This window comes from Akebia trifoliata, chromosome 11, assembly GCF_017979445.1.
Source record: "Akebia trifoliata isolate Shusen 1 chromosome 11, ASM1797944v1, whole genome shotgun sequence".
Taxonomy (NCBI): domain Eukaryota; kingdom Viridiplantae; phylum Streptophyta; class Magnoliopsida; order Ranunculales; family Lardizabalaceae; genus Akebia; species Akebia trifoliata.
Genome location: NC_141385.1, coordinates 23,594,684 through 23,666,772, shown reverse-complemented (window position 1 = coordinate 23,666,772; position 72,089 = coordinate 23,594,684). Strand labels below are relative to the sequence as shown.

Sequence of the window (72,089 nt, the reverse complement as noted above, 5' to 3'; positions counted from 1 at the left end):
TTTACTTGATTTTAACTTCATTTACTTTAGTTCATTTTCTAGTAACTTTAAATCTTCTTATAAGTTCAAAAATACAAAGAAAAATAGTTTTAATTCCTTTTGGTTAATTTGAATTTTATTCTCTTAGCTTAACTCTACTCCCCATTTCTCTTAGGTACGATCCCCTACTTACCCCACAAGTAAGGTAAAAGTAAGATTAATATTAATTCTGGTAGGAAGAACAAATATAGTCCCACCACTGATTGATGAGTCCTAGGGATTCGTGTTAAAGTTTTGAGGCGTGAGAATGTGGTAGCAAAGCTTAATGTTAGTTCCGAATGGTATGAGAGCTCTTCTATGTCTAAACGTCTGTTAAAATTTAAATTGAAAATAGGATCAGGAATAATAAGAAATTCCTTAGGGATATTATGTATGAGACAATAGTTATTTGAGGAATTAATGGATTGAGTAGCATTAAATGAAATAGGGTTGAATACACAAATGTTTGATGTATAATTAGTATTCTACTTAGATTTTGATGAAATGTCTTTTAGATTTAGAGAAATTATAAAGATTATTTAAATTGTAGATTTTATAAGATGGTAGGCAAAAGTAGACCAAGCAAAAGGCCCCCACCCATAGATGTTAGGACGTCTACATCTCAATAGCCTACAAAGTTGGAGGCTATGGTTCAAGCCATAACGACATTCTTTCAAAATCAATCAAGATTGGAAGAGAGGCAAGCCAAGATGATGGAAGACCACTCTCAAAGTCAAATAAGATTGGAAGAGAGACAAGCCAAATTAATGGAAGACTAACAGACTTTTATGAGATAGATAACAAAAATGTTAGAAAGACAAAATCATCCTATTGAGCACACTCCTAACTCCACACTTGATTAGAGTATAGCCCCATCAACACAGATACTGAGACATGTGCAGTTGGTGAGACCACCATATCATGGTCATACAGGTGCTCTTTTGAGAGAATACAGGAGTATGAGGCCACCTAGCTTTGATGGAGCTACGGATCCTACCATGGTTGAGGAATGGTTGGAGGAGTCTGACAAATACTTATGCATCATGGAGTATTCAGACACACAGAAGGTCGTGTGTGCCTCTTTCATGCTTTAGAGGAGTGCAGCACATTGGTAGACTTCGATGAAAGATAACCAACCGAAAATTCAAAATAGTTGGACGATCTTTCAGAGAACATTCTTAGAGAAGGATGTTCTTATTATATCTAGAGACAAAAAGAGGATGGAGTTTGATTGGTTGGCATAATGTAATATGACAATGGACCAGTATGAGTCTCATTTTACCCAATTGGCTCATTATACTCCCGAGCTGATTTCCACTAATCAAATGAAAGTTGAGAAGTTTATTAGAGGATTGAAAATCACCTTCATAAGTAGGATGGCAGCCTTTGAGGTTACTAACTCCTCCGAGGTGGTCACGAGAGCCCAAAGGCTAGAGAGGACAGATGAGGTCATCTATGAGCAGAACCTTGGGATGAGACCTCCACCGACTAAGAGGCAGATGATGTATAGGCCCAGCAGTTCAAGGCAACAGTAGGCCAGTCAACCAAAGGGTTAGAGTATCTTCCGACCTTAAGTATCTGCAGGCCAGTACCCATAGAAGGTAGCAATACTAGTACAGGGTAGAGGTCAGATTACCCGATCACAGAGTCAAATGATTATAAGCCAATGATCGATTTCTAGGCCTCAGGTTCAGATTGCCAGACCCCCATTACCGTCATAACTTATGGGTCAGGGTAGTAGGGAGTCGATCATATGTTATGAGTGTGGAGAGTTAGGACATCTGAAAAGACAATGCCCCAAGATCCCTTTATAGACATGTGACTCGATGACTTTGGCTAGGGTCTATACTATGACATAGGCTAACACTATAGCTTCAAAGGATGTCATGGAAGGTATAATCATGTTATACAACTATTTAGCACATGTATTGATTGATTCAGGTTCCACGCATTCGTTTATATCGTTTAGCATGGTAAAAAAGTTAGAACTATTCATAATAGACGCAAATATGACACTTTCATTGTTGACTCCCTTAGGGAGTAAAATAATGCCACATCGTGTATGTAATGTGTATATTTTTAAGATAGGAGATAATTTATTTGAACTAGACTTGATAGTCATAGAATTTCGACATTTCGATATCATCCTAAGCATGAACTTGCTAGTAGCATACCATGCAGTTATAGATTGTTATGTGAAGACAGCTAGGTTTGGTGTGTTGGGACAACCAAGATTCAAGTTCAAGGGATTCTGAAACGGTGTGGTCTGACTGATAGAACCATCTAGGAATGGTGCTAATTTGGGTAGGATATATAACATGAATACTATCGTTAGTGATGTGAAAGAAGAATCACTAAAGATGGAGATAATTCGAATAGTGTATGATTATCTCGATGTCTTTCCTGAAGAGTTACTTGGGTTACCCCTAATCAGGAAGATTAATTTTTCAATTGAACTGATTCCATGAATTAGACCCATATTGATTCTACCTTATCGAATGGTCCTAGTAAAAATGAAGGAGTTGAAAAGTCAATTGAAAGAATTGACAGGTTTAGGTTTCATTCATCTGAGTAGTTTGCCTAGGGGTACTCCAATATTGTTCATGAAAAAGAAGGATGGGTTAATGAGACTATACATTGAATATCAAAAATTAAACCAGGTGACGATAAATAATAAGTATCTCCTTCCAAGGATTGATGATCTGTTTGATCAACTGAGATGTACAAAATATTTTTCTAAAATTAATCTAAGGTTAAGATACCATCAGTTGAAGGTTGAGGAGGAAGATATTTCGAAGATAGCATTCCAAACATGGTTAGGGTACTTTGAGTACCTAGTAATGCTGTTCGGTCTGACTAATGCACTGTAGTGTTTATGGACTTTATGCAGCGAGTGTTTTGGGATTTCTTGAATGTCTTCACTATCATTTTCATTGATGATATTTTGATCTATTCAAAGATGAAATTTGAACATGAGGATCATTTGAATATCACACTTCACTGGTTACGCAAAGAAAAATTTTATGTGAAATTCTTCACGTTTGAATTCTGATTAGATGAAGTGAAATTCTTAAGTCATGTAGTTTCCAAGAATGGGATATCTATGGACTCGTCAAAGATTGAAGTGGTCATGAACTAGTAGAGATCGACTACTGTTACTGAGAACAAGAGTTTTCTCGAATTTGTGGGATATTACCGTAGGTTTGTACTAGGCTTTTCCAAGATAACTTTGCAATTAATGAAGTTAACTCAGAAAGGAGTCAAGTTTGAATGGATAGATAACTATGATGTAGCATTCTAGGAGTTGAAGAATCGACTAACCACGACACCAATTTTGATAGTCCATAGGTTAGGAGAGAAATATGTCATTTATGTAGACATTTCTCATACGGGATTTGGATGTGTACTAATGTAGGATGGTCGGCTAATTGCTTACTCATCGAGATAGTTGAAGATCCACGAGAAGAACTATCCGACTTATGATTTAGAGTTGGCGGCTATAATGCATGCACTCAAGGTTTGGAGACAATACTTGTATGAGAAAACCTTTGAAGTGTATTTAGATCACAAGATCCTCAAGTATTTGTTCTTGTAGAAAGATTTGAACATGTGACAAAAGCGATGGATAGAGTACTTGAAAGATTACGACTTTATATTGCATTACCATCTTGGTAAGGGTAATGTAGTAGCAGATACTTTAAGTTGTAGGAAAGATGGGGTGATTACTCACATAAGGATTAAGGATTGGAAAATGTTGGAAATCGCAACTAATTATGCATTCCACATTCCCATAGAAATGGATGAACAAAATTTTTATGTAGCTTAGATGCGAATGCAACCCCAGATCATTGAAAATGTCTTTGAAGCACAAAAGATAGATACGAAATTGAAATTATATCAGAAAAATACCGATGACCTTGATGATCCAAGTTGGAGAATTCATGATAATGGTGGCATAAGACTTAAGAATAGACTTTGAGTTCCTCGTGATGCTTTGTTGAGAAAAGACATAATGGATGCAGCCTATAAGTCACATTTTTCTATTCATTCAGGGAGTACCAAGATGTGTCAGGACATGAAGAAAAAATTTTGGTAGAAAGGGATGAAAAAGTACATTGCCCAGTATGTAAGTCGTTGTATAACACATCAACAAGTAAAGGCTGAGAATAAAAGACATGCAAGGTTGTTACAATCACTTTCTATTCCATAATGGAAATGGGAACATGTGACTATGGATATTGTTTGTGGGTTGCCGAAGGCCAGTGATAGGATTGATGTAGTGTGATTGTAGATAACCTTACTAAATTCGGTTATTTTCTATAGATCAAGATGACCTACATTATAGATAGTTTGAACAGGATTTATGTCTTAGAGATTGTGAAGTTACATGGGTTCCCAGTTTCTATTGTATCTGATAAGGATTCACGTTTTACATCTCAATTCTAGCAAAGTTTTCAAGTTGTATTTAGCATGAAGTTGAAGATGAGTGTAACATTCAACCCATAGATAGATGTCAATCAGAACGTGTTATTCAAATATTAGAAGACATATTGAGGGCTTGAGTGCTAGATTTTGAAGGTAACTGGAAGAATCACTTAGCATTAGCCGAATTTGCCTATAACTATAATTACCAATTTAGTATAGGCTTGGCACTATCTGAAACATTGTATGGTAGGCCGTGCAGATCACTGAATTGTTGGGCAGAAGTTGGGGATAGTATTTTATTGGGACCCGACATCGTCTCATAGACTATTGAAAAGATTAAGATTATTTGAGAATGATTGCGGGTAGCACAAAGCAAGCAAAAAAGTTATACAAATTATCATCGACGACCGTGAGAGTTCGTGGTCAATGACTTTGTATTTTTGAAGGTTTCTTTAGGAGAGGAATAAACATGTTTGGGATTAAGGGAAAATTGAAGCCAAGGTATGTGGGACCGTTTGAGATCGTAGACAGAATTGACACGATTGCATTCAAGTTGGCATTACCAGCTCAGTTGGAAAGGATTCATAATGTATTTCATGTATCGATATTGAGGAAGTATGAACCGGATCCATCCCATATTATTGATTACCAATCTTTGAATTTAGAGGAAGTCATGTCATATGAGGAGGGGTTAGTACAGATTCTTGACCGTAAGGAGAAGATGTTGAGGTCGCAGGCTATCCCATTGGTAAAGGTGTTTTGGAGACATTACAATGTTGAAGAAGTGACTTGGGAGAAAGAAATGGAGATGCGGACTCAATTTCTGGACTTTTTCTTAAATTGAGGTATGTTTAATTTTGAGGATGAAATTCTTATTAAAGGGGAAAGGATGTAATGACCTGAAAATTTGCATACGTATCTCGAGAAAAGAATAATCAATTTTAAATTGATTTTAAAAGTATATATCCTTAATTTCAAATATTTGAAGTAAACTAACTTCACGAATAAATTAAGAAGAGTCAAAAAATATATTTTAGCCTATAAGCACGCCTTAATCAGAAGTCAATCGAAAAAGTTACTAGATCCTCGAGTTTCATATCAAGTAAGTATCAAATAGGTAAACAATAATTTAGAGACGTGATTTGAAAAATCTGACTGCACCATTAGTGTCGTGTCAAAATATCACTCGAAATAGAGTATAAGAATGTTCGAATAGGCATTCGAGAAAATTTTTTCTCGAAATGACATGTGTGTCCCCACTTAAGTATAAATATCAAGTCCTTTTATAAAAAATCTGACTTTTCTTATTCTCCTCTCCAAACAAAACTCATAACTATTTTTCTTCGATATTTACAACCCAGATTTACGCTAAACAAGAATGACATGAGCTTTGCTGTAAGAAGAAAATTTGTTGATCTCGTTGAGGGTGTTGCATAGACGCTAGAAACTTCGATTTTCGTTGGAAGAAAATCTTTATGATCAGTCAAAGGCGATCTTTATCTTCTATTAACTGTTTAAAATAGTTTAAGGTAGGATGCTTTCCCTTCTACCTTCTAGTTATACAAGATTTTCATAGAAAAATACATTTGATCGTAAAAATCTTGGTTGTTCTTCCATTTATTTGGTTATTTTATTAAATTCACGCATGTTTGAATGGATTAAATCATGATTTCATAATTATTTTCGATAGATATTAGTTCAATTGATGTGATTTAAGGTTTTATAAGTTGCATAAGGTTTTAGAAGCAAATCGATATCTTTTGTATCGATTTCAGATGATTTTCAATGAAAAAAATTAGAAAACAAATTTTTTTTTGAGCATTCTCGCTTGCTAACGGTGCTGCCGTCAGAACCAAATACTTTCAGAAAATAGAAAATTACTTTTGTTTGGTTTCCCACATAGTGTATATGCCTTATTCCACCCTTTATTTCATTAAAAACATTTAAGTTATTTAATTTTTTCTTTCTATTTATTTGAAGTTCTTTAATGAAATTAAGGTTTTACCCCCCATTTGAAAATTTTGGGAATGATTTTAAGATTGAAATCTCATCGTATAAAAATATGATTTTTGGTTTCAAGAGCAAAACGTAAATTTTGACGTTTTTATCTGATTTTCAAAACTCGATATCTTTATCATTACTTTGAATTAAGGTATAAAAATTACATGGAGTTTTTCATGTTATCGAGGACTTTTATTTACAAAAATCAATTTTTAATTTTGACAATTTTAAAAGATCACTTTTTCCAGTACTTTAGCCAAATTTTCATAATTTTTTAACTTTTACGTTTTGTGACTTTATCATGTTTTTCGAGTCTTTCAACTCTACCAAAACCATTGAATGGAATTGGTTGATGCCCTATCGATCTTGAAAAATTTTAAAAGAAAAATTACTTTAATAAATATGTATGAAGTTAGTCGATGGATTAATCGATTTATTGATGGATAGATAGAGAGAACGTATGTTCTAGACTAATTGATGGGACAATGACTCCAATTTTATGTAGTGGCTATGCCACGTAAGACTTGATAGATAAATAGGTAGATGGATGGATGGTTGAATGTATGAAAATGACAGATGGATGTCACTAGAGAGCACTATCGAATCTTGTTTGTATTTTTGATAAAAATAAATTAGTATATATTACAAATTAAAACTATTTGGTATATTAAAAAAGGTTCATAGAAAATCTATAAAGAGTGATGCGTTGTTATGTATCTGAAAGTGACGTGTCAATCTAGGATAGTATTATATGTCATATGTTTTTCAATAGTATGAGATACCTTAGAGCATATTATAGTTTATGAGATCCGAAAATTTCTCTTACTTCTTTTCTAGAGAACTTTGTGTGTAAAGACGATCTCTATATAGTATGGAGGTAGTCAGGATTCACATGCATGCCTCTTGATAGACTTCGATGTGAAGGGTCTCATAGGCTAGTTAGTGATCACTATTAGTCTATAGTTATCAAACGGTTGACTTCACCGTTAGTTGAATTCAGTATTGGATTTTTGGTCAATGACCAGTCTTAGCTGGATAAATGCTCATCCAACTGTGGTATGCTAGACCAGCCACAAATTAGATAATAACGATGGGATTCCACGTCGGATTGGAAGTTTGAAATATTGAATTGTCATAGTCGAGGCGATTATATTGACGTGTTCCTCTGCTTTCTTATTGACTACACCGCCGTATTCAAATTATGTATCTTTTCTTTATTTTGTAATGTTGATAGATGTTTTTCATTTGAAAGTTATAAATGTTATTTTAAATGATAGAAATGATAGATTGAAGTTAATTACAACTGCTTACTAAGCATGCTTAGACATTTATCGTATGTTATATTATGAAATTTTTATTTTTTAACTGTTCTAATGATTACTCATGCATGTATGACTCGTTGTTAGAACGACAGTCACCCTGCAAAGTAACATTATCTTGTTACTCACCATAACCTTCACCTTTTCAGATTATTCAATTTTTGAGGAGCCTACCTATGAGGAGTCATTCGAGGAGATCCCTGTAGAAGGTTATGTGGATGATCTATCGTCTCCGTTAGCTTAAGGATTATCTTAATAGTTTGGCGGGTGTGTTGTAATTCATATTTTGGGACTTGATATATTTTGAGAAGTTACATTTGGAAGATTATCATAGTGTGATTTGATTATGGAGTTGATGTAATTGATTGATGATGTTTAGTTCCCGTTTTACTCTGATTTTTGTTAATTTATCTGATATTTATTTCGCTGTGTCTATGTTCACTTCATCAGTATTATTGTTTGTGTTTATTCTGTCAGGTTGTTGTATGTTTACCTCATACCTTGAGATTCTGACTGATGAGTCCTAAGGATTCATGTTGGGATTTTAGGGCGTAACATTATCAACCAAGCAGAATTACCTTCCAAGACCTATAATTGTATCAAAATGTACAATATACATTATTTTTTTTGATCAGTGAGTTAGGGTTGAAGGGGACCCCTCCCTTTTATTAAGAAAAAGATCTACCTTGAGAGTAATTACAAAATACATTGTCCAATAGTATCACCACCAATTGTTTTTGGAAAGGCATTGCCTTTCTCTAAAATTGAATAACAAATCCTACTAAAAACACCATATGTGCCAAATAACCAGTACCTCGATTTGTCTCCCTTCAATAGAATTCAAAATGACAGCTTATAGAGAAGGCACAATCAATTTTGAATAAGAGTCAAGAAGATCTTATGAAAATTGAATATTTTTGCATAAAAAATGTAAAACGAATATTAGGCATTCTACAAGAGCATTTTACAATTGATTTATCAAAGAAGAAACTTTAAATAATAAATACTATCCATTAATGGGAGCATTTGTTCTAGGGGTGGAGTCAAGTACGAACAAGCCCACCGAACATTTTGAAAAAAAAACATTGATTTATAGCCCCCCTCTCCCCATGTTTTCATATATCCCTTGGTTGAAATATATATATTTTAAATGTAATTTAACTCCCACATTTTGATGGAAATTAGAGAGATCATGTGCTTTTCAAACTGATGACAGGCATCCTAGGCCTTGGTCTTCTCAAACTTGTATCATATTCAAAATTCTCTGAATTTTTTAATATAGGGATTAGGCAATTAAATTGGAGAAAGAACGAATTAATCGATGATTTATCAAGTAGTCATTGATTATGGTAAAAAAATTTACCCTTCACCAATTTCATTTTCTCAAACATTTAAATTTAAAAACTAAGATAGGGATTTGAAGGATGTTGAATAGGACGAGTTTTGTTAAGAAACCTGTATATTTTTTGAAAAATTTTCATTTTTAAATGAAACTTTTCCGACCTTATTGAATTAACTGAATCGAACCATATCGAGTTTGAACTATATTACTGTGATTGATTGGAAACTATTATTAATGTCCACATTTTGATCAATATTAGAGATAAATAGACGACATTTTCCATTGACCTCGATCTCCCGAGACTAATGAAAAATGATTCAAAGGCCTTTATCTTGAGCCAACCAAATTTGAATTTTGTAATAATTCGAAGGAGAATCAATTAGGATACTTTTGAAAATGCTCCATAAAAATGTTAGCATTTTTTTATGGGTAAGCTAGAGTACTTGAACCCCACGACTTCAAAGTTGTTTTGCAATATGTCAAACCAATTGAGTAATGGGTCAAGCACAAACTGAGAAAACTTTAGGGAATATACATATATAATTAAAAATGCTTTTGAGTTTCTTGCCCAAATCAATCATCTTCAATCCTCTAAAAATCATTTCATATTCTGAACACTTTAATGTTGAGGAAAATAAAATTTTGAGATATTAAGTCTAGGACAAGCTTTTTACAAGGCCTAACATCTTTGATTTTAGTGGAATCTTTTGTTACTATTATGAAAATTATTAGCCAACCAACGTTTGTTGTAACGAGCCCAACATTTTCATAGAAGGAAATCAAGATTATTGGTTGACCATCATAGGTACTTAGACCCCACTAACTACAAATCTTTGCTCCACTCCTGATTTGGTCATTAGCTTGTCATTAACTTCACGAGGCCTACCCCCTTACCAACCTGTGAAAACAAAAATGGGTCTGAAACCATTACCTAGATATCTTCAAGAGAGATTTACAAGGCAAACCTATTTGTGGCAATTTTATTAAAAAAACTCTCTTACTTTATCAAGTTTGTTAATTATTTAACAAACATTACCTTTTGAACCAGGCTACCGTGATTAACATAGTAAGATTTCAAATCATAGTAAGGGTCATTGCGTCCACATGGATTATCAAATTGGTAATCCAACACCACAACGTTTTAGATTTCATGAAAAGTCAGTTTCAAAAGGAAAAAAAAAATTCCTTTTTGAGCTTGATGGAAGGTGTTGAAAATAGATGACTATCGAACTCCCAAATTTAAAATTAAAATTCAATGGTAAAAATTAATTTTTAATTTTTAATTTTTTTTCAAAATTCATAGAATTTTGTCCGTTATGACTCTATGGAATGGATCATGTTTTTTATTTCCACAAATTGATGTGACTAAGATCCACTCAAACGTATGTTAATTAATAAATTAACAGCATCAATTTGAATTTTGGGAGGTGGACCTCCACTTCAAAGTTTGCTGGGTTTCCCTTGGAGTTATGATAACTCCAAGGAGTTTTTGTAATGAAAATGCTACACTTAGGTCTACCTACTAAATCTCTCCATCTTCAACCATCAATATTTTCGGTTGTAGATTCATGCATGAATTGGCCAACAAAACAAACATTAAAGAGAGATTTACCGGGCATATCTATCTGTTGTAATTTTATTTCAAAAAGTCCCTTAATTTATGAAGTTGGTCACTTGAACAAATCTTAATTTATCAAGTTGGTCGCATGACTATTTAGTAAGATTTCAAATTAGATCATATCGGGTATATTTGAAAAAAAAAAATTATTTGAAACAAAAACCCTTTTGACTTGATCATATTTATTGTAAAAGACGACCGCTGAACTCCCAAATTTAAAATTAAATTCAATCCTAAAAATTAATTAATTTTTTTAATTTCTTTTTTGAAGTTATTAGAATTTTATCCCTTATAATTTTGTGACGTCAAATCATACTTTTAAATATAAAAAATTGATCTAGCTAGAATCCACTCCACGGGATGTGAAGTAATAAATTAATCTCATAAGTTTGAATTTTTTTATGTGAATTCCCACTCTAGGATTTGTTAGATAACAAATTTGATAAAATGAGGTTTGTTGGGTGACGAACTTCATAAATTAAAGTTCGCTTGAAATTGTCGTAACTCCAAGGGGCATTTTTTAAAAATAAAAATGCGACAGTCATGTCTGCTGGGTAAATCTCTCTTCTTTTGGTGGGCCGTCAGACTACCACGTTTAGAATACGTATCGTAACTCCTTGCTCAATTTCCTTTACTAAAATAGAAAGAATAATGATTAATGCACGCGGTCGTAGTAGGCGGTTGACGTGACAAAAGCATAGAACTGCACATCTTTTATGCTGTGTATCCGGATGAAAACGGTCTATCGTTATGTCTGGTTATATCCTTGACAGGTTAGCCGCGTACCAACAACAAACTTCATAAAACTTGAAAATGGGTCAAACAAAACTCAACACTTGAAAGCTCGATGTGGCAATAATTTCTAGACGAGTCGTGATAATCTGACTACCCCCACGTGGTATACTCAATCATCCTCTAGACATGATAAGTTTGGAAACCGTAGATCTGTGTTCGTTGGGATATATTGTTTCCTCTAGATACAGCCGTGTATCCCAAAAAGCGTAGACCTACAATTTTCAAACTTGTCACGTCAGCGCAGGTCTTCTTCTTGATTCTATAGAGTCGATCTCTCTCTCTCCCTTCCCTCAAGTTTCCACAGAAGAGAGAGAGAGAAGAGCAAACCAATATAATTCATCAACCTCCCTATATAATCATAAAAAAATAAAAATAAAAATAAAAATAGAGATTTTATAGTTAATCTAAACAAAGAAAGAAACCATCACTTACCACCCGTGGGGTTTTATCATCTTATTTGTAGCAATTTCACTAGAAAGTAAGAGGAACCAATAAAACTCAGGATGGATAGCGCTATAAAAATTAATCCATCATCATTAATTTTCATTCATGGTGCTATCCCTCCTGAGCTTTACAGTTTCTTCCACACTTTTATAAATCGATCATCACAATCATCCATTCACTAGACAATCTCTAAACTTGAACATCAAAAGAGTGGTGAAGGTTGATGGGACGATCGAGAAGTGTATACTTATAGAGAATAGCAGACGAATCACATCCCTTTAAAAAAACCACGGATGGCCAAGCATGGTTAGTTTGCGTGTAGGTGGGTGGGTGGGTGGGTGGAGGGATAGGAAATAAGTTTATAAAATAGGGCTTTAATAATTAACATGAGTTGATATTGCCAGATCCAACTTTTCCTATGAAATTCCATCCATATAGCTTAATTATACTTACTAATTACTGCTTAATGATCTGATCCGTCTTTTATGAGTGGCACGCTCCCGCTGCCGCTGACATTTTGGGAGCTCATCCATTTAAGTTAGAGAGTTTTATGAGGCAGAACTCGCTGTTTCGTCTTTATTTGAAAAACTCCCTTGGGTTTTAGAAAAAACTTTTCAGCACCCATCCCGGCCGCTTCAAATCTTCGGATGTATCTCAGATATTGACCAAACACTAGGGGCATGACGAACACAAAAAGCTATGCATGTTATGAGCATACAAAGTTCGGATTCGGTAATTATTCTGCTAAGGTTTGATTCAATTAATTCCTATAAAATCGATAAATATTTTATTTAAATTTGTGAAAATTTCAGCATCTAATTAATATATAATTAAGATTGAAAAGTATTTAGACCAATTTTTCAGGGTTGATTTGTTCAAGTCAAGTTAAAATTCATGCAATTTGTAAATTCAAGTTTTGGATGGATATGAAAAAAAAATCTTTATTCTTTATGGTGTTACTAAATTTTTTTGGAATGTTTTAATAATTTTCAAATTTAGGGTTAGAAGCATAATTATAAAAATCTTGAAGGACATGGAAGGAAACAAACTCGATTTGTTTTAAGATTATAAGTAGACTCGTTTACATTGAGATATTAAGAGTGCTTTTGTATATAAATTAGAAAGTAGAAAGTAGTTTGAGGAAAAATACATTTTAAAAAGGAAAAGTATGGCCGATTAAAAAGTCAAAAAGTAATAAATATATAATTATAAATAATAAATACGCATAAAATTATTAATTAATATCAATTTCGATTAAAAAAAACCACCATCACAACCTCTTCATCCATCACTCCACCATTATAACAAGCACCATCACAACCTAAAAACCTAATATATAGAACTATGTACTATAAAAACAGCATGGACATAAAAAGGTCTTCAAAGAAAATACATTTTTATTCCTTAAAGGTCCCTATCAAAATATAAACTACATATATATAAGTAATAATATCCATCAGATCACACAACCACATTTATACATTTCGTAAGCTCTGCTAGTAGAGAGGCATACCGAAAAAAAGGAAATGATAGGAATTGGGGAGGAATCGAATAGCGAATGCATTTGCAGTTAAGACAGGTCCTACATCTCCTACCTAATGCAATTGATTGACCCAACATCTCTTTTGTTCAATAATGCTGCCTTTTAAAAGTAGGGTTTCGAAATAGATTTGATAGGCCCTACCCAAAATAAAGAAAATAAAATAAGAAATATAAAATACAAAAATAATGCAACATAAAGTTAAAAAAAAGATCTCTCCTATAGGCTTTGTCTCACTGTCATTGTGTCTTTAATCTTTAAAAGACTAAGTGAGATTAAACAAACTAACGGATTGGATTTCACTAGAACCCTGAGGAATTGGTGGGATCGCATACTACCATTGGCCAAGCAACCGATTTCGATTTCAGTCAAAGTTAGAGCAGGCCCCATTTGCTCTGGGGGTGACTAGAAATCAAAATCCTCCCGAAGATTTTGACCCTTGATCCCCGATTTTGGTTGTAAAAGTAGGCCCCTCTGCATAATTAGGAGCTCGGTGGGATCGCATATTACCATTGGCCAAGCAACCGATTTAGATTTCGGTTAGAGTCAAAGTAGGCCCCATTTGCTACCGGGGTAACCGGGAATCAAAATCCTCCTGAAGATTTTGACCCTTGATCCCCTACTTTGGTTGTAAAAGTAGGCCCCTTGGCAGAATCAGGAACTGGGGGTCACAAATTCTGTGGGAGGCTACTTTTGAGATCCACAGATAGAGCCTTGAAAACCCAATACGCCCACCACCCCCACCCCACTCCACAACCTAAGCATAAGGAGAGACTACTACTAGCAAAAAATGTAATATCTAATAAATCTCACCATGGCAAAAATATTGTTCAACAAGTGAAAACCTTAAGATCTAAGAAAAAAAGAAATATTTCAACATAAAAAACCACACATGCTCCCTTCTACTCCCCTTGGTTTATACTCTGCAACCAATCCCTCATTCGGTCATCGGATAAGCTAGTGAAAATCCCTCTCCATATTTTAAAATTTTTTACAACTGTCATATACGTATGTGTGTCGATACCAACACTCATGGTATCTAAAATTTCTATGTGAAGCTTCAGCTAGCATCTTCAATGGATTCGATAAATCAGATGATTAACTAGTACTTTGTGCATGACATCGAGAGTTACCACCTTGAGTGGGTTCGGGATTGGGTTTGTCCAACATCTTGCTCATTAAGTTCCATTGAAGTAGACATTTCTGCCATTGGGACTGAAGGATAAGTAGTAGAGTGAACATTGTTAGGTATCCCTGCATTCAAATCATTTTCCCTGTCTATGGAATTTAAATTATAGTATGTTGTGGCTTGTAAATTTTTAGTTGCTATCATGTCTCAAAAAGTTATCCCAACAAATTATAGTTCGGATAACCTTGAGTACAGAATCTCTTTGCCTTGGGGTGGTTCTGATATATGACATACAAAAAAAAAAAAAAAAAAACTCTAGCTATGAAACAATTATAAAATAAAATAAATAAATGATATTTACCATTAAGTAGTTATTCCACCATTCTTTGTTAGCATTGACAATATTTCATAGACGATCCCAACCCAATTTGTAATGCCTCAAATTTTTAAACATGTATCTCGAGGAAATTTGCAGGTTAACAAATAAGAGAAACAATTTGAAATTGAAAAATTTTGAAATCAATTACACCATTAGATCCACATAAAAAATTAACCAAAAATAGACTGTAATATCGTGAAAATTTGAGTTTGAGACATAAACTTCTAAAAAATAAAGCAAATCAAATAATGATTATTACATCTTTTTAACACAATAAATACTAGGACCCAGAAAAATATTTAGAATTATTTATCTATTTCCCAAGTTATCTTCTTCTAAAAAAAAATCCTAGAGAAAGAAATAAGAAAACCTTACCCTCCTCTGTCTTCGGCCTTGATTTTCTTCTATTTAGAAGATCTGTTGGACATCATCATAGAAGAGAAAAATGACTGGATCATTACAACTTTCGAAGACATATAATAAGTTAGAAATTTAAATAACATACGATACGAAACCTTAAACCCAACTTGATCTCCTGCGTGCTACATAGAGTTTTTAGGCTTCAAATCTGAGGTATGAAATTTTTTAGACCTTCTTAATCGTCTTAGTTTTAATTTGCATCGTAGATTCAATTTTAAAAATCTAATGTTATTTTTATTGAAGTTAGGATAAAAGATGTTTTTAGATGTATTATTTGGTGCTCTACAATGAATCTTTATCACTTTTTCATTTTTCTTCTTGAGTTTTCGATGTAGGAAACTTCTAGACTTTGCAAGTAGACATAGCTTTCAATGCATTGTATCTTTTGATTTTGAAACCTTGTATGTTTTATTTTAAATTAGGAAAATATTGATATCTTAGAAAATCATGTTTAGAATTGTTTGTTTAGTGTATTTTCTTGTTGAATTGATTGGAAAGGATGACCAATTCCTTCCGTTCGATCGCCCCACCTTCAACCTTGGTTGACCGACCCTTTGTCCCATGAAGAACTTGAGGGTGAGCAACTTTCGGGTTTGGTTGACCCAACACGCTTGATCGACTGACCTACTACCTTGATCGCTCGACTCTATATAAAAAGCTCTAATTCAAATAGTTTTCAGCACTATTTTTCCCCACCAGCTTGTACATTTTTCAACACCTTAAGTTTCTATTTAATTTAAGTTATTTAATGAAAAAAAAGGATTACCCCCCATTTGGAAACAATGGGAATGGTTTAAAAATCTAAATCTCAATAAATAAATATCTAATTCTTGAGTACAAGAACAAAATGAGATTGTTGACATTTTTGTTAGATTTTTTAACTCTCGACTGCTTGGACTTTTTGTTCAAACTAAGCTATAAAAATTACATGATGTCTAACCTCCTATTTTAGATTTTTATCTCTAAAACCCATTTTTAATTTGAAATTTTTTTGAAAAATCACTTTTTCAACAACTAGCCAAATTTTCACTAGTTTTTCATAAGGTTTAACCAATCTTCGATGGTTTTACCCCAAATTATTTATATAAATTTTCTTTGAAAAAATTTGGTCATTATCTTCAAATTATTTATAAAATGAGTATTGATTATTAATTTATTAAAAAATTTATTTTTATTTCTTCAAAGAATTGACAAAAATTTGGTTTAGTTGAGAAAAAAATAATTTAAAAAATTAAAATTCAGAAGGATCGTATTGTAGATGCGACATCATTAGTTTTATTTAAAGGAAAGTGTGGATTCTCATTGTTTACGTGTAGTAACAAGTGGATATCCAGGATTTAATTTACTTTATGTTATTGTGAGGCGATTGTTGCATATTTATTTATGATACTGTTATCGCAATGCGATGAGTATTATTTTATTTTTATGAGTTGAACCATTATGTGGTAAGAAAACGGATGTCCATTTTACACATTTGTATGTTTCATTTTATTGTATTTTCAAAACAAAAGAGATCTATATGTAGTTATTTTAGGATCCGTTAAAGAGTTTGTGAAAATCTGAAAGGATAGTCTGTCATATCATGTTCGGAATAACATGCTGTGGCGCCCCGCCAAACGCTAGCACAAATCCCCATGTCAGATCTTGAGGTACTAGGTGGTACTTCAAAATTTCAGCATAGTCTCCTATGTTTATGTTAGCATTCCAAAGCGTTCAACCTGCACCTGATAAACAACATACATTCCTGCATATATACATTCAAAATATAATACTAACGGAAGCCTATATACATCTAATAGTGTACGAAGATCAGAGTGCGGAAGAAGAAATTTATATACAAGATTATGCAAAAATTCCTCACTCTAACAAAAGTCCTAACGCTTAAAATAAAATCTATAATACTTTTGGTCTAACTGACACCACTAGGGGTAATAACCCCAATACTCACCAGGTGATGAATTCTGATTGTCTATCTGACCCACCAGATGATCCTCACTTGTGTTCTATACTTGTCTTGCCAAGCTTTGAATCTGAAACTAAAAAAAATAGAGAAGGAAAGGGTGAGTAACAATGGTTACCAGTAAGGAAGAAAATAATTTCTACCAATAACCTCTCCTAACATGAACGAATAAACGTACTGAATCATTTTAAATAAGTAAAATTTTACAGAAAAAACTACGATTAACTGGTACATATAGCCAGGGATAAGCAACTAAACATTTTAAAACTCATATTACATCGATCAACAATACTCCTATAACATTTTCTTTTTATACAAGATTAATTGATCAAGTGAAATTATTAAACATGCATTTCATTTTATAGATCAAAATAAGGCAACAGATGCATAATACACAATGGTGGAGTAGTGGAATTAGAGAGTTGGGATTCACGACTGGATCACTCTCAGCCGGGACATGATGTTTCATAATAAGTATTAGTTCCTGATTTTGTGACTGGTCGTTGTTTACTACACTTGTGGAACCATTTATCCAACTCAAGCTGGCCATTTGATGTAACCGTAAGCAATGGGTCTCTTTTCGATATGTTAGAACGTTCGACTACTATAGATTATTAGTGATCACTGATTAATCATCTTCGTCTATGCCTATCAGACGTGCATGTGATTCCCAAATATACAAATCATTCGTATACAATCACTTTTATATTACAAGTTCACTAGTAAAGATAGAGAGGAATAAACCTGGATTCCAGTTGTGACTCCACTCTCATATGCGTTCCTTGTCACGTATGAGCTTGATGGTCCCTACCGTACATCCCAAGATAGTACACCACTCCGGATGATATGACGCACTATCCCTTCAAGCATTCACAGACTCTTTAACAGCTCACAAAATAACTACATACATATATATATATATATATATATATATATATATATATATATTATTTTTATTTGATAATAAAAGAGAAATTAACAATACAAGGTTAAGAATGGATATCCAGCTTCCTATCAAGGAAGTGTGGCAACCCGGCCTAAAATAAATAATAGAACGAAAAAGTAAACAGCGCCTCGCGCTAACAGAAAGTAAATAAACATGCAACCAGTAACATTATCTTTGAATATCCGTTCACCAACCTACACATAACACAACATTGTAAAATATAGACATCGAGTGTGACTGACATTTTACAGTTTAATACCATTTTTCCAATTTTATTTTTTATTTTTACCATTTTCAATCTCTCAAATAAAATATCCACTTTCTGATACTCATCAACTCAATATGAGTTAGTTGAATATTAAAATATTTTTTCAAATATGAAATTCATTTTTATCAATAACATTGAAAAAGTACAAAACTTAGATCAAAACGGGGTCCGAGCGGTGCACAGGACCCAACTGACGAAAATTACCCATTGAAATATCCTACCCACGTATAATTTGTTATAAAATACAATTAAACATATCAAATATGCAAGTTCTGGCGTGAATTTGAAATAACCAATTGAATTCTATATTTTTGGAAACTCACCACAAATTTTTAATAAAATCCTAAATGCAATTTTCACAATATGCGATTATTAATATAAATTGAGAGTTCCTTACTATCTCTAGGCAACGAAATTAAAACACGTGCACAAAAATTGAGGTGATCGGCATGGAAATCGAGGAGGTTCAAACTTCAAGGCGGGTGATTTTTGAGTTTGACCCAATGATTTTGAAGATCTTGATGCCGTCGTCATTTCTTCCTTCTGCGATCGAGGACGGTTTGACCCCGAAATAGACGAAATTCGAGGTCGAAGTTTTGAAAATCCCGTATATATATACGACTGATTTTTGACGATACGAGATGAAAGAGAAGATGAAACGAAGAGATCTTGGGTGGGTTTTGTAGATGTCGAGGCTACGGATCTTTTTTCCTTCTGTGTTGGTCGTCGAAAGCGGGCCATTCGTGACGAATTTGAGTTGGAAAATCGGGAAAAAACCAATTTTTTTTCTAAATTCATTGGTTGGTTTTGATTAGTTTAAACTGATAAATAGTAAAAAAAATTAATAAAAATTTATTTATATAAATCTTGGGATGAAATCGGTATTTTGCCTATTATTTTGATCGACGATAACTTGACCATCCAAACTCCAAAATTGACAAATGAATATTCTATTTTATCTAATTTTTCGTTCCGGGTCTAATGGTATATTCAATTTCTATAAATTTTATCGCTAACAAAAATTTATATTTTTTGCCTGAGGTGACCCCTAAAATTGACGTCATTTTCATTTTTGACGATAATTCGACTCTCTGCACTTCAAAAATGATAAATAAATAGTTCATATTCAATAATTTTTCGTTACGAACCCAATGGTGTAATCGAATCTTAATAATTCTTTCTCTAGCAAAAAATCACTATTTTAGCCTAGTCCGACTCGATAATTGAGTATTTTACAACTTTTATGTTCGAACTCGCATTTGAGCGTGCTTACAGGAGAAAATATGTTTTTCTATCATTTTGAATCCAATGGTAAGGTCAGATTTCTTTAAAAATGATTAGAAACCTCCTAAAATTTTACCCCTAAGTCCCACTTTCAAGATTTTATCAATATTTCACTATTTATTTTTCTCGAGATACGAATTGAAAACGCGGGATTTTACATATGATATCCTAGGATGAATGGTTGCTATATTAAATTCTTATGTAGTATGAGATGTATAAGGGATTAATATCACAAATGATATCCAAGAGTTTCATGTGGCACCTCGCCAAAACGCTAACACAAGTCCCGAGGTCAAGCCTTGAAGTATAGACAGTTTCTTCTTCTTATGTTAGTGTTTCACAGAAATCAAAAGTAAAGAAAAATTGATAAGCTAATAACTAATAAATTCTGTATATAACAATGTTCAAAAATATTCAAGATGCAGAAGACAATAAATTACGAATATCATAGAATTTGATCAGAGTTGCACAAAAAGGTGGAAATATATAGAATTACAAAAATTTTCTCACTCTAACATGGACATAGCATTCGGTCCCAAAAAGAACATATACCACTCCTAGGACGATCAGACTCCTAGAAGAAGTAGTCATGATGCTCACCGAGTAACAGATTCTGATCGTCGGTATGACCCACCAAATAATCCTCACTAGACAGCTCTACGACTGCCTCTTCGGTTGCAGGCTCTAAAGCTAAAAAAAATAGGAAGTTAAGGGTGAGTAATAATAGTTACCCAATAGGTCCACAAATAGCTCCTACTAATAACCTCACCTAACATGTACGAAAAAGCATACTGAAACATTTCAATACATGCAAGTTTGACTATTAAAACTATGGTTAACTTGTACGTATAGCCAGGGATGAGCAACTAAACAGTTTTAAAGATTCACATGGCATCAATCATCATAACTCACTATACATTTTCATTTGTTATACAATTATGATTTATCACATTGAAATAACAAGCATGCTTTGCCGTTTATAATTTAAAATATAACAACAAATACATATTACAAAATGATGGAGTAGTTGAATTAGAGAGTTGGGATTCACAACTGGATCGCTCCCCAATAGGGATATGATGTTACAACATAAATCTGACTTTTAGTTCTTGATTTTGTGGTCGGTCGCTGCTCTTACCACACCAGTAACCATTTATCCAGCTCAGGCGAGCCATTTGACGTGACTGTAAGTAATGGGTCTTTTTTCAATGTGTCAGAACGTTCGACTACTACTAGATTGTTAGTGATCATTAACAAATCATTTTCGTCTATTCCTATCAGGCGTACATGTGATTCCCAAAGTAAACACTCCATTCGTATACGATCACCTTTACAATACACGTTCACTAGTAAAGGTAGAAGGGAATGGACCTAGATTCCAGTTGTGACTCCACTCTCATACGCGTCCCATACCACATTGGTGATCCCTATCGTACATCCTAGGATAGTACACCACTTCGGATGATATGATGCACTATCCCTTTAGGCATTCACATAATCTTTAACAGCTCACAAAATAACTATGTATATATATATATATATATATATATATATATATATATATATATATTATTTTTATTTCAAAACAAATGAGAAATTAACAAAACAGGGTTGAGAATGGATATCCAATTTCCTACCATGCAATTGTAGCCACCCCGCATAAAATAAATAATAGTACTCGGAGCCTCTGTGCCAACATAAATTTAAATAAACATGCAACCGTTTCATTGTCCCAAGATATCCCTTCACCAATCTACATATAACATACAACGTAAAATGCAGATATCACCCCTCGGTGAGATTCTATCATTTTACCGATTCATCCCCTTCCCATTCTGTCGTGTTTTTACTTCTCGACTTTTCAAACCAAATATTTCTTTTTCAAGCTTGAAAATTCACTTTGATCATTCGATCGAAAAACTATCCAATTTTTGTTAAAACGGGGTCCTAGTAGGTATACGAAAGCAAACTTCCAAAATTGGAAAAGTTTGTGAAAATTTGGCCAAGTGTCGAAAATTTGATTATTTTCAAAGTTGTCAAAATTGAAAACGGATTTTTATAAATAAAGGCTCTCGACAAGATGAGAATGGCCATGTAATTTTGAAACCTAACTCAAAGTAATACAAAAGATATTACAAGAATTCTTGAAACACTCCTACTATGACGAAATTTTATTTATTTTTTTCAAGCTTATTTGAAAGAGTTACGGGGCCCGTAAGTAGTCGTTTTGGCATGTTAAAAGTATGAGGAATCCAAAATTAATATTAAAAAAAAATTTGGGCACTTTTTTGCTTTTCACGGTGGTACCGTGACTAAGGCATAGTGGATCACAGTGATAACGTGGACAAGGCACTGTGGCACCGTGACTGATTACGGTGGAATTGTTAGAACGCTTAAAACTTCAAATTTTTCCATTTTTTCATCGTTTCTTCAAGTTTTTCAATCGTTTTCGATTCTAATAATCCACCCACGGAAATAATAATTAAATCATGATAAAATACATCAAATACCTTAGTTCTAACATGAATTTGAAATATTTACAACAATATTCTACGATTTTTAAAACACAAAATAAGTTTCGAAGCATTGAGAATTCCCTACTTGGTTTGTGGTTGTCAATGGTTATGAACCAACACCAAGGGTCAATGTTCGGTGGCTCGAAGTTTCAAAAGTGGTTGAACTCGGGTGTTGACGGTCGGCTTGGTCGTGAAACCCTCTTTGAAAGTGTTCTTCCCCTTTCCAATGACGATGAACGACTCTTCCTTGATTTAGATAAGACTCTAAGTGGGTATAGACGAACCTACTTGCTGATTTTTATGCGAGAACAATAGAAAGAAAAGAAAATGAAGGTTAAACGGGTTGAAAGTGTGGAGTTCGTCGATGCCGACGACTTTCTCTCCTTCGTCGATGATTAACTCGGACTCATTTGCGATAAATCTTGATGGGAAGGGTTGAAATCCTAGGTTTGGAAAATGGATTGATTCTTTGTGAGTTGGAGAGGAAAACGTGAATAAAAGAATGACTTGGTTCTTTTTATAATAAAAGCTGAGGGTATTTTTATATTTTTCCTTCGTTTCTATTTTCGACAAAATCATGATTATTCGAACTCGAAAAATGACACATGAGTATTCCATTTTGAATAATTTTTCATTACGGACCTCATGGTGTCATCAAATTTTTCTGATTCTTCCTCTAGCGAAAATTTATTATTTTGGGTCCCACTTAACACGAAATTCGAGAATTTTATAATTTTCTCATCTGAACTCGAATTTGAATGCTCTTACAGACTAAAGTATATATTTCAATCATTTTGAACCTAATGGAGGAGTTAAAATTTGTTAAAAATGAACAAACTAAAATTTGAGTATTCTACCATAAGTTTTTCTTTTAAAATTTTATCGAAATTCACAATTAGATTTCCTCGAGATACAAATTAAAAACTCGGGGTGTTACATTCTCCCCCCTAATAAAAATTTCGTGCTCAAAATTGAAATCATACCTTATTCTCTGAATAGTTCCGGATACTTAGCCTGCATCTCAACTTCTTTTTCCTAAGTGACTTCTTTATGTTATGGTGCCTCCACAATAACTTAACTAGAGGGATAAATTTTGATCTAAGTTGCTTTACTCTCCTATCTAGTACTTGTACTGCACTTTTTTCATAGGATACGTCTTCATCTACTTCTAAATTCTGCAAGTCGACCACGTGTGAAGGGTCTGGTAAGTATTTCTTCATCATGGACACGTGGAACACATTGTGAACTTGCTCAAGCTGTAGGGATATAATCAATCGGTATGCCACTGGACCTATCCGCTCAATTATCTCAAATGGTCCTTCAAATCACAATTTTAATTTGCCCTTCACGCCAAATGTAGAGATCCCTCTTCGAGGCGATACCTTCAAGAACACTTGATCCCCAACTTGAAATTTCAAAGGTCTGCGCCGCTTGTCTGCATAGCTTTTCTGTCCACTCTGAGCAATTTTTAGTCTGTCCCGTATAATTCATACTATTTTAGTAGTTTCCTCAACAATTTCAGGCCCTAATACCATGGCATCTCCTGTTTCTGCCCAACATATCAGTGATCGATATGGCCTACCGTATAAAGCCTCAAATGGTGCCATGCCGATACTAGCTTGGAAGTTGTTATTATAGGAGAATTCCACCAATGGTAAGTGACGCTTCCAATTCCCTCAAAATCCAAAACACATGCCCGCAATATGTCTTCTAAAATTTGAATTACTCACTCAGACTATCCATCAGACTGTGGGTGAAATGTTGTGCTGAAGTTCAACAGAGTACCCATTGCTTTGTGCAGACTCTCCTAGAATCGGGAAGTAAATCTAGGATCCCTATTTGACATGATAGAAACTGGCACTCCATATAGTCGTACTATCTCAGTTATGTAGATCTGGTTCAGTCTATCAATGCTGAATGAGACTCGGATTGGGATGAAATGTGCAGATTTTGGCAGTCGATCCACAATCACCCATATAGAATTCGACCCATAACTAGCTCTTAGTAACCCCACTACAAAATCCATGGTCACGTGTTCCTATTTCCATTCCGCTATAGGTAATGGTTGGAGAAAGCCTGCTGAGTTACGGTGTTCTGCCTTGACTTGCTGGCAGGTTAGGCATCTACCTAGATATTCTGCAATTACCTTCTTCATACCCGGAAGACTAGAAATTCTTTCGCAGGTCTCTATACATCTTCGTGCCTCTTAGGTGAATTGAATATTGGGAACGGTGTGCCTCGCCTAGTATGTCGGACCTCAATTGCGAGTCCTGCGATATCCACATCCTACTTCGAAATCTGAGAACCTTATTTGATCCTTTCGACCAATCTAGGTCGATCAAGTTCCTAGCTCTCAGCTCATATTCTCCCCATCTTCATCTACTTTTTGGGCCTCCTTAATTCGTGCTATTAACTCATTTTCAATTCTCAATGTACCTAGATACATGTGCGATCTAAACTTTTCCCTTGGAGTCTTCTGCGGCCTGTTCAAGCAATTGCCATTCTCTCACCATCATATGAGCTACAGTGTTTCTACTCAACATGTCGGCAACCACATTGACTTTCCCCGGGTGGTACTCAAGGGTAAAGTCGTAGTCCTTGAGATACTCCATCCAACGTCGTTGTCTCATGTTCAATTCTCGCTACGAGAATATATACTTGATGCTCTTATGATCAGAGACTATTTCAAACTTCACTCCGTATAGATAGTGTCTCCAAATGTGTAGTATGAACACTATAATGGCTAACTCAAGATCATGGACTGGATAATTTTTCTCATGATTCTTCAACTTTCTAGATGTATATGACACTATTTTCCCATATTGCATCAATATGGCTCCCAAACCAATCTCAGAAGCATCAGTAAGGATTATCAAGCTTTTACCTGGAATCGGAGATACTAAAATTAGAGCGGTCGTCAATCTTTTCTTCAATTCTTGAAATGTAGTCTTGTACTTGTCATCCCACTAAAATCGATATTTTTCTACATCAGTCTCGTCAACGGTGCTATAAGAGTGGATAATCCCTCAATAAACCTTCTATAGTAGTCGGCCATCCCAAGAAAACTTCTAATATCTATCACTATCTTAGGCTCTTTCCACATTAATACTATTCCAACCTTGGAGGGGTCTACTGCTATCCTTTCATTGGACACCACGTGTCCTAGGAATTTCACCTTCTAGAGTCAGAATTCACATTTGCTAAATTTGGCATATAGCTTATGCCCACGTAAAATCTATAATGTGATTCTGAAGTGTTTCTCGTGATCCTCTCTCAACTTAGAGTAAATTAGGATGTCATCTATGAACACAATGACAAACTTGTCGAGGTGCTCCCAAAATACCCGGTGCATTCGTCAGACCGAAAGGCATCACTAGATACTCAAAGTGTCCTAGCCTGGTCTAAAATGCAATCTTCGGAATATCCGCATCCCGGATTCTCAACTGGTGGTACCCAGATCGCAAATCGATCTTAGAGAAGTATTGGGCACCTTGTAGTTTGTCAAATAAATCATCGATGCGCGGAAGGGGGTACTTATTCTTGATGGTCACTTGATTTAACCTCCGATAGTCGATACATAATCAGAGTGACCCATCCTTTTTCTTGACAAACAAAATCTGTGCTCCCCAGGGTGAGGAACTTGGTCGAATAAATACCAAGTTAGTAAGCTCATCAATCTGCGCTTTTAACTATCGAGTTTTTACAGGGACCATTTAGTATGGTATGATGGAGATAGGCCCTATGCCTGGTACCAAATCAATATAAAATTCTATTTCATGACTTGGAGGCAAACCTGGTAATTCGTCTGGAAAAATATCCCCAAATTCCCTGACTACCTCTACCATATCCGGTGATGTCTCTAGCTCTACTATACTCAAAGTTCCCAACTAGTTCTATAAAGGACCGTCTCTTCTATATTTGGATCTTCGAACCTTGATTTTCAGGTATCCTGGCCTGCTAAAGACTACTGATCTCGTGAAACAATCCACATGGGTATGGTTCTGTATTAGCCAATCCATCCCCAATATGATATCAAAGCCGCAATTATCTAATGTCATAAGGTCGGTACTCATTTCCTGATCCTCTATCCTAATTATATAGTTTTGACACAATCTCTGGGCTATCTGTCGATTTCCCAACGGTATGGATAGTTTCATTACTTGGCCCGTGTCAAAAATCTCAAAGTCTAACAACTGTGCAATCTAGGTGAAAATATATGATCTAGAAGAGTCGGTATCAAACAAAATTCGAATCTTAATATTGGAAATCAAAATTATACCTTCTAACACCTCGTCTGAAATTGGTATCTCCTCTTGAGTCAAATGATACACCCTGCCCTGGGGTCTAAGAATCACCCTTGACTGGGGCTGTGATGAAGGGCAGTTATTCCTGATATGTTTTGTCTGCCTACACCCAAAGCATGTCAAAGGTCCCGTCTGTATAGCTTTCTGTGGGGCGGGTGGTCTCGAACTCTATCTGGTTGGTCCCCTTGGCCTTGCTGGCCTCACTGGAGCCCCAACTGGTCTATAACTCGACGGTGTAGAAGTTTGATACTGCAAATATGTGGGTCCAGAAGCACTCGGTCTCGAAAGCATCGGCCTTTTGGTCGGATCGATCCTAAGAGGAAAATAAGTTTGGGGTCGACTGGCCTGTCTCCTCGAAGTTTGTCACTCTATCTCCTTTAGCTCAACCCTCTGAGCTCGACTCACTGTGTCTCGATAGCTAGTAGTCTCAATCATTAACATCCTGGCCCTTAAGTAGGGTCGTAGTTCTCTAAAAAATCTACGAGCCTTTTGCAGATCGGTCGGAATGAGCTCAGGTGCATATCGTGATAATCTGGTAAATCTCAGCTCGTAATCCGTAACGGATAGATTGCCTTGCATCAAATTAGAAAATTCCTGATGCTTAATCTCTCGGGCCGTCTCAGATATGAATCTGTCCAGGAACATCCTTTCAAAACTGGCCTCCTTGAAGGGTCCATCTCCCAAAACATTTATCTTGGAATGCCACCAATGGTTGGTATCCCCGTCAAACTGAAAGGCAGCCACTAGTACCCACTGGTCTCTCAGGAACTGCATAGTACTTAAAATCTCTCGGGTCCTCAAAACCCACTTCTTGACCTCAATCGGGTCGGAAGAACCTCTATATCTGGGTGGACGTTGTCGTTGGAAGTTTGTAACCACATCTCCAGGTCTGTTTGAGTTTGGGGTAGGGGAGTTCTCGCGACTCTCAACGGCACAACCTTTGGTCATGGCTCCTGTGGTGGCTCATAGGATGGAATAGGGTCGGCTTCTTGTGAAGAAGCCTGGCGCTCCCTCAAATCAGTCACCTCATCGGCTAATTTAGCCTATGACTCGAGCATCTCCTCCCAAAACTTGTTCTGAGAATTAGCCTTCTGTCCCATAAACAACATTAGTTGTGCTATCGAATCGAGGGTCTGATCCGATGCTTGTCCCATCTCTATTGTGCCACGGCCTCTCCCTCGGCCTCTACTTCTGCCTCTACCTCGTCCGCTCATCTCATTTCTATTCATCAATAGCAAGGCATTTATTATCATCAGGCTAAAGTCATTCTTATGAAAGAATTAATCAATATCCTAAGGTAGGAATATAGCAATGAACACCATTTTCATTACTAACAGAAAGACCTTAGAATCTTAACTTAGTCTTACTAGGCTCTATGGACTCTAGACATAGAAGAACTTGTAATCCCAATATGGAACTACTAATGAGCTCTGATACTATTTGTGGCGTCTCGCCAAAACGCTTATACAAATCCGGAGGTCAAACCTCGAAGTTTAGACAGTTTTCTCTTCTTATGTTAGTGTTTCACGGAACTCAAAAACAAAAAAAAACTAATAAGCCAATAACCAATAAATCCTGTATATAACAATGTTCCAAAATATACAAGATGCGGAAGGCAATAAATTAATAATATCATAGAATTTGATCAGAGTTGCACAAAAAGGTGAAAATATACAGGATTACAAAAATTTCCTTACTTTAACATAGACCTAGCACTCTGTCCCAAATAGAACATATACTTTTTTCTAGGACAAACAGACTCCTAGTAGAAGTAGTCATGATGCTTATCGGGTAACGGAATCTGGTCATCGGTATGACTCACCAGATAATCCTCACTAGACGACTTTACAACTGCTTCTTCGACTACAGGCTCTGAAGCTAAAAAAAATAAGAAATAAAGGGTGAGTAACAATAGTTACCCAGTAGGTCTACAAATAGCCCCTACTAATAACCTCACCTAACATGTACGAATACGCATACTGAAACATTTTAATACATGCAAGTTTTACTGTTAAAACTACGGTTAACTGGTACGTATAGCCAAGGATGAGAAACTAAATAGTTTTAAAGATTTACATGGCATAAATTATCAGAACTCACTATACATTTTCATTTTGTTATACAATTATGATTTATCACATTGAAATAACAAGCATGCCTTGCAGTTTATAATTCAAAATATAACAACAAATACATAATACAAAATGGTGGAGTAGTGAAATTAAAGAGTTGGGATTCACGACTTGATCATTCCTAGTCGGGACATGATGTTATAATATAAATATGACTTTTAGTTCTTGATTTTGTGATTGGTCGCTGTTCTTACCACACTGGTAACCATTTATCCGGCTCAAGTGGGCCGTTTGACATGATCGTAAGCAATGAGTCTCTTTTCAATGTGTCACAACGTTCGACTACTACTAGATTGTTAATGATCACCGACCAATCATCTTCGTCAGGCGTATATGTGATTCCCAAAGTAAAGACTCTATTCATATACGACCACCTTTACAATACATGTTCACTAGTAAAGATAGAAGGGAATGGACTCAGATTTTAGTTGTGACTCCACTCTCATACGCGTCCCATACCACATATGAGCTTGGTGGTCTCTTCCGTACATCCTAGGATAGTACACCACTCCGGATGATATGATACACTATCCCTTCAGGCATTCACAGACTCTTTAATAGCTCACAAAATAGTTATGTATGTATATATATATCATTTTAATTTCAAAACAAAAGAAAAATTAACAAAATAGGATTGAGAATGGATATCCAGTTTCCTATCATATAACTGTGGTCACTCGGCGTAAAATAAACAGTAGTACTCGAAGCCTTTACACCAACATAAATTTAAATAAACATGCAACCCTTTCATTATCCCTATATATCCCTTCACCAACCTACATATAACATACAACGTAAAATGCAGACATCACCCCTTGGTGTGATTCTGCCATTTTAACAATTCATCCCGTTCCCATTCTGTCGTGTTTTTACTTCTTGACTTTTTAAACTAACTATTTCTTTTTTAAGCTTATAAATTCACTTTGATCATTCGATTGAAAAACTATCCATTTTTTGTTAAAACAGCGTCCCAGTAAGTATGCGAAGGTAAACTAACAAAATTGGAAAAATTGGTGAAAATTTGGCTAAGTGTTGGAAACTTGATTTTTTTCAAAGTTGTCAAAATAGAAAATGGGTTTTTGTAAATTAAGGCCCTCGAAAACATGAGAATGCCCATGTAATTTTTTAACCTAACTCAAAGTAATGCAAAAGATATCACACGAATTCTTGAAACATTCTCGTCCTAACGAATTTTTTTTTTCTTTTTGGCTCATTTGAAAGAGTTATGGGCCCATAGGTAGTCGTTTTGGCATGTTAAAAGTATGAGAAATGCAAAAAAATATCAAAAAATTTTTTAAAGAAATTTTTGGTTTTCACGGTGGCACCATGGACAAGGCACGGTAGCACTGTGACTATTCACATATATTTTCATTTTTTTCATCGTTTCTTTGAGTTTTTCACTCGTTTTTTACTCTAATAACCCACCCACGGATCTAATAATTAAACCATGATAAAATATATCAAATACCTTAGTTCTAAGATGAATTTGAAATAATTACACCAATATTCTACGATTTTTAAAACACAAAATAAGTTTCGAAGCATCCTTAAATGCAATTTTCTAGAAATCTTTAGTTACTAATAAAAGTTAAGAATCCCCTACTTGGTTCCTGGTTGTCAATGATGATGAACCAACACCAAGGGTCAATGTTTGACTGCTCGAAGTTTCGAAAGTGGTTGACTTAGGTGCTAACGGTCGGGTTGGTCGTGAAATTCTCTTTGAAGGTGTTCTTCCTCTTTCAAATGATGATGGATGACTCTTCCTTGATTTGGATGAGACTATAAGTGGGTATTGATGAACCTATTTGCTGATTTTTATGAGAGAACAAGAGAAAGAAAGGAAATGAAGGTTAAACGGGTTGAAGGTGTGGAGTTCGTCGATGCTGACTACTTTCTCTCCTTTGCTGATGATCAACTCGGACTCACTTATGATAGAACTTGATGGGAAGAGTTTAAACTCTAGGTTTGGAGAATGGACTGATTCTTTGTGAGTTGGAGAGGAGAAAATGAATAAAAGAATGAATTGGTTCTTTTATAATAAAAGTTAAGGGCATTTTTGTATTTTTTTTTCGTTTTTATTTTCGATAAAATCTTGACCATTCAAACTCGAAAAATGATATATGAGTATTCCATTTCGAATAATTTTTCGTTGTGGACCTCATGGTGCCATCAAATTTTTCTGATTCTTTTTCTAGCAAAAACTTATTATTTTGGGTCTCACTTAACAAGAAATTCAAGGATTTTATAACTTTCTCATCCGAACTCAAATTTGAATGTTCTTACAGGCTAAAATATATATTTCAATCATTTTGAACCTAATGGCGGAGTTAAGATTCATTAAAAATGAACGAACTAAAATTTGAGTATTTTACCTTAAGTCTTTCTTTTAGAATTTTTCGAAATTCACAATTAAATTTTCTCGAGATACAAATTAAAAACTCGGGGTGTTGCATTTCATCTTTATCTTTATCGGTAAGATATATTATATAAAAGTAGTTGTAGAAAGTGTAGAGATGTCTTAGAGAATCATATGTTCGCTTGATAGACTTATTTGAAGATGATGAGTCAATGATCATTAATTATCTAGTAGTAGTCAACATATTGACATTTCATGAAAGGACCTGTATCTTATGGTGACAATCAGTGACCAACCTGAATTGGATAAATGGTCAGCTTAATATAGTAAGTGTGGTGACTTGCCACAAAATCAGGAACTAACGATGGGATTCCACATCGATGAAGTTTGGAACATATTCAGATCCTTACTGAGAGGTATCCAATCATGGTTCTCAACGTTCTTAATAGACACACAACCATGGTTTGTACTTAATTATTGAACCTGCTTTATTTTATTTTATAAAATATAAATCTTATCTAGTTAACTATTTTAAATAGTGATTGTAATTATATTTCTAACATATTTAATTATGATTAAAAAAATTTTCGTAAAAAGTTGAAGAACGAGGTTTTAAATTTGAATATTTATAGATTGATGAAAAATGTTATTTATTTTTTAGATTGACTTACATTTTATTTTAAAATATTTCATAAGGTTTTAAAACTCGGTATTTTATATGTTATTTTGAAAATAGAACCGGTAGGTTGATCATTTTGTTATTGTTTACACGGAAAAACTTGCTTATTTTTTCAAAATATTTTAGAATGACTTTTCCAATATTTAGGTAACTGTGATATTTTTTTCCTGCTAGGTTGCTCTGTTACTTACTCTATCTTTCACTCTTTTAGTTTTGATAGATTTTAGAGTTAGTTTTGAAGAGCAAATTTTGAGTTAGCACTTGAAGTTCATTATTGACGAGTTGCAGCCACCGTCTGCCTAAGGATATTTAAGGATTTAGTTATTTATTTCATTTTTTTAGCGATATGTATTTGGAATATTGTAAGTAAATCATATATTAGAATTGAGGTTGTTTCCGCACTCTGATATTGTTTAGTTATATATTATTCTTTTTCCACTACTATACTATCATTTTTATCATAGTATAATCGTATTTATGTTAATATCATGTTTGGGTAGAGTTTTTGTGTCTCGAATTCAGGCATGGAATCATGGGGATTCATGTTGGAATTTGGGGATGCCATGCAATCCATTGCTTTCATCCTTTAATTTTTTAAACTCTTTATAACATTCTTTGAGAAGGGTGAACTTATTTTTAAATTACTTCAATTCATGTTTTAATTAAAAATGTATGTAGAATTTCTTTTTAATGTCGTGCCACTCATCTTTTGAGAATGTGTCCAATGTTGTATTGTCTATACGCACAATAACCTTCTCTACCATAAGATCTATGAAATAAGCTTCATGTACTGCTAACCAAATGGTTGGACTCTCACTTACTAGCTCAAATAGTGGCATCAATTATGAAACCGTCTAACTAAAAGAATGACCCAAATCCCATCAAAAGTGAGTCTAGACATGTCTATAAATCACATTTTTTTAGGAAAATGAATATATAAATAAGTCTCAACAAATGCATGTTAATAAAATCTACTGTTGATTTTCAAAAATGATACTAATTAACTACACAAAGTATATGAATTAATAATCTACAAATAGTAACTTTCTATGATTCTTGTATTGATGTCTAGAATGTATAGAAAAAAAGTCAGAAGACAGTGGGGAGAACTTAATGTTGCTCTTCCAACAGGTCATCCCATCTTGGCTATTGGATTCACAAAGAGAACCCAACAACTTTCCAAATGTTATACCAACATAGAAGTAGCGTTTAACACTTCACCAATTCAAAACAATCTCTTCATCGATAAGGGGAAAACCAATCTCCCAAATTACTATGCTTGTACAAAAAATCACTATAGACTATAGACTCACATATTTAAGAAAAATGTGAGAAAAGTTCCCAAATCACTGTGAATCCCTTATCAAATTATATGGTGTGATTTTCCTAGTACTCCTATATAATGGACAATGGTAAATGCGATTAAAACATTGACCTAAAGGTTATAAATATGACAACTCAATCCAAGATTAGTGACAACCCATTCAACTTATATTTTTAAGTAAAAAATATGTATCATTAAATTGAAAAAGATATTTTTAGAACCCTTCCCTGAGATCAAGAAGACTTACAAAGAAACAATACTTATTAAGAAACCACAAACCATAAAAAATTCTCCCTAGAATGCCAAAACAAGAAGTCAAATTATAACAACACATACAAGCTTTGGTTCAGAGATGGATCACATGCAACTTAAATAACTAATAGTAAAAAATCTTTACAAAAAAAAGCAATTGCAAGGAACTTGTAAAATGGAGTAGATAAACCCAGATGCATGGATTTCCTTAAAGCAAAAATACAAGATTTCCACAATACAAGATGAACCTATCCTCATTGTGGTCATAATATGCACAATATCCCACATAGAAATTGCCAAAAATAAGATGGTCCTGACCCAAAATCATATCACATAGTAGGTGTTCTCACTTCTTATTACTAAAGAAACGATTTTTTTTTTCAATGACTTGAACAATCAAGCATCATGATGCCAACAAAGGGTTTGTTGTAAGAAACAAAAATAAAATATAAGCAAGATTAGGCAACTGTAACAAAATTTTAAATTTCAAGTATTACAAAATTCAAATAAAGACACAAAACCACTAATGAAAATAATAATAAGACGCATTTAAATCGATATCTTGGAGTAAATCACTAGAAATCATGGAAATATTATGAATCAAATAGTTGTATTTTTTTAACCTTACTCTAAAACAAAATAAGGGCATCAAATTATTTTTTCCAAATATAGAGAAGCTAGCCTACAAACAAACATTAGAGCAAAAAGATGGAAAGAACATTAAAAATTTGTAATGAACAAAGAAAAAAAGGAGAATATCACCAAAACTAGAGTAAAACTTGGAAAACAATACTATTAAACTGAAATCATCAAATTGGAGTATAAATCATGAAAATATAAAGAAAAATCATAAAATACAAAAAATAACTCATCACAACCAAGATCATATCAATGAAAGTGCCATTTTGTTTCCCCTTCCGTTATTAGTGATCATCTTCCACTATGGACGATGATGCTGGTATGAATGAGCAGATATGAGATGAGGGATAGTAGAAGATTTATTACTTGATTTCACCCCTACTACAAAGAGAAAGGATCTAGAATCCAATCTCGCCAATAGTAAGGTCATCAACTCTGTTATGGATTTGATGGTTTTTCTTGATCTCTAAAATTTAAGTTAAAATAAGAGTGGCATCTCAACTGAATTTAAAGCAGAGCTTCAGATTCAATCAAAAATTTTCCTGAAGATAAGAAATCCAATTTTGTGGTTGTAAACTAAAATCGACAATTTAATACCAAACTTGACAACTGAAAAATCCATGTTAATGGTGAAAATCAAATTTAAGAACAAATACACTAAAATTCACAGTGAAAGTTTCGATTTAAATGAAGAAAATCAAGAATAAAATAAGAAAGATAAAATAAATGGATTTCATTACAAATTTGATCTTATTTTCTTTGATTCGGATGAATTCCACAGACCTGATTTAATTTCTTCTTAGTACTTTTTTTTAGTATTATAATCCCATTTTGCAATATGTCCACAATAACTTGGGAAGAATTCTCTAAGATCTGGAGAGAATCTTATAATCTGGATTATTTTTCTCTAAATTTCGCTCATTCTCTATTTTCTAAAATTCTAAAACTCAAACCCATCATTTTTGTTTGAAAGGATTCTCTCTTCAAAATCAATCACCCCTTTAATGAGGACCCCTATCTTTTATTTATAGAATCATAAAGGGGAAAATTTTATAAGAAAGTAAAAAAAATATAATCAAGAAGTACGATATTATTAAGTGTCCTGAAATAGATATATGATCGTTATATGCAGTATAACCATTAAAGATAGATTTCTATCTTGGTTGCTATATAACGACCTAAACTTTCTACATGGAAAAATTGATCTTTTTGATTTTTTAAGTTTGATTTTCGTTGATACCTCTTCATTCCTTCATAATCCTTCAAAGCTAGACTTTTAATCTTCAAAATCTTTAAAATTTTCTATTATATGGCTCATAAAGCTTTGATCATCTTAATTGATGTTTGATTTCCAAACTAAAAGGCTTGTGCTGTAATCTTGAACTGTTAGGCCATCTTGATGTATAACATTAGGGTCCTTATAATTCTATAAAATTATTGACGGAGGTCAATTCTTGAGGATCTGGTGTAATTAGAAGATAAGAATTATTCCTTGTTTCCCCTTAGATAATAACTTCCTTTGATGAGACATTTGTCATTATTGAAATAATTTTCATAGTCATACATGGACAATTCTCTTATTCCTTGGGAGGTTGAAATAAAGGTTGGCCCTCAAGGGCCATCTCATTTGGAAATCGATCATTCTCCCTTTCTTTTAAGGGCAAGGTTAGATGACCTAATTGGTCTTCCATTATTGTTATGGTTGCAGCTGTAACCTGATTGATTTGTGTTTTTGCTTCAATTCATAATGGGTTATCAACCATTATTAGACAATCATAGAATGCCACACAAAAGTTGAGTCACTCAAGGTTTTATGAAATAATGGATTTTTTGAAATTGAGACATCCTCATTTTCAAATTAATCAAATTTCATGTCTTTTAAGGATATCGTTAGGTAACTTAATTACTTTTTCATGTTGACTAGGGCATGAGCAACCTCTTGTTGTTGCATGAGTTGTTGTTGTTGCTTTGACAACTTCGTTATCATGGACTCTAATATGACAGATGGTTGAAAAGTAGGGATAGGGTAGTTGTACATTCGTTTAGACTTTATGACTCAATTCTTGATGAATAGTTGTATAGATAAATAAGATTGTTGAGGATTCATTATTGGGTTTGTTAGTAGAGTATCTTGATTATGGATGCTTTGATAACTATCTTGAGTGAACTCATTCTAGCTATATGAGAAATTTGGAGGAACCAATTCTCTGAATGATATAGTTGACTGAATGGGTTAGGTGTTAGCATCCAACAAGAATTGTGTTCATAAAAAGCTTTGAACTATCCATCACTTAGGATGGGTAGATTTAGGCAATACTTGGTTACATGCTCATAACCATGGTAGAAGATACAGAAAGACCATGTTCCTCTATATACTCCTATAATATCATTAGACTTATGAAGTGAGTTCTGAATTGTGAAAATACCAAGTTTCGTACTATGTCTAGTCTTAGAGGAGGGATGAATATGATAATTAAAATTTATTTTGATTTATCTAATTTTAACTTAGATTGATAATGTGACTATTTATTCTAAGTCATTTACCTATCATCTATTTTGCACTTATGTCTCTAAAATGCATTTAATAAAAACACACTTGAAATTTAAACATTCATTTTGTCATGTCATTCAATAGTCCATTCATATAAGGTTTACCTATTCGGTATTCATGGCATCTTATGACATTAAAACATTTAAGTGTAAGTTGCAGAATCAAAAAACATGCACGAAACATAAGACTTATAATGGTTCGACAATGTGTCTACATCTATTATCACTGTGTCTATAGTCTGCAATGCAATAGTTGTTCACTTATAATTTAAATATTTATGGCATGTCATACATGGCATAATATTCATTCATAGCATGCATTCATATATGTATAAATTAATAAAGGTATTTCCACGATACAAGAAAATGATTTTATAGTGGTTCAACAATGCGCCTACATCCACTCTCAAGGTTCCTACCTAGGAACTTGTTGTTCACTATCAAAGAGGTTTATGATTTACTTCAAACCTTTTACATATAATTTTTATATCTATAATAAATTCTAAAAGCTTAAGATCTTGAGAAACACATTCTTTTAAAATTGTAAATTTTATTTATCAGAAATTCACGAACCTCTTCTCTTATTAAGAGTCTCAGATTCTAACAAGAGCTTGATTTTTGATAGGCTGAACTAAGTAACTTCATACATAGATTTGGAAATAAAAAATCAAAATAACAAAGTCTTACTCAACTCTTAATATTTACTAATGGCGATCTTGAGTTCTTTGAGTCCTTAAGCTCACAAGTGCGTTTCAACGATTGGATCTTCCAAACAAACTTTTGAGTTTGGCACCTTGTTAATCAGTGTCTTAAAAAATTGATTTATTCGTATTTTTTCCAAAACTTTATCTTGATTTCCATCGTTATTTCATTGAATTAGGTAAATAAGTATGTTAAGCCACAATTTATCATGTTTCATGTTATACTTTGTTAATTAGGGTAAATTGCACAAAATAATTATAAATATCAGAAAATTGATCGTGTGTGTTCACTGTATAGGTCAATGATCAATTCATCAAGATTAAAACCAAATCAATCAACAAAGAAATCTAATCAAGAACCTAGGAAAAAATTTAGATCTTAACTTTTCCAAATCAATGTGGTGTAGACCACTCTGGTTGGAACGCCCTAAAATCGCTTTAGTTTACTCCGTACGTGAGATTATAAACAAGAGTGGTGGCAAATATTTTTGGATTCTTCTAGAGCACATCAAGTCTATAAATAGATCATTTGCTCAATTGGAAAAGAGGTCTTGAGTCCTTGGCCTTAGACCTTGGGCTCTTGTCCACACTCTCTTCTTTTCCCAATGCCTTTAACCTTTTTTCTGTAATTTGCATTCTTTTAGTTAGGGTTTTTTCAATAGTTTTTGTAATTTCTCAAGGAGATAGTGTATTTTGGTTATCATGAATACAAGTATTACTTCTTTTACTTCTTCTTGTATCCTTGCAATGATCATAAACTAGACTTTCTCCATTAGTGATAAAAAGAAGCGTAGGAGCAAGCTTTACTTTTATGTTATTTTTTTTATCTTTCTGTAGACACCCCATTTTGCATCCGCCTGATTAATCAAGTCGTCAACTCGATCGCAAAGGTTCCCAATGATGGATGTCTATTCCAATGCTTTATTTTGTTACCAGATATGTTTCAGAAATCCGGATGAGGTATCTCAAACTGACAAAACTTAGAAACCACGCTACGCTAGGAAAATGCGACCCAGAAACATAGAAATCATCATCTTGCAAACCAAAAAGAAGCTTCACGATAAAAATCACTAAAAATAATTAAATTACCAAAATACCCCTAACCTCAAAACAACCCTAGAGCCTACGTTACGCTTAGGAAAACTCTCTTGAACACATAAAATAACAAATCGGAACCAAATAAATCATTTCACCAATTTTAACAGAATTGACAAAATTACGAAAATGCCCCTCATAAAGTTCACAATAATTTCACATAAAAATTTCATAAATGACACAAACCAACATTCTCATTGAATTCCTTACGAAAAACCGATTCTAAAACATCCTAGAACATTAAAAACCGCCTTGAAACGTGAAAAGTCCTCTCCGGGGGCAAAACGGTAATTTCACAATTTTCATAATTAAAAAATTCGAAATTAATAAATAAATATTAAATATTTAAAGTGAAACATTAATGAAATTAATTCAAAACTTTGAACCTCAAAAATCGATTAATTGGACTCTCAGGCAAAATTGTTGAGGGTTCGTGGGATATTTCTTTAAGGACCCCTCCATTTGGGGGTCCAAAGAATTAAAGATATTTTAGAGGGGGGTTCTCCAAAAATTAAAAGTAAATCAAGTAAGACTGAAGTCAAGGTATTAAAGTCAATCAAGTGAGACTGAAGTCAAAATTAAAGTCAATTAAGCAAGACTAAAGTCAAGATATTAAAAGTCAATCAATTACGACTAAAGTCAAAACCCTAATCTAAACTAATCGAGTCAATCTCATAAGACTAAGGTCAAAACCCTAAATCCAAACCCTAATCTAAAACTAATCAAGTCAATCTCATAAGACTAAAGTCAAAACCCTAAAACCCTAAAGACTAAGTCAAAACCCTAATTGAAACCCTAAAAGAAACCCTAATCAAACCCTAAATGCTTCTAAAAACTTTATAAATAAGAGCCTCCACACCCTATTTTCGTATCAAAGAAAAAACCCTAGGAAAAGTAGGTGAAGAAGCCCCCACAACCCCTCAAAAACCCTAATTTTGGAGCCCCAACTCCTTCCCTAACACCCCTACTCCGATTTTAACCTAAAAAACACCCAAAAACCTCCCAAAAACATCCCAAAAATCCACCACAAATTCAAAGCATTCAGATCCAAGAAGGAGACACCTTGCCTCGGAGATCAGAAATCAGATCCGGAGACAAAACGAAACAAGGAGTACGGTACAAGGAACTGTTTTTCAGATCTGAGGGAATAATGCTTTTGCAGATCGAAGGTAAGGTTTTTTTTATTATTTTTTAATCTAGGTTTTATCATTAGTAATGTAGATCTATTTGGGATAAGTAGAGACCGGCATTGGTCGGGCGGGGTTGGTGCCTAACACCTTCCAACCCCGTAACATGATCCCCGGATTCAGATTTCTATAGTAGATTAGTTCTTTTTATCCATTGTAGGGTCAATTTGGTTCCTAGACCGTAATAACTAGGTGGCGACTCCCAAACCTCAAGGGTCAAAAGCGGATCCGCGCACCCCGCGGATCGAGGGCGCTTTCAGTGGCGACTCTGCTGGGGACATTTGAGGATCAGACTTGAAAAGCCCCAAGTATGGGAAACATTGCCAGTAGGACCTAGTTTTTTTATAATTATTTTATTTTATTTTTAGTTATTTGTTTAGTTGTTTATTTATTTTTTTTTTTTTATCATTCTTTTTTTTTTCAATTATTGAGCATTGGTTTGGATGTTGAATATTTTGTTTTGACATTTTTATGGATCATCAAGGGTTATTCGGAATGACCTTAGAATCATGCAGGATTTCAAGAAGGTAATGGTCTAAAATAATGGGTGTTGACTCATTTTTTATTTGGATTATTATTATTATTATTTTGGTATTATCCTTTATTAATACCCTTTGGTTCAATTTTGGATATTTCGGATTTGGCATAATTTTTCTTTTTGATTCAATCTAAGGTCATTTTGGGATGACCCTAAGTAATGAAAGATTCAAATTGACATAAATTGATGATGGAATGATGGTGGTTGGGATGAGAGTTATGATATTCTTTTATAATATAAAAAAAAAAGAAAAAAAATTTTGGATGATTTTTGGCATGTTACTAAGCATAAGTGGCTATTGATGAAAAACAAATTATTTGTCAATGATGCACTAAGAAATAGAAAAAGTGTCTTTTTTATGTTGTTCATGATGAGGAGAGAATTCCAAAAAAAAAAATCAAAAAAAAAAATTGCAAAAAATTATTTTTTTTCCGTGTGGTGTGCCATTAGCAGAATTCTGTTTCTGCTGTTTTTACACCTTCTCCAACAGAAAAAACGAAAATCAGCAGAGAGAGAGAGACGTCTCTCTCTCATCTCTCTCTCTGTCTCCCCCCCTCTCTCTCTCTCTCTCTCCCCCTTCTTCTTCTTCTTCTCTAAAGGAATCCATACAACCGAAGTTTATGCTGAATGATTCACATGTATTCGATCGAATTGAAAGGAAGAGAGTTCAATCGTTGCTATTTTTCTAAATCTGAGAGGACTCGCGAAAGGCAAACTCAAAACGTAACATAACTCAAGGTATTTCAGTAAATTTTTGAAATGTAGATCACTGAGTCTTCCTCACTCCAAGATCAAGTTGTTTGTAATTCCATACTGCATGGTGGACCAATTTACATGCTCAATCTTGTTAGTCCAATTACCAGAGTTGCTGAGTTTGAAGCTTCGGTAGTTGAAGAATTACAAAGTTTGAGAGTTGTGTTGATGACAACCCAATTGAAGAATTACATCCTTGGCTAAGAATGTGAGTTGTGCTTGCTGCTAGCACTATTAAAAAAATTGATGGTTTAATGGTGGCAGCACAATAAGAACAAAAAATAAATAAATAAAAAAATGTGAGTTTTGAGTTGTGTTGTGTGCTGGGCTGCAACATAATAAAAAAAAGTTGTATGTTATGTGTGTTGGCAGTATTTTAAAAAAAAAAAAAAAAAAAACCCTTTTGAGTCTTGATCATTGGAAAAAGTCTCAATTCTTGCTTTATGATCCCGGCCCGTCAAATCATGTTTTGAACTATAGCATGGATTTCCATTTCATACTCTTGGCTGCGCCAATTTTTGATGTCCATAAAATAGGTTAGTCTTACTAACTTAGTAAAATTCTTTTCTTACCAAGGGTCATTGACCTCACCACGTGGCTCCCAAAAAGTTGATCCAATACTACACGCATGTGGCGGATGAAATTGTGAGAATCTTTTTTTTCAAAATTTTTTTTTTTTTCATTTTGAATTTTGATTTCAAATTTGATTTAATAGTCCTCATTCTCAAAACATTGGATCAAAGTTAAATGATGTGAATTTTATTTTCGGATCAAGACTTTTTTGTCAAAATCTTTTAACGTTGTGACATTGGGTTACAACCATGGTGAATCACGTGGCCTAATGACCCTTAGTAAAATTTGAAACCTTATGAGTTGGTCATGCTAGCCTATGTTCTCAAAAGATTTGCCATGCATGTTTTTCCAAAAAAAAAAATAAAAAAAAAATAATAAATAAAAATAAAATGTTCATCACTTCTTATCTCAATAATGACCGTTCTATCATTGATTCAATATTCATTGAAATCTTGACTTGTTTAAGATCACCCAAAATAACCTTTGATTGGACCAAAAAAGAAAAAAAATTATTGGTTATTCTTGTGCCCATGACTGATCGATAATTGATTTTTTAAGTGCTATCCTGATTAATTGATCACTGTTGTTTTTTTTATAATGCCTTGATTGATTGCCTATCTAATGGTGCCATGATATTGATAAGTTTGATGTGCGTATCTTTAATAATGTGATTGAAATAATGTTTGTTTTGATTCATGTTCATGTAATTCAATGTATGATGATAAGATCAGGCCCATGGGCCCATGTGTTTGAAAGAGCCCCGGGCACACCCTACCCTGTTTTGCACACACCACATGCACGTTTACCGCTTTACTCACTTACACGTCCCATTTAGCCAACGTGGCACTAGTGCGTGGCCGGTCTCTTCGGAGAGGCGACGTCATTCATGAACCCACAACTCCAGTCACGTACCTTAGGGTATATCAAACTGGGGACATCAATACCATCTGATCAGGTGATTCTGAGAAGCATGTTGATGCACCCAGGCTGGAGCGACTGAGCTTTGACCTATTGTAAGCCACACAGTCACATGTCCCGATTGCCAACGTAGTACTAGTACGTGGTCGGTCCCCTCGTGGGATGCCAAACCATTTATGAAAGCTACAACTCTTGACTCGTACCCGTAGGTATAAAAGGTAATCTAAGTATATCAATTGCACTTCTTGGTCAAAACCGGTGCCTAAGCAAGATCTTGCCCCGCTGTACCCTACTGTACGAGGGGGATAGACTACGTCTATTCTAGACGAGAGGTATTTAAGTGGGCCCTTGCTCAGCATTGTGCGCCACCTCTCAACTGGAGATCAAACTGGCTGTTTTTGGCTTCAGAGAAGTGAATTGAGGTTTTAGATTATCACCTATATGGTATATCAAACCAAGTCACCACGTATCGAAAGGTATATAAGTGTGCTTGGGCAAGGGTGGCCAGATAAAAATGCATTGCACATAGTAAGCTTAGAGTCTAGAAACCTTCCTAGTAGGTCACGACTTGAACCTATCGTGGGTGTTCCCGGGTTGTTCATTGAATGGAATCTTATGAGACTTTGTAATTGATATGAATGTATGTGAATGATGAGATCAGAATGCATGTGAATGATGAAATAGATGTATGTGAATGATGAGATCAGAGTGTATGATTGTCCTCAAGGATAAAAAATGTTATTTTTGAAAATCAAAATGGGTGCACCGACCCAATAAAAATTCCATCTCTTGCAAATGACCCAGCCCAACTCGATCCAACAATCCTGATGGACCGGGCCATTTAAATCGAAATAAAATCAAATTTTCAAAGAAGAAAAATAGTTTACAAAGGGAAAGTATTTTCCAGAAAAAATATTTTTCAAAAGAAGAGTGTTTTCCAAAAAAAGTGTTATTCTCTGAAAAAAAAAATGTTTTCTAAGAAAAAACGTTTTCCAAAAAATATTTTCCAAGAGAAGATACTTTCCAAATAAAAAACTATTTTTCAGAGAAAAAATATTTTCCAGAAGAAAATGTTTTCCAAAAGAAAAGAAAAAGAAGGAAAAATAATTTGCAAAAGATCTATTTTTGCATGAAAAGTTTTAATGGACCTTGGAAAACTACCAAAAAAATGTTGCAAAAAATAATCAGATTTGTGAAATAAAAACATTATTTTCCAATATTTTTCAAGAGTGCAACATAATTATTTTTCTTCTGAATAATCATTGAATGGATGAATTTTTTAATGGATTGGTGCGCAAAATTCAATAAAATCTCAGGGTTTATTTAAAATGTTATCAAGGGGGTGACACTGAAATTGGTTAAATTCACCTTCAAAGAGGTTTAAAGGTTATCATTGTATCTAAGCTCAATCGTCTATCGTCTAGCTAGGGTTGTAAATCCGGTCAGTTAGAGTAAACGTCAATATCAAATCAACAATCAGAAATGACCTCAAAATTTCTCAACATTGTCCAGTTGTTATTTGAAGATCATATTGCTTCAATCCTACCGGTTATAAGCAATATCTCAGTCCTAATCAAACTCATGTGGGTACTTGTATTGAGTTTTCATGAGTCATTTGGGTTAACCTGAGACCTTTTTTCCAGCAAGGTCATGTCTTCTTTTAATTGAGTCTACTCTTTCCTATTGAGTCAAGTTAGTTCATCGAGTCTATAGAGGTGTCTGTTGCCCCATCTGAAATTGATCGGCTTAAAAGAAATTTTTGAATACCTCGAGCGCATTAACGAATTAACTAATAATTTGATAGATTTCGTTTTTAAACAAGAAGATAAGAGTCAGGCTCAACCTTTAATCGAGAAGGAAAGGTCTTTGACCTCGAAACAAAAAATAATTCCTAAAGAGATTCAAATAGAAACCATCTATCCCTAAAGGAACACGAGGGGATAATGAATTGACTCAGAAATTTCAAAAGACTTGTTCGTGTGATCATATGAGGGTATGCTAGGTACAAGCTTGGGTGTTGTTCAACACGGAATAGATACTCGTCTATATCGATGGAATCAAAGAAGATGTTATAAAATGTATCAGCACTATCCTTACTACATCTTGAGTTTCAAATCACATATTATCAGTCGATATAGGGGTACCTTTTGAACTGATCTCTGATAATGGGTCGTACTTCAAAGCATAAATCATTACTCTATGTTTAAAGTTGAAGATCCGGAAGCATAAATCATCCCCCTACCATTCTCAGATCAATGGAACGGTTGAAGCAGTTATTAAGAGTCTCAAGACTATCATCAGGAAAATATGTCAATCACATCGAGATTGGTCAGAAAAATTATTATTCACGTTATGGACATATCGAACTTCAATTCGATCCTTTACTGGAGCTACTCCCTACTCCTTAGTGTATGGCATGGAAGTAATCTTGCCAGTTGAAATGGAAATTTCGTCTCTCAAGGTCTTGTTGGAAAATCATTTGTTAGAAACAGATTGGGTTCGACAGCAGTATGAAGAATTAAACTTGATCGAAGAAAATGAGTTAAAGCCCTGTACCATGTGCAAGCTTATCTAAGAAGAGTCACCCGTGCATTTGACAGAAAGGTCAAAGCTCATCATTTACAAGTCAAGGATTTAACTATCAGACTTCAAAGAAAATTGAACACTCCTCTTCGACTATAGGAGAAAGTCTGAACCCAATTGGAGAAATTCATTCATTAAGGAAATACTGTCTGGAAAAGTCATCAGACTTCAAGATCATGATGGAATCGAGTTACCAGAACCAACCAACCTTGACCAAATCAAACGGTACTACATTTAAGGAGGCCATTTTTGGCCGAATCAATTTTTCCTATTACCTAATTCTTTATCTCCTTTCTCAACCCCTTTGCAGCCTGTTCAAAAAGAGAAAAATTGTGCATTTTATTTCTTAGCCTGATCACCTAACCTAGGGGAGGGAAAATTCGAACTACGTCTTGGTCTGATCCCAAAATTTGGGGTACGTAGGCAACCTGAGAAGTTACTTCAGGCCCGACCACATCAAAATAAAAAAAATATTTTTCCCCACACAAAAAATAAAAAAAAAAATCAAAAAATAAAAATCAAAAGAGAAAGAAATATCATCCAAAATGGGGGAGAAAATTCAAGAAAAAAGTTTAAATGAAATGCCACACAAGGGGCATTTGGGTTTTTGAGCCTCAAGATTCCTTTCTTTTTATACCCAGTCCTAAGCTTACCCATGAAAGTCCTCCTAAGTACCGTGCGAGAAGTCAAGGAAGATAGCAAAGTATAATCAGACAACAACTCCAGAAGTGCAGAGGAGAAAAAGAAGATAAAAAATGATGAAGCCTGCTAAGTTGAAAACCCGAAAAGGGCGACTTAGGCAAAAATTAAGGCAAGCTCGCAAGGTTGAAAATCGGAAAGGACAACTTTGGCAACAATCAGAGCCAAAATAAAAAATAATAAAAAAAAAAGCTCGCTAGATCGAAAACCTGAAAAGGCGATCTAGGCAAAAGCTAGAGCAAGCTCGCTAGATTGAAAACCTGAAAAGGCGATCTAGGCAAAAATTAGAGCAACAAAGAAAAACAGAAGAAAATCCCAGTTGAGAGCAGTTCGAGCTGAAACATCAGAAATTCGAATAATCAAGTTCAATACTCAGCTTAAACCTGGCATAGATTCAGAAGTCACAAGTATCTTGTCTACGATCGATCTGAAAATTCTTACTTCCCCAAGTGAACCAATGGAGAGAATGATGAATTCTATGATGAGTCTCAAAAGGAAACATTTTGTTCTCTTGAGCCTGACTCAAAATCTTTAATAAAATTAATCAAAATTAAAAGTTGGATCTTTATTGCGCTTGTGGTAATCAAATATTTCAAACCTTCATACAAGGGGCATTTTTTCTTTTTCCTCTAGATATGTAATTTCCCCCCTTATACTAGGGGCATTTTTTTAATGATGTGTTCAATTATTTTCAATGCCATGTTTATTGTCAACTAGGGACATTTTGTTTTTTAGCAATGTTAATCCTAAAAAAATAATGAGAACTCCAAATTTAAGGTTACTCTCTTGATAACAATTTTTCAAAAAACTTTTGAGGTTCAAACTTAGGTTTTAAATGTACAAAAATTTTTTGATAAAGCCTTGAGGTTCAAACAAATGCATTCTGAATCTCACATAGGAGATAGGACATCCATTATGTCTCAAATTTATTCATTCCCAGATTCAACCACTCTTCTCCAGACTCATTTTCAATCGTTTCTCTCCCAGATTTATCTCTTTGTTCTCAGTTTTACTCAGTCAGTCTCCGCCAAGGGTTATCTTGGATCTTGCTCAGTTTTCGCCAAGGGTTATCTTGGATCTTACTCAGTCTCCGCCAAGGGTTATCTTGGATTTTGCTCAGTCTCCGCCAAGGGTTATCTTGGATTTCGATCAGTTGCCGCCAAGGGTTATCTTGGATTTTGCTCAGTCTCCGCCAAGGGTTATCTTGGATTTTGCTCAGATGCCGCCAAGGGTTATCTTGGATTTCGCTCAGTTTCCGCCAAGGGTTATCTTGGATTTTGCTCAGTTACCGCCAAGGGTTATCTTGGATTTTGCTCAGTCTCCGCCAAGGGTTATCTTGGATTTTGCTCAGATGCCGCCAAGGGTTATCTTGGATTTTGCTCAGTTTCCGCCAAGGGTTATCTTGGATTTTGCTCAGTTTCCGCCAAGGGTTATCTTGGATTTTGCTCATTTGCCGCCAAGGGTTATCTTGGATTTTGCTCAGTCTCCGCCAAGGGTTATCTTGGATTTTGCTCAGATGCCGCCAAGGGTTATCTTGGATTTTGCTCAGTCTCCGCCAAGGGTTATCTTGGATTTTGCTCAGTCTCCGCCAAGGGTTATCTTGGATTTTGCTCAGTTTCCGCCAAGGGTTATCTTGGATTTTGCTCAGATACCGCCGAGGGTTTTCTCGGAATTATGCTCAGATACCGCCAAGGGTTTTCTTGGAATTATGCTCAGATGCCGCCAAGGGTTTTCTTGGAACTATGCTCAGATACCGCCAAGGGTTTTCTTGGAATTATGCTCAGATGCCGCCAAGGGTTTTCTTGGAATTATGCTCAGATACCGCCGAGGGTTTTCTCGGAATTATGCTCAGATGCCGCCAAGGGTTTTCTTGGAATTATGCTCAGATACCGCCGAGGGTTTTCTCGGAATTATGCTCAGATACCGCCAAGGGTTTTCTTGGAATTATACTCAGATGCCGCCGAGGGTTTTCTCGGAACTATGCTCAGATACCGCCAAGGGTTTTCTTGGAATTATGCTCAGATACCGCCAAGGGTTTTCTTAGAATTATGCTCAGATGCCGCCGAGGGTTTTCTCGGAACTATGTTCAGATACCGCCAAGGGTTTTCTTGGAATTATGCTCAGATACCGCCAAGGGTTTTCTTGGAATTATGCTCAGATGCCGCCGAGGGTTTTCTCGGAACTATGCTCAGATACCGCCAAGGGTTTTCTTGGAATTATGCTCAGATACCGCCAAGGGTTTTCTTGGAATTATGCTCAGATGCCGCCGAGGGTTTTCTCGGAACTATGCTCAGATACCGCCAAGGGTTTTCTTGGAATTATGCTCAGATGCCGCCGAGGGTTTTCTCGGAACTATGCTCAGATACCGCCAAGGGTTTTCTTGGAATTATGCTCAGATACCGCCAAGGGTTTTCTTGGAATTATGCTCAGATGCCGCTGAGGGTTTTCTCGGAACTATGCTCAGATACCGCCAAGGGTTTTCTTGGAATTATGCTCAGATACCGCCAAGGGTTTTCTTGGAATTATGCTCAGATGCCGCCGAGGGTTTTCTCGGAACTATGCTCAGATGCCGCCAAGGGTTTTCTTGGAATTATGCTCAGATGCCGCCGAGGGTTTTCTCGGAACTATGCTTAGATACCGCCAAGGGTTTTCTTGGAATTATGCTCAGATACCGCCAAGGGTTTTCTTGGAATTATGCTCAGATGCCGCCGAGGGTTTTCTCGGAACTATGCTCAGATGCCGCCAGGGTTTTCTTGGAATTATGCTCAGATGCCGCCGAGGGTTTTCTCGGAACTATGCTCAGATGCCGCCAAGGGTTTTCTTGGAATTATGCTCAGATACCGCCAAGGGTTTTCTTGGAATTATGCTCAGATGCCGCCAAGGGTTTTCTTGGAACTATGCTCAGATACCGCCAAGGGTTTTCTTGGAATTATGCTCAGATGCTGCCGAGGGTTTTCTCGGAACTATGCTCAGTTACCGCCGAGGGTTTTCTCGGAATTGTTCTCAGATGCCGCCAAGGGTTTCCTTGGAATTATGCTCGATTTATATTTACTTCATGCTCAGATTTGACTCATTTCCAACTCAAACTCTTTGAAATGTATCTCAGATTTTGAGCCCACACACTTGCACAGTTGTTATATCAGTCAAGGAGAATTTTTTTTTAAAATTCAAGGATCTGACACTGCCAGTGAGAGCTCGCGCTCAAGGACCTGACATTTTTTTGATTCGGGGAGAGTTTACGCTCAAGGATTCGAACGCCCAGACGAATTGTTGAATCAGGCTGCAAAATGAACTGTCACTAGCTTTGGCATTCGGATATCGCACTATCTATCAAAATAGATTTGCTATCTAGTTTGCTTCAACCCTCTGCCAAAGAGGGGCATCTGTAGACACCCCATTTTGCATCCGCCTGATTAATCAAGTCGTCAACTCGATCGCAAAGGTTCCCAATGATGGATGTCTATTCCAATGCTTTATTTTGTTACCAGATATGTTTCAGAAATCCGGATGAGGTATCTCAAACTGACAAAACTTAGAAACCACGCTACGCTAGGAAAATGCGAACCCAGAAACATAGAAATCATCATCTTGCAAACCAAAAAGAAGCTTCACGATAAAAATCACTAAAAATAATTAAATTACCAAAATACCCCTAACCTCAAAACAACCCTAGAGCCTACGTTACGCTTAGGAAAACTCTCTCGAACACATAAAATAACAAATCGGAACCAAATAAATCATTTCACCAATTTTAACAGAATTTGACAAAATTATGAAAATGCCCCTCATAAAGTTCACAATAATTTCACATAAAAATTTTCATAAATGACACAAACCAACATTCCATTGAATTCCTTACGAAAAACCGATTCTAAAACATCCTAGAACATTAAAAACCGCCTTGAAACGTGAAAAGTCCTCTCCGGGGGCAAAACGGTAATTTCACAATTTTCATAATTAAAAAATTCGAAATTAATAAATAAAACATTAAATATTTAAAGTGAAACATTAATGAAATTAATTCAAAACTTTGAACCTCAAAAATCGATTAATTGGACTCTCAGGCAAAATTGTTGAGGGTTCGTGGGATATTTCTTTAAGGACCCCTCCATTTGGGGGTCCAAAGAATTAAAGATATTTTAGAGGGGGGTTCTCCAAAAATTAAAAGTAAATCAAGTAAGACTGAAGTCAAGGTATTAAAGTCAATCAAGTGAGACTGAAGTCAAAATTAAAGTCAATTAAGCAAGACTAAAGTCAAGATATTAAAAGTCAATCAATTAAGACTAAAGTCAAAACCCTAATCTAAACTAATCGAGTCAATCTCATAAGACTAAGGTCAAAACCCTAAATCCAAATCCTAATCTAAAACTAATCAAGTCAATCTCATAAGACTAAAGTCAAAACCCTAAAACCCTAAAGACTAAGTCAAAACCCTAATTAAAACCCTAAAAGAAACCCTAATCAAACCCTAAATGCTTCTAAAAACTTTATAAATAAGAGCCTCCACACCCTATTTTCGTATCAAAAAAAAACCCTAGGAAAAGTAGGTGAAGAAGCCCCCACAACCCCTCAAAAAACCTAATTTTGGAGCCCCAACTCCTTCCCTAACACACACCCTACTCCGATTTTAGCCTAAAAAACACCCAAAAACCTCCCAAAAACATCCAAAAATCCACCACAAATTCAAAGCATTCAGATCCAAGAAGGAGACACCTTGCCTCGGAGATCAGAAATCAGATCCGGAGACAAAACGAAACAAGGAGTACGGTACAAGGAACTGTTTTTCAGATCTGAGGGAATAGTGCTTTTGCAGATCGAAGGTAGGTTTTTTTTATTTTTTTTAATCTAGGTTTTATCATTAGCAATGTAGATCTATTTGGGATAAGTAGAGACCGGCATTGGCCGGGCGGGGTTGGTGCCTAACACCTTCCAACCCCGTAACATGATCCCCGGATTCAGATTTCTATAGTAGATTAGTTCTTTTTATCCATTGTAGGGTCAATTTGGTTCCTAGACCGTAATAACTAGGTGGCGACTCCCAAACCTCAAGGGTCAAAAGCGGATCCGCGCACCCCGCGGATCGAGGGCGCTTTCACTTTCTATGTTCTTTATATTATGTAGATATGTGATTTTTGGATTCCCAATATCACCTCTATAAAGGATTTGGACTCACCACCATTCATATGTATAAAAGAGTATGAATGGTCACCCGATGTGCAATTTTAGAAAATATGTCATTTTTGGCATTTAGTAACTCTCGATGGATAAGATACCAATCAACTTCAGTTTAGGATAAACAACTCAATTGGAAAAATGAGAAGGTGTTAGGTACCTTTTTCTCCCCACCAAGTGATGGTAACCGCTAACAACTAGGTCATTTTTGGATGAAAATGCAAAATCAAATAAAGTGTCACGTATTGATAACTTATACCCTAAGTAGGGATTCATTATTGGCTTGGACTATAGGGAACATTTCATCAAAAGAGATGATTCATATAGAAGTTTAGCTTTGAAATAACATATTTTTGAAGAGGGTTGGCGAATGGTTAGGGGTCCTTTCTAATGGGTTGAGAAGGACCCGAATACAGGTTGCCTCAAAACAATTCGAAGGTTTAAAATAAATTTATTTTTGAAAATGGTTACAACCACTATACTTTCAATAGAATCAAAGTCCGATTTATCAGAGATAGGGGAGGGGAAACATCACATCTTAGAAGCTTTCTAAAAGAAAATAAAAGAGATGAAGGAGATAGTAGAAGAAGGATATGGAGAGGGTAGCGAGAGAGGGGTGTATGACCCACCTTGAAGCTTTAAGATCTTCTTTTCTTTCCTTCATTCTTCTTCTTCTTCAAGTCCTTAATAGAATTAGGAGAATATTTTTTAGAATTATGTGAGAGTATGATAGTAGAGTAGAAGATAGTTGGGAGAAGACTTTTTCTTTTTAGATTTTGAGTACCAATTTTTGAAGTTGAGGGGGAATTTATAGGTGTTGGGAGGTTTATTTTAGGGATATAATGAGGTCAATGAATAAAAAGGTAGAGAATGACATGGGTTTTGAAGGTGAGGGTATGAAATTTAGAGTTAGGATGAGGGTAGTTATGAAATAAAGGTAAATGAGTGATTTTTTATCCTAATGATTTGGATCCTACCCAATCCATTTGGGGGGATTGTTTGGTGAGGTGAGATGATGTGTGTTTGATTTAAGAGAATGTGGGTGTAAGGGAATGGTTTGTTGATTGAATGATAGGTTAGTTGAAGAGGTAAGGTGTTTAGATTAGGAGAATGGGTTGTGTAAGGGATTGGTTTATTAGATTTTAGGAGGATTAGGGGGATGATGACATGTGTCAAAAAGGATGGGAATGTGAGGTGATTAGATGAGTTGATTGGAGAGAATAACTGTTAGATTGGAGATGAGGGGTGTGGGTTTGATTTTTAGAAATGGATTTGTAAGTGATGATGGAGATAGGTTAGAGAAAGATATGGGTTGAGATGGGGGTAGATGTTTTGTTTAGAGAAGGGATGATGTAGTAGGTTAAGGAAGGAAAGGTATGGGTTGAGATGATTTTTGGAGAGAGATGATGTGGGTAGATGGATTGTTAGAGAAAAGTGATGGGGATAGGTAATTGGATGAGGGAGGTAAGTTAGGGTGATGACATTTGTCCCCTGCGATGATCATAGGGTAATTGGTTGATGTGGGTAGTGATTTATGGGTTATGGGTTATTGATTATGAATGAAGATTTGATATGGATAATGGTTTGTAGGCTTTGGTGTATTGGGCTTGGATTTTAGGAAGGTTGTAGGTTGTTTGGGATTGGTTAAGATTATTTTGGAATGAGCTTTTGGTAGTAGGGACTTCACACATTAATGAGTGAAGGAGTCCTAACTATTGTGTTTTTAAAAAAAAAAAACTTCATGCCATATCTTACAACCCAAGGAGTTCACACCAAGCCCTTAAGGTTGAGTGCAAAGAAGGATAAACTCAAATACAATTTTATTTGTTAATCCTAGATTACTTTAATTACTAATGGTTTTATCTCTTTTGTTTCCTTAGTATAATTTTCCCTTATATTGCTTTATTTTTCGGCAATATCTAATCTTCATTTTGTTTCACAAAAATATAAAAATAGGTTTTGAATTGTAATTTAAATTAGCTTCATTCTTGTTAACTTGGTAACATCCCCCCTTTATCTTGGATTCGATTTTCTTACTTGCCCATAAATTAAGGAGAGAGTAAAAGTATAATTTTTTATTTACGAAACATCAGAATTTTTGTGTCATTGCTGGGGAAAGGTGTAGCTATTCTAAGTTTGTTGAAGTTAATTTTTGTTATTTTTGTTATTTTATTTCTATTTCTATTTTTTGTTGATCCAAATATTTTTTTAAACAGCAAAAAAATTTGTTCTCATTGCAACTAGGGATAAAATCTAAGATCATTGAAAAAAATTCAGGCATAGATCTCAAGGTTTCAAAATGACACAGTGAACTTTGACTACGCCACTTTGATTCCAGAGAATTGATCTCTTTAATTTTGACACATTTCTTCAATTATTTTCTGAATTATAATAGTAGGTATAGTTTCCATTTTTTATTTTCTACTTTGCTCATTTTCTAACACTCTATTTCTTTTGTAGGTCAGTGAAATCTTTAGACAAGAAGATCAAGTATGATCTATTAAACCTAAGATTCATTCTATCTTGTCGAGTTTTTCTTTGTTTTTATCTTTTAGTTAGGTTTCTTTTTTTGTTTTTGATCCATTTGTAGTAGGAATGTTGTAAAACTTTTATTAGTTAATTAATTATCCAAGAAGGCTTGCATTGTAATAGACTAGGGAAGGACGATGGTTGGACAATACTGTCATGGCTCTTTAGGTTCGCACACCAAAATTGGAGTTGGTGGCCTAAGTCGACTCAACCCGTCTTCACCTCATTTAGCACGGGAAATAAATTATAAGTTCCATATTTTCTCATTCATGAGACATATGTTGACTGTCAAATCTATTTTCCATTGAAAGCATATGAAGACTCCGGTAAAGTTGCTCAATCGCATGCACCTTGACAAAAAACTCCCATGTGTGTGCACAAAGTCTAAAAGATAATGATATCACCTAAGACCATTCCCCAACACTTAGATGATTGATAGGTCAACCCATAACAATTAAGAAAACTCTTTTTTTTTTATCCTTTCGCTCATCGAACCTTTTGGGAATAAAAAATGATCATAAAGAGGACATTAAAGATTTGACTATCCTAAAACTATTTTCTGTCCTTGGTATTTTTTTGGTGTTATTATATAGGTAAACTCTAGCACATTTTTTAACCATTTTGACACCGAACTCCTCGAAAGTTCATTTTGACTAGAAATGGTAAAAATGGTGTTTGGTCATTTCACCCATTTTTATCTTGGCCCATCCCTTGGTGCCCATTTGGGGATGTTCTGCATAATAAGATATAGCTCCTTGAAAGGCTTGCAAAACGAAGCTATTGTTTGAAAGTTATGACCAAAATACCATTTGGGGGCATTTCTGTAGTTTGTTAATGTGCTATCCTTGTCTCAGATAGCGCCACCGTCAGCAAGCACTCAACGATCATATTTTTTACCCTTGAAGCATAAATTTGCCCCATTGTCATTAATCTTGTGTATTTCTATGTTGTTACATTAATTTTAGCATATTCGAGGGACCTAATAACATCATGGGATGATCCTAAAACAAAAATTTTAAGTAACCTATTCACCCCTTCTAGGTTTAGACACAATATAAAGCCTATAATTTCAATTGGTATCCGAGCGGGTTGCTCTAGAAGGGTCTAACAACATTGAGCTAATTCTATCGACTTTGAATCATGTCTAAATCTGATAAATGGAACTATACTCGAGCTCCTATGTTTGATGGTTGTAAATATGCTTTCTGGAAAAATAAAATCATGATATACATAAACTCCCTAAGTAGGAATGTGTGGAACATGATAGAAGTAGGTTGGGAACCTCTAATAGACACCATAAAAGTTAATAGTGTCTCCCTTTCTATTTCGAGACTATTAAAGAATTAGTCTGAATATGATAAGATTGAAAGTAAGAATAACATCAAAGCTCTTAATGATATAACTAGTGTCATCTCCGATGATGAATATCAAAGGATATGTACATGTATGTCAGCCAAACAAACTTGAAAAATCTTTGAGGCTGTGCATGAAGGAACTAGTATTATTAAGAAGTCTAAACTCTAACTCCTCAGAACTCAATTTGAAAACATTAAGATGGAGGAGAGTGAAATTGTCCAGAAATTCTATACACGATTAAAGGTCATATGTAATTCCATGTTTTATGTGGGAGAGTCTGTCCCACAAGGTAGAATCTATGCTAAAATTCTTAGATCCTTAGTCAAGAGGCTCACCTCTAAAGTCACCTCAATTAATAAATACTAAGATGTGGAAACAATGACAATTGGATAACTCATGGGGTTATTCACAATCTTTGAACTCCATCTCGAAGGTTCTCCCTCTAAAGGGAAGACATTAGTCCTTAAGACCTCCTAGTCCATGAAAGTACCCTGATCCGCGGGTTGCGGATCCACTTTTTTTGGGTGTTTGGAAGTCGCCATCTAGTTATTATGGTCTAAAAACCTAATCACGACTCTAAACATATGAATAACACTAATTTACGAAAAAGAAACTATGGATCCAGGATCACGTTACGGGGTTGGAAGGTGTTAGGCACTAATCACGCTCGATAAACGTCGATCTCCACTTTTTCTTAAAAATCACATTACTAACAACCTAACAAAAATAAAATAAATAATAACATTAAAAACTATTTTACCTGGGTGATTGTGACAATACGCTCCCTTAGAATTGGCGGAGAGCATCCTTGTATGAGTTTTCCTACTTTTTCTCCATCACTGGATCAGATTCTGATCTCCAAGATGTGGTATCTTTATTCTAGATCTGAATGTTTTATGATTTTTTGAATTTTTTTTTAGGGTTTCTGGGTATTTTTTGAACAAAAACTGGGGTTTGGATGTTAGGTAGGGAGTTGGGACTTCAAATTTAGGATTTTAGAAAAGCTAGGGGGTATTTCTGACCTCTCTTTCCTAGGGTTTATTTTGACCTGGGAGATTGGGTTGTGGAGGCTCCTATTTATAAAAATTTTTTTGGAGTTTCTAAGTTTGACTAAGTCTCTTTTATATAAGGTGAATTAGAGTTTCATTAGGTTTTGAATTAGGGTTTGGAATTAGGGTTTTAATTCTTATGTACAATGAAAAAAATATTTTTTTAAGTTTTCTTGGAGAACCCCATTAATTATATCTTTAATTCTTTGGGTCCTCAGATGGAGGGGTCTTTTAATAAATGTCAGGTGGGCTACATTTGAATAAGTGGGCTACATTTAAAATTTGGCTCCTAGACTTAATTAATTGATTTTAATTATTTAAAATTTTTAATTCAATTTATTAAGGTTTCCCTTTATGTTAATTAATGTTTTCATTATTAATTTTTAGGATTGAAAAATTACCGTTTTGCCCCCGAAGAAGACTTTTGTGTTTTAAGGTCGTTTTTCAGCGTTTTGAAATATTTTGAAAATCGGTTTTTCGTAAGAAATTCAATGGGAGTATCAGTTTGTGTTATATATGAATTTTTGGTGTGAAATAATTGTGGACCCTATAAAGGGCATTTTTGTAATTTTATCAAATTTTATGAAAATTAGTGAAATGATTTATTTTGTTTTAATTTGCTATTTTATGTGTTCGAAAGGATTTTCTTAAGTGTAATGTAGGCTTTAAGGATGTTTTAATATTAGTGGTATTTTGGTAATTTGATTATTTTTAGTGATTTTTCTTGTAAAACTTCTTTTTGTCTGAAGAATGATGATTTGTACATTTTGAGGTCATATTTTCTAGCGTAGCGTGATTTTCAAGATTTTGTTTTGTTGAGATTCCTCATCTAAATTTATGAAATACATCTAGTAACAAATAAAAAATATTGGAATATTTATCCATCATTAGGAACCGTCACAACCGGATTGATGAGTTGTTTAATCAGGCAAGTGCAAAAATGGGGTGTCTATAGATGCCCCTCTTTGATAAAGGGTTGAAGAAAACTAGATAGCAAATCTATTTTGGTAGATAGTGCGATATCTGAATGACAAAGCTAGTGACAGTTCATTTTACAGTCTGATTTAACAATTCGTCGAGGTGTTCAGATCCTTGAGGGTAAAATTCTCCTCGAACTAAAGGCATGTTAGGTCCTTGAGCCTAAACTCTTAGTGACGATGTCAGATCCTTAAATTTTGAAAAATTCTCCCTAACTAATCAAAAGTGCACGTGTGTGAAATGGGTGGTGCCTACTGAGTATTCTATCGGATCATTGAGAATAAACTCTTCTCGATAACCACAAATGTCAGGTCTTAAAGATCTTCTCGCTGACGATGATAATTCAAATTGAAATGCACATATGCAATGAAGACAATCATACAATATTGAATTATAGTAAGTTTGAATAACGAGATAGGTGATGTAGAAACTCCATTAAATCCTATCGAAATTCTTTTTTAAAGTTCGAAAAATTTGAGTCTCATTTATCGGACTTGAGCTTATTGGAGCCACGCTTTTCGGGCTAAGATTTGTAATAACTTAAAAAATCTTATTCAAGTTGGATTCTTGTTTCTCAGACTCTAACTGAGGTTTATAGGAACTTAAACAATCCTGTTAATTCATTCAATGATTCAAACAAATCTGAAGACTCGTTTCTCGGACTCTAACTAAGGTTTACAAGAATTTACACAATCCTGTTAATTCATTCTATGATTCAAACAAAGTTGGAGTCTCATTTCTCGGACTCTCGATAAGGTTTACAAGAACTTAAGTAATCCTGTTAATTCATTGTATGATTCAAACAAAGCTGAAGTCTTGTTTATCGGACTTTGGCTAAGGTTTACAGGAACTTAAACAATCTTATTAATTCATTCTATGATTCAAACAAAGTTAAAGTCTTGTTTATTGGACTCTAGTTAAGGTTTATAGGAACTTAACCAATTTTGTTAATTCATTCTATTATTTCAACAAAGCTAGAGTCTCATTTCTCGGACTCTGGCTAAGGGTTACAGGAACTTAAAGAATTATGTTAATTCATTATATGATTCAAACAAAGTTGGAGTCTCGTTTCTTGGACTCTAGCTAAGGTTTACAGGAACTTAAACAATCCTGTTAATTCATTCTATGATTCAAAAAAGCTGGAGTCTCATTTCTCAGACTTGAACTTATTGGAGCCACGCTTCTCAGGCTGAAGTTTACAAGAACTTAAACAATCCTGTTAATTCTAAATATGATTCAAAAAAGTTAGAGTTTCATTTATTGGACTCGAATTTATTGGAGCTACACTTTTTGGGCTTAGATTAATTAAGGACTCGGTATTATCAAGCTCAAAGATTGGAAGATTGGGCCTTTATTGGCTTATCATGCATCTGGATTCATAATTATCATTGGACTACGCTGGAATTTGAAACTTTTGAACAAGATTTTTCTATTTATTATGTGATTCAGAACAAAAATGACTTAAAAAAATGCCCCTAGTTTTAAGGTTGGCTTTAACTGGGACTTAACTACGAAATTGATGGAATGGATTGTACTTGAAAATCATTAACGAGCAACTATGGACTTTGAAATATGATAGATAGAAGAATCGACATTCCTTTAAAATTTCAAGACTCTTAAGATTATCATATGTGCAATAAGGAATTCGATCATTTTCTTTTTGAATTTCCTTTGAAAAATGCTTAAGATGTGAGCTCTCAAATGTTGTGACTTGCGTCTGAAATTTTCTTTTTAATAGGATTTTTCCTTTTCCTTTTTTGGTATCCTAATTTTTGTTTTGAAAAATGCTTAAGATGTGAGCTCTCAAATGTTGTGACTTGCTTCTGAAATTTTCTTTTTAATAGGATTTTTCCTTTTCCTTTTTTGGTATCCTAATTTTTGTCTAGGTCGCCTTTTCAGGTTTTCAACCTAGCGGGCTTTACTTTTCTTTTTCTAAAGATGCCTTGATTTTTGTCTAAATCGCCTTTCCAAGTTTTCAACCTAGCAGGCATTTTTTCTTTTATGGTTATGCCCTAACTTTTGCCTAAGTCGCCCTTTCGGATTTTCGACTTAGTGAGCTTCTTTTTTTTCTTGATGATCTTGAATAACTAACTTGACAACTTCTTTTTGAATTTTTCTTCTCAATTGATTTTTCCTTTCTTATGTACCCTAATTTTTACCTTGGTAGCCTTTTCAAGTTTTCAACCTAACATGCTTTTCTTTTTCTTGATGATCTTGAATATTCAACTCGACAACTTTTTAGTTCTCTACACCTTAATCGAGTCAATTAGAATTCAGGAGGACTTAATAGGTGGGCTTAGGACATGGTTTAAAAAGAAAACGTACAAAGGCTCAACTTTTCCAAAATGCCCGTAGTATGATATTCTCTTTGTTCTAATGCCCTTAGTTCGGCATTCTTTTTTGTAAATTATTTTGACTCTTTTTTTTAATGCCCCTAGTTTGGTATTATTTTCTTTTATAACAATTATTTTTATTCTTTTTTTTTTCTAATGCCCCTAGTTTGGCATATGCTTTCGAACTTTTCAATAGGGATTTTTCTCTTGGATGTCATTTTCCTTCAGAGAACATATTTTTTTTTTGCGTGACTGGGTCTAAAGTAACTTCTAAGATTACCTACGTACCCCAAATATTTATTTTCTCTTTTGGGATTAGGTCAAAACGTAGTTCATACTAAGATTTTCCTCCCAAGGTTGGATGGTGTGGTTTAGAATGAAGAGGCTATTGATTTTTTAGAGGTTATGATGGGCTAACGAAGGTTATCTTTTCTTAGTAAGACATGAAAATGGTTTGACCAAAGAAGGCCTCATTTGGAGAAATACTATTTGATTTAGTCAAAGTTTAGGAAATTCGATGTCTTGATTGCTCTGTCGAGTAAAGTCTTCTTTTACGAAATTGAGAAGAACTAATCTTTACTCTTTTTCTACGAAATCGAATGTGATTGAATTATTTGTATTTGACATTGACATGTTTAACTCTTTCCAAACTTCAAAAAAGAATCTCATATTCTTTTTGCGAATGAGAACTCTTCTCTCTAGAGCAAGAAACATAATGGATCTCTTCTTATAAGTCTTAACACCTTTATCGATGGTTTCAACTGCATCATTCTTGACAGATAAGCTTTGAATTTGAAGTTCACTATCGACTTTATGCTTTGATCTATTTTGGTGCAATCTATCAATATATCCTCATGATACCATGCAGGAACATTGTTAAATTTCTCAAGTTTATTATTCTCTCATATTCCCTTAAGAATAATGTAGTACCAATTTGCACTTCTTAAGTGTACTATTTAATTCTAATATTTATCAAGTTTGATTAGTGAGCCTTGAGTTATTCCTTATGTCAAATTTTATGTTCACATCACGCAGGATAATCAAAAGCTTTTTTATTTTATTGGACTTAAAAAACATAGACTGACAAACTCGACTAAAACTTGAAAATTAAAGAAAGACTAACGTAATTGAAATGAACAACTAAATTTAAAGACTGATGAAAACTGAATTGAAACTAAGAGAAAACTCAGGGACGCTTATCTATGATGAAGGGAGTTCCTTCTAGGTGGATAGACTACTTGGATTTGACACTGATACTTTGACTAGACACTCTTTTGATGGTCCCAAGGTGGCACAGATAGCAGTTTAAAGTGTTTGGGAGCAATTATTACCTAAGTCAAAATACATCAAGACTAACCATTGATTTTAAAGGTTTGACTCTTAACCACATGATAAAAAATTTGATATAAATTAGCCCAAATCTGAAGGAAAATATCGAATCCAAATGCACCATAAGTCTATAGTGACCAAGAAGGTGAAACAGATTAGTCATGGGTCTACCCTTGATTGGGATAGAACCTTTGATCAAACAAATTAATTTAAGCTTAAGATCAAATCTTTTTGATATAAAATAGTCTGAATCTTTGAAAGTAGAATCAATTGGTCCAACTGGTTTGGTGTTGATCAGTTTGATCCATTGGTTAATTAGGTCAATTGATTTACATTTCGCGTATTGGGTCAAATCGATATTGTGGGTTTAGTTTGAACGGTCTAGACCGGTCCGCCCACTTACCTGTTGATTGGATTGAATAGAGTAACTCAGGAACACCCATAGTCGGTTTGGGTCGTGAATTAAAGGAAGGCTTCTAGACTTTAGGTTTACTACGTGCAATGCAATTTATCTACCCACCCTTACCCAAGTGCACCTATATACCTTTTGAACGTACTCAATCAAATGGTATGTGGTGACTTGGTTTGATATACCGTACAGGTGATAATCTAAGACTCTAACCCAAATCTCTAAAGTAAAAAACAGCCAGTTTAATCCCCAGTTAGGATGTGGAGCACGATGCTAAGCAAGGACACTCTTAAGTCACCTCTCGTCTAGAATAAACGTAGTTTATCCCCTTTGTACAGTAGTACATCGGGGCATGATCTCGCTTAGGCACTGATTTCAACCAAAAAGTGCAGTTGGTGAACTTAGATTAACTTTGATATACCATATAGGTACGAGTTTAGGATTGGCGATCGGTACATGTGACTTTGTGGCAAACAATAAGACAAAGGCTTAGGTCGCTCTAACCTAGGTGCATCGATATACCTTTCAGCGTTATCTGATCAAACGGTACTGATGTCCTAGTTTTATATACCCTAAGGTACGTGACTGAAGTTGTGGCTTTCATGAATGTTGTCGCATCTTCGAAGAGACCGTGCCACGCATTAGTACCACTTTTACAATAAGGGACATGCAAGCGTGCAATACAACAAAATAAACGTGCCAGTGGGGTGTGTAAAATAGGGTAGGGTGTGTCTGGGGCATTTTTCAGATAAATGGGCCGTGGGCTAGATCAAACCATTAACATATGGACATCAAATAAGTATCGATCAAGAAGTACAAAAATATCCATAACATCTAGTTTGAGATCAAAGTATGCACATCATAGAAATATATCAATCATATTATGGCATATTAGATAGATAATCAATCAGGATAATGCAAAATAGGATGAAAGGGATCAATCAAGATAACACACAAAACCAATCATTGAGATAGGCACAATAAATTCTTTTTTTTATTTTTTATGTAAATTAAAACAAAAGAATTTATTTTTATGGTCCAATCAAGGATCGCTTTGGGTGACCCAAATTAAATTGAGGCTCCAATGAACATAGAATTGCGGATAGCACGATAGTTGTTGAGATAAGGAGTCATGACCCTTCTTTTTTATTTATTTATAGAATGTCACTGCCACGTGGGGTGGTCAAAGACCTTTAGCAAGATTTGAAATCTTACTACATTGGTGAGATATCCTTCCCTTTTGAATGCCATTAACTAACCAATGAGTGGGACTCACATTATTACACCTGATTGAACAAATATTTAATTTCAAGAGTGGGATTGCAAACTTGAATTTTATTTTTTTATTAAAAAAAAGTGGGCCCTAATATAAGTTTGTTGTGTAATGAACTCAAATAAACATAATCTTGTAAAGCCAGCGGTCCCATTCTAAGTTTGCTATGTAATAAAATTGATTAAAATAATATACATTTTTTTACAAAAGTTGCAATTCGTAGGTTTGCATGGTAAAACTCACTTTGATGTGGGTCCTGTTTCCACCTCAACAGTTTGTTGAGTGACAAACTTAATAAAAAGTAGGTAAAATGTGGGCCTTAGCCATGGTTTCTTAACATATTTGACAAACTAGAAAAGTTTTTGTAATTTAAAATCCAAGCAGATGGTAGCTCCGTTTTTTTCACCTATTCCACACGAACACCTCCCAACCCAATCACATACTTTTTTTTTCCTTTTTATTGCGTGTGAGAGTCGAGAGAGCCTCCCTCCATTATGATCTCAACGAATAAGCAACATCACATACCCTTCCTTCGTGAAATCCAGTGGGTAGTAAAAAATAAAAAATTATATATTTCTTACTGATGTAGTCAGACATCTTCACCTTAATGAATTCCTGATAAAAAAACTGCCTCGACTCCAAAATCGAGTACCTCATTCCCAAACAAAGGAAATTCACCACTAGCTTTAACGATGAAACTCGTTCGATAAAAAGATCCTCGAGTGGATATAGGGTGAGACACATGAAATTGGGAGGGTTTCTTGAGATCATTGAAGGTTTTTGAGGCTTTGTTATTTGAAAATCTTTGATTGAAGAAGAAGAGATAGAGAGAGATGAAGGGGAAGAAAAAAGAAGGGGAGGAAGGACTGTAGTGAGAAGATATCCATAAGAGAGAGAGGAAGAGAGAGGGATAAGGGAGAAGAGAGACGTCTCTCTCTTTACTACCCTTCCTTCAACACATATGGAGAAGAAGATATAAGAAGAAAGAAAGCTGTTTTACTAATGGCACACCAACCCAATGTGCTGTTTTTTGTTTTTGATTTTTTTTTACGATTTTTTTAAAAATCCCTTCATCACACACAACAACAGCACCTTTAAAAAATATTTTTTTTCTTTCTTTGATACCATTCATCATGCACAAATTGAGAAAGAGAAAAAAAAACAAAAAAACAAACCACACGTCAAGCATAGCAACATCAATTAAAAAAACGTTATTTTTATTTTTAAAAAACATTTATGGCTCCTCATCCTAACCACCATCATTCCATCCTTATTTCATTAACCTTTGAAATCTTGAATTATTTAGGATTATCAAAAGTGACCCTTAATTGGACCATGGAAGAAATAAAAAATACCATACTCAAAATCCGAACATATGATGCCACAAAATAAAAAAAAACTAAAAAAAAATAAAAAATATAAATAAAATAAAATACTAAATCAGGTCTATTTGGCAATGCATCAATTTTTAAGATTTTTTAGGTTTGATCCTCACATATCCCCAACAGAGTCCCCACTGAAAGCGTCCTGATCTGTGGGTTGCGGATCCGCTTTTTTTGGGTGTTTGGTAGTCGCCACCTAGTTATTATGGTCTAGGAACCTAATCATGACTCTAAACAAATGAATATCACTAATCTACGAAAAAAAAACTACGAGTCTGAGGATCACGTTACGGGGTTGGAAGGTGTTAGGCCCCAACATCGTCCAGCAAACATCAGTCTTTATTTTTTCCCAAAAATCCCATTGCTAACAACCTAACAAAAATAAAATAAATAATAATAAAAAAAAAAACTATTTTACCTAGGTGATTGCGAGAATACGTTCCCTTAAAATTGGCGGAGAGCGCCCTTGTATGAGTTTTCCTATTTTTTTTCTATCACCGGATCAAATTTCAATCTACAAGATGAGGTATCTTCCTCCTAGATCTGAATGTTTTATGGTTTTTTAAATTTTTTTTGGAGGGTTTCTAGGTGTTTTTTGAGCAAAAATTAGGGTTTAGATGTTAGGTAGGGAGTTGGGACTTCAAATTTAGGATTTTGGGAAGGTTAGGGGGTGTTTCTGACCTCTCTTTCCTAGGATTTAATTTGACCTGGGAGATTGGGTTGTGGAGATTCTTATTTACAGAGTTTTCTTTTTGGAATTTTTAAGTTTGACTAAGTCTCTTTCAGATAAGATGAATTAGGGTTTCATTAGGGTTTTGAATTAGGATTTTAATTCTTACTTACAATGAAAGAATTATTTTTTAAGTTTTCTTGGAGAACCCCCTTAATTATATCTTTAATTCTTTGGGCCCCCTGATGGAGGGGTCTTTTAATAAATATTAGGTGGGTTGCATTTTAACAAGTGGGCTACCACTTAAAATTTGGCCCAGGGCTTAATTAATTGGTTTTAATTATTTAAAAATTCAATTTATTAAGGTTTCACTTTACGTTAATTAATGTTTTAATTGTTAATTTTAAAATTTTAAATTTTTAAGGTTGGAAAATTACCGTTTTACCCCCAAAGAGGATTTTTACGTTTACGGTCGTTTTTCAACATTTTAGAATTGGTTTTTCATAAGGAATTCAATGGGAGTATCGGTTTGTGTTATTTATGGATTTTTGGTATGAAATGATCATGGACCCCTTGAAAGGCATTCTGGTAATTTTGTCAAATTTTGTGAAAATTGACGAAACAGTTTATTTGATTTTAATTTGATGTTTTATGTGCTCAAAAGGGTTTTACTACACGTAATGTAGGCTCTAGGGATATTTTAATGTTAGGAGTATTTTGGTAATTTAATCATTTTTTATTGATTTTTCTAGTAAAATTTCTTTTTGTCTGAAGAATGATGATTTCTACGTTTTAAGGTTATATTTTTCCTAGCGTAGTGTAGTTTCTAACGTTTTGTTTGCTTGAGATACCTCATCTGAATTTTTGAAATATATCTAGTAACAGATAAAAAACATTGGAATATTCATCTATCATTGGGAATCATCACAATCGGATTGACGAGTTGATTAATCAGGCGAGTACAAAAATGGCGTGTCTATAGTTGAAAGCGTCCTCGATCCACGGGGTGTGCGGATCCTCTTTTGACCCTTGAGGTTTGGGACTCGCCACCTAGTTATTGTGGTCTAGGAACCAAACTGACTCTAACATGGATAAAAAGAACTAATCTACCATAAAAAATCTGAATTCGGGGATCATGTTACAGGGTTGGAAGGTGTTAGGCACCAACCCCGCCCGGTCAAAACCGGCCTCTACTAACTTCCCAAATATATCACATTGCTAAAAACCTAGATAAAAACAAAAATAAAAATTTCATACCTTTTCGATAGCAAGGATTTTGCTCCCTCAGATCTGACAAAAAGAGCTCCTTGTACTGTACTCTCTTGCTTCGTTCTTTCTCCAGATTTGACTTCGGATCTCATAGATCAAGGTATCTCATTGTTTCTGAATCTGAATTCTTCAAGTTTGTTGCGGATTTAGGGGTGTTTTTGGAGGGATTTTAGGGGTTTTCTAGACTAAAATTGAAGGGGGGATGTTAGGTAAGGAGTTGGGGCTCCAAAACTAGGGTTTATGGGGGGCTAGGGGAGCTTCTAGACCTACTTCTCTTAGGGTTTATGATTTGATACGAAAATAGGGTGTGAGCACCTCTATGTATAGATTTTTTTAGGGGTTGATTTGGATAGAGTTAGTGTTTAATTTAGAGATCTTTTAATTAGAGTTGTGTTTTAGTTAGACTTATTTTAGGTAGAATTTTGTTTTAATTAGAATTGTTTTAGGTAGAATTGTTTTTAAGTTAGAATTCTATTAGATAGATTTATTAATCAATTATAATTCTATTATGACTTTTGGTCTTATTTGATTGACTTTTAATGTTTTGACTTTAGTCTTAATTGATTGACTTTTAATATCTTGACTCTAGTCTTGCTTAATTGACTTTAATTTTTACTTCAGTCTCACTAGATTGACTTTAATACCTTGACTTCAGTCTTGCTTGATTTATTTTTAATTTTTGGAGAACCCCCCCTCCATTATTTCTTTAATTCTTTGGACCCCCAAATGGAGGGGTCCTTAAAGAAATATCCCACGAACCCTCAACAATTTTACCCGAAAGTTCGATTGATCGATTTTTTAGGTTCAAAATTTTAAATTAATTTCATTAATGTTTCACTTTAATTATTTACTGTTTTATTTATTAATTTTGAATTTTTTAATTATGAAAATTGTGAAATTACCGTTTTGCCCCCTTAGAGGACTTTTCACGTTTTAAGTCGGTTTTTAATGTTTTAGGATGTTTTAGAATCGATTTTTCGTAAGGAATTCAATGGAAATATTAGTTTGTGTTATTTATGAAATTTTTTGTGTGAAATAGTCATGAACTTTATGAGGGGCATTTTCGTAATTTTGTCAAATTCTGTTAAAATTGGCGAAATGATTTATTTGGTTTTGATTTGTTGTTTTATGTATTTGAGAGAGTTTTCCTAAGCGTAACGTAGGCTCTAGGGTTGTTTTGAGGTTAGGGGTATTTTGGTAATTTGGTCAATTTTTAGTGATTTTTATCGTGAAACTTCTTTTTAATCTGCAAGATGATGATTTCTATTATTCTGGGATTGTATTTTCCTAGCGTAGCATGGTTTCTAAGGTTTTATCAATTCGAGATACCTTATCCGGATTTCTGAAACACATCTGGTAACAAAATAAAACAATGGAATACACATCCATTATTGGGAATCATTGCGATCGGGTTGACGAGTTGATTAATCAGGCGAGTGCAAAAATGGGGTGTTTACAATAGTCCAAGACACCATCTAAACAATTATTGCGTCATCCTATCGAATCTTCCTCGTAGGATAATAATAAAATCATTCATGAGAAAGATGATGACTGTGACCTTGCTTCAAAATTTAATAAATTCTTCAAGGGGAAATGTTCAAATGGCACGGGTAGAAAGAATCATCCCATGGATAGACGACCACCAATAGGACAATTCTTGACCAAATCTAAGGAAGACACTTAATGCTTCAACTATGGTGAAAAATGTCATTACTCCACAATTTGTCCCTCCAAACCAAAATCTAAAGGTCCTCAAAAGTCTAAGCCTAAGGGTAATACTATGGTTGCAAAAACCACTTGGGATGACGACTCAAATGAATCAGGAAATAAGGAACAAAGACCTTCAGATTTTGAGGACTACAAAACCCTTCAAATCCTTATGGCCTCCACCACAATCTTCATCCCTGATGAGGATGAAATTGAAGAAGGATTGGAATTTGAAAATTAAAATCACCCTCAAGATGCCTCTTCCTCTGATGAGGAAAGAGAAGATGTTGATGACAATAAACTCTAACTTTAGTTAACATTCGATCAACAGTTTGTTAGTCATGTGAAACTGACCAAAAGAAACTTAAAAAAGAACAGTGGCATGCTGAATAGGATCAAGTTAGTGAGGAAAAATGCTCCTTGGGGATTCAATTAGAAGACATTAAGATTCAACTAGCAACAATCCTAGAAAGACAGTCTAGCATGCACTCTATATTTGAGAAAGCCACAAATGAGAAGAATGAAATACTCTCCAATTTTCTATTTTTTGCTTTATTTTCACCCATCTCTCCTTCGCCAGATCTTTCTCCGCGTTGCTTTTCACACTCAAAGAAGTCTAAGAGTGTAGCGTCATATTCTCGTATTACTCCAGCAACTCCTCCTTCTCCTCTATCATCTCAATTGATTGTTGCGGAGTTGAAATCGAAATTAGACTCCGATGACAAGCTCCCAGCAAACCATGCTAGCTATGTTTCTTGATGCACATCCTTTAAGAAATGCTCCATCATTTGTGAGCTCAACGTCTAAGAATCCACCGCTTACAAACATGACGTGTTTAGTATGCTTCATCGCGTGGGTTGGGAAGAAATATTTTGTTTTCTTGGTGATGTGTACCCTATGCGAGTGGTGAATTTCTATGCAAGTGTGACGGAGTCTGAGCACAATCCTCCATCACTTGTAGTCACCGCATTCCACCATCGTCTACCTCTTCGAATGGTGGTAACCCCTCATATGATTGGTTGACTTTCTGGGTTACCCACTACCAGTGTGCCTATGCCTGAGTCGGAGTCTGACTACTTGATTCGACAGGAACAACTTCAACAAGTGTTATGTGATCCCAACAATCGACTCTGTTGGTTTCGTGGGTCTATACACTCGACATGCATACTCACTCCTTTATGCATCTTTCATAGTATTTTTTTGCGTAACCTATACCCTCACATTGGAAATTTTGGCAACCTACCAGTATGACTTGCTGTACTATGTGGCCCATGGTGTTCCCATGTGTTTAGCAACGCTTATCCTTCAGCACATTATTATGACGACACAATCCCAAATAAAGAAGGGTCTTGGTTTTGGGCATCTCATATCTCGATTTTCTCTAAAGTGCCAACTTGGTGCCGACCTTCCCCGTATGATTATGGCTAAGATGTTTTACGATGCAAATCTGACCAATATCCTCAAAACAATCGCTGGCCCCTTCGCTCTACATTATCCATCTGTCTCTTCTTCAGATGAGGAGCCTTATCCCATTTCAGAGGCTCCGGTGTCCCCCCTTGTCGATCTTGGTTAGGAGTTTGACATTGAGGCTTGCTTAACCGGTTTAGAGCGCTGCCAACAGGTAATTGACGAACAACAACAGGCTCTTGGGGAATAACAACAGGATCTTGGCTAACAATAACATCAAATTCTCTCATCGTAAGAACGCATGGAACAACATCATGTCCAGCTCGAGTCACGAATGAAGAAGATTCAGCGTTATCTTTGTTGGCTGATTCAATCATGCGGACCTTTGCCCCCCTCTCTTGATACCAGCCCCACTCCCTCAAGTGACTTTGGTGACGTCTAGGTCTCGTATGTTCCTACTAGTTTATAGTAGGATGTCCATCTGTTTGAGTCTTGTTCTTCTAACCTCGACTCACATTTTGTAATTTAGACAGTTATGTATATTGTTTTTATTAGGTTGTAGTAGGTTGTTTATCTATTTGAGTTTTGTTCCTATAACCTCGACTCACATTTTGTAATTTAGACAATTACGTATGTTGCTTAATAGTAAAATATTTTGTATGCATTGATCGATTATTTGCATATCATTTATATTGTACACGCTTATATACATGTTCTCACATTGTCTTCTTTCGTTATATTTTCTATGTGTCATTCAACATGACATGCCTATGCTTTATATTTATATTTTATTTGGTGTATCATTATTTGCTTTTGTCATGCATCTCACTATGATAGTCATATTAATTGAGTGCATGTATATTATGCCCTTTTGCTTCTTGGTTATATCTTGCATCCACATTGAGTTGATTACAGCCTTTGTCAAATATTAACAAAAAGGGAGAGAATGTACTTTCCACCCTATGTACTGTCTTAATTGAATTCAATAGGTAAATCATTCAGGGGGAGCAATACTTAAGGGGGAGCAAAACAATTAGAATCTTAAGTTTTTTCTTTTTAAATACTTTTGTAAGATTCTAATCGGGTGTAAGTCATGTTAATCATTTTGGGAATGTTTCCTAGTCTTTTTGATCTAGTTAGGGTTTTATCTTGTAATTGACAAAGGGGAAGATTGTAAGTTCCATATTTTGTCAATCCCGAGATAAATGTTGAGTGTCAGATCGATTTGCCACTGAAGACATATAAAGACTCCGGTAAAGATGCTTAACTACATGCACCTCGACAAAAAGTGCCTATGTGTGTGCATAAAACCTAAAAGATAATGATACCACCTAAGACCATTCCCTAAAATTTAGATGATTGATACGTTGACCTATAACAACTCGGAAAACTCTTTCTTTGACCCGTTCACTCATCGGACCTTTCGAAAATAAAAAATGACCATAGAGAGGACATTAAAGATTTGACTACCCTAATTTTTTTTTATCCTTGTTATTTTTTTGGTGTCATTATATAGGTAAAATATAGCACACCTTCAAACCATTTTGACCCCGAACATTCTGTAAGCTCATTTTAACCAGAAATAATAAAAATGGTATTTTGGTTATTTCATCTATTTTTATCATGGACCACCCCTTGGTGGTAGTTTGGGGATGTTCTACATGGTAATATCTATCAGTTCCCCCAACGGCATGTGAAACAGAGATACCTTTTGAAAGTTATGGCCAAAATACCATTAGGGGGCATTTCTATAGTTTGTTAATGTGCCACCCTTGTCTCTGACAGCTCCACCTTAAGCAAGCACTCAACGTTCATATTTTTTACCATTGAGGCCTGAATTTTCCCTTTTTATTTATACCAAATCCACTCTATTTCTTTGAGTTGGTTCAAGTTAGAGAGAAAAAAGTTTCCCATTTCCACACACTTCTAACCCTTTCTCTAGTCATGGAAAGCCTCAAACTTAGTTGAAAAGCCCTTCCCATAGCTAAAACTTTGCTTCCATCTACCTTGCTTGCACACACATTGGTGAACCTCATGGAGCTCAAAGCACCTGCTTGAAGCAAGGAACATCTCGAATTGAAGAACTTTTCAAGAATATGGATAACTCAAGCAAGATATTGGCAAATCGATCTACATAAGTATGTCTTTGTGAGTATTTTATTATTTTCTTTCTTTAACAAAAAGTAGTTTCTTGGTTTAGTCCTCAAAAATCAAGTTTTTATTCTAGTCAAGGATTAATAATAAGAGTAGAGGTTCATGGATTTCTGAGGAACAACATCCACACATTTCGAGAGAATGTCATTTCTTGATCTTTAAGGTTAGAATTTGTCGCAGGGTAAAAATTTTGTGTAAGGTTTCGAGGTAAACCAAAAATCCTCCATTTGATAGTGATATCCAGGACCTGAGAAAAGGGTACTTGGTAGTGGATGTAGGCAAGTTTTCGAACCACTATAAATCTTGTGTCTACTTTTCAATTATGCATTATACTTGATTTTACATGAATGACATAGATGCCATGAAATGCACATCAAGTGTTTGATAAAATGCCCACCTTATGATTGTATGTTGTACGCTATAATTTAAAAGAAATTAATCTTTTGCATCTCTATGTGTTTACATTAATTTTAACATATTCGAGAAACCTAACAACATCGTGGGATGATACTAAAACGGAATTTTTAGTTAACCTATTCACCCCCTCTAGATTTAGACACGATACAAAGCCCGTAATTTCATAAATTCGAAATACTTACGCCTCTCATTACTAGTGGGTTACTATTTGCCTTTGTTTGTTATTTTTCAATTTGCATACACTTGGATTAGTTAATTAAGATTAGTAAAGAGCACCCCTCTTATAGGTTGGTACCATAAGATACGGATTGGAGGTCATTACTAATTTTTTGGTCTAATTAGGATAATCAATTCACTAGTCATCCAATCAAATTAATTAAAATTAATTAGACTTGACCATAGGGCCCACAAGCTTAATAGGAAAAATTCGTTTCTAGTTGCACCGATTGCACTTCTTGATCATTTTTTATATCTAATAAGATCTTGCCCTTTTAAGGGGATAAACTAAGTCTATTGAAGAAAGGATGGTGATTTAAGAGTGCCCTTGCTTATGCAATATGCACCACCACCAATCTGGAGATCTGAATGATTCGAATTTAATTTCAGAGAATCGAGTCAAAAGGCTAGTTGTGCAATTTCTAAGCAATTAGGAGCTGTCTAGAGTTAGGCAACCTATCTATGTCCAGTCTTTTTTTTTTGATTATTTGATCGATTGTGTGTTTTGTGCATTTAATATATATTTTAAGAGTATAGTAGTTCAATCTGTTGATCTTCGATGGCGAATGGTTATGAGTATGTTATGTCGAACATATTGAGCAGGTGAATAGTCTAAATGATAGAATCAATGTTTTCACAAAAGCACCAATTCACAACCCACTCCATAGGTTGAAGAATGTCATAGGAGTAGATAGAGGAACACGATCCTTATGTGTCTTATGCGATCGTTATGATCATATAACCGACTGTTG

The 72,089-nt window shown here is 34.7% G+C and overlaps 2 protein-coding genes across 2 annotated transcripts; one reads left to right on the top strand and one right to left on the bottom strand.

Annotated features, from left to right (window-relative positions):
- Positions 1-4,912: 4,912 nt before the first annotated feature.
- LOC147391153 (uncharacterized) lies at positions 4,913-5,287 on the top strand. Its single transcript, XM_086459019.1, has one exon. The coding sequence runs from the start codon at positions 4,913-4,915 to the stop codon at positions 5,285-5,287; it is 375 nt and encodes a 124-aa protein (XP_086315145.1).
- Positions 5,288-27,071: 21,784 nt separating this feature from the next.
- Positions 27,072-27,656, bottom strand: LOC147391152 (uncharacterized). Its single transcript, XM_086459018.1, has one exon. It carries the CDS (start codon positions 27,654-27,656, stop codon positions 27,072-27,074), a length of 585 nt encoding a protein of 194 aa, XP_086315144.1.
- Positions 27,657-72,089: the final 44,433 nt, after the last annotated feature.

What these genes read in the sequence shown, in the direction of transcription:
- LOC147391153 (XM_086459019.1), top strand. Translation starts at nt 4,913, where the DNA reads ATGTTTGGGATTAAGGGAAAATTGAAGCCAAGGTATGTGGGACCGTTT.
- LOC147391152 (XM_086459018.1), bottom strand. Translation starts at nt 27,656, where the DNA reads ATGACCAAAGGTTGTGCCGTTGAGAGTCGCGAGAACTCCCCTACCCCA.